This window comes from Sander vitreus, chromosome 8 (genome assembly GCF_031162955.1).
Source record: "Sander vitreus isolate 19-12246 chromosome 8, sanVit1, whole genome shotgun sequence".
Taxonomy (NCBI): domain Eukaryota; kingdom Metazoa; phylum Chordata; class Actinopteri; order Perciformes; family Percidae; genus Sander; species Sander vitreus.
In genome coordinates this window covers 28,997,050-29,058,778 of record NC_135862.1, presented here as the reverse complement: position 1 = coordinate 29,058,778, position 61,729 = coordinate 28,997,050, and the positions used below count along the sequence as shown (strand labels likewise).

General features: G+C 41.8%; 5 protein-coding genes across 10 annotated transcripts; 4 read left to right on the top strand and 1 right to left on the bottom strand.

Annotated features, from left to right (window-relative positions):
- The first annotated feature begins 1,898 nt into the window (after positions 1-1,898).
- On the top strand, positions 1,899-15,624 carry lcat (lecithin-cholesterol acyltransferase). 2 transcript variants are annotated; one of them, XM_078257747.1, is made up of 7 exons: positions 1,899-2,204; positions 4,562-4,718; positions 4,957-5,057; positions 5,277-5,372; positions 9,689-9,913; positions 10,542-10,737; positions 14,425-15,624. In XM_078257747.1, the coding sequence occupies exons 1-7, from the start codon at positions 2,054-2,056 to the stop codon at positions 14,783-14,785; spliced, it is 1,287 nt and encodes a 428-aa protein (XP_078113873.1). In that variant the 5' UTR covers positions 1,899-2,053; the 3' UTR covers positions 14,786-15,624. The 2 variants fall into 2 exon arrangements, with proteins under 2 accessions (XP_078113873.1, XP_078113872.1); XM_078257746.1 differs by having other exon boundaries at positions 1,902-2,204; positions 4,942-5,057.
- Positions 15,625-15,751: 127 nt separating this feature from the next.
- Positions 15,752-32,343, top strand: pla2g15 (phospholipase A2, group XV). The gene is made up of 7 exons (XM_078257749.1): positions 15,752-16,082; positions 21,082-21,238; positions 24,767-24,885; positions 25,125-25,223; positions 25,886-26,110; positions 30,299-30,411; positions 30,655-32,343. The coding sequence occupies exons 1-7, from the start codon at positions 15,932-15,934 to the stop codon at positions 31,054-31,056; spliced, it is 1,266 nt and encodes a 421-aa protein (XP_078113875.1). The 5' UTR covers positions 15,752-15,931; the 3' UTR covers positions 31,057-32,343.
- Positions 32,344-32,965: 622 nt separating this feature from the next.
- On the bottom strand, positions 32,966-40,939 carry usb1 (U6 snRNA biogenesis 1). Of its 4 annotated transcripts, none has more exons than XM_078257751.1 (8): positions 40,854-40,939; positions 39,279-39,452; positions 38,925-39,064; positions 38,605-38,788; positions 38,062-38,115; positions 36,412-36,517; positions 35,881-35,961; positions 32,966-33,767 (listed from the first exon to the last, which is right to left on the bottom strand). In XM_078257751.1, exons 2-8 carry the CDS (start codon positions 39,449-39,451, stop codon positions 33,660-33,662), a joined length of 846 nt encoding a protein of 281 aa, XP_078113877.1. In that variant the 5' UTR covers position 39,452; positions 40,854-40,939; the 3' UTR covers positions 32,966-33,659. The 4 variants fall into 4 exon arrangements, with proteins under 4 accessions (XP_078113877.1, XP_078113876.1, XP_078113878.1 ...); XM_078257754.1 differs by lacking the exon at positions 40,854-40,939 and adding an exon at positions 33,846-33,884 and having other exon boundaries at positions 33,696-33,767; positions 39,279-39,673; XM_078257750.1 differs by lacking the exon at positions 40,854-40,939 and having other exon boundaries at positions 39,279-39,672.
- A 78-nt stretch (positions 40,940-41,017) lies between these two features.
- On the top strand, positions 41,018-48,490 carry znf319b (zinc finger protein 319b). Its single transcript, XM_078257745.1, has 3 exons — positions 41,018-41,392; positions 42,294-42,461; positions 42,550-48,490. Exons 2-3 carry the CDS (start codon positions 42,457-42,459, stop codon positions 44,414-44,416), a joined length of 1,872 nt encoding a protein of 623 aa, XP_078113871.1. The 5' UTR covers positions 41,018-41,392; positions 42,294-42,456; the 3' UTR covers positions 44,417-48,490.
- Positions 48,491-49,100: 610 nt separating this feature from the next.
- On the top strand, positions 49,101-61,447 carry csnk2a2b (casein kinase 2, alpha prime polypeptide b). Of its 2 annotated transcripts, XM_078257742.1 has the most exons (12): positions 49,101-50,151; positions 50,608-50,719; positions 52,224-52,325; positions 52,946-52,996; positions 53,162-53,221; positions 53,369-53,452; positions 54,306-54,416; positions 54,692-54,793; positions 55,385-55,485; positions 59,379-59,527; positions 59,983-60,066; positions 60,771-61,447. In XM_078257742.1, exons 1-11 carry the CDS (start codon positions 50,048-50,050, stop codon positions 60,057-60,059), a joined length of 1,053 nt encoding a protein of 350 aa, XP_078113868.1. In that variant the 5' UTR covers positions 49,101-50,047; the 3' UTR covers positions 60,060-60,066; positions 60,771-61,447. The 2 variants fall into 2 exon arrangements, with proteins under 2 accessions (XP_078113868.1, XP_078113869.1); XM_078257743.1 differs by lacking the exon at positions 52,946-52,996.
- Positions 61,448-61,729: the final 282 nt, after the last annotated feature.

The following is a 61,729-nucleotide window of genomic DNA, read 5'->3' as shown; positions in this document are numbered from 1 at the left end:
GCTAGATAGACAGCTAGATAGATAGATAGATAGATATATAGATAGATAGACAGACATTTTTGAGTAAATGTCCTTTTTTCCAGGGTGAACACAAAACTTGCTTGGAATTAACGTGTATGAATAATAATAATAATAATAATAATAATAATAATAATAATAATAATGTATGAAATTGGGACACAGTTCGGCTCTTACACAATTTCCAGTACTACAGTTCTGTCAACCTTCAACATGATCAGAAGTTTAATTTATTAACCAGAATAAATAAAAACACTTGGTGTGCAGGGCGGCACATTTAGGCTAATGATGTTTTAACATTTTTAATAATTAGAAATAATGTTTAAATGCAGTTGTTAGGCCTAAATGATTATAATTACTGATACTAACAATTAGGCTACAACATTATTCAGTAGACACAATCCATACCTTGGACTTTAAAAAGTTTGAAAAGAGGAGTTGCAGAAGCAATGAGAAACACAAAGTCAGAAAAATGTGGTTGGAAAATAACAAAAGTAGGTTCCACTTGATGTTGGGCTGGTTCAGTGAGAAATAAGAAGATCCTTTGCCAAGGTCAATTAGTCAATAATAAATGTCTGCCTATAGCCTATCTGACATCACTATTGCACATGTCAGACTACAATAACTATATAATACTATAACTTCTAAATATTTATTCTAGGATACATTTAAAAACTTAGAATGTGTCCAATATAGGCCAATTACCTGGCTAAACATTGTTAGAAAGAAATTCCCTAACACTATAATGGAGTGGAGTGAGGGGAATTCTAGATAGAAAGATTTGAGGCAATGATCACTGAATCAAACACATCCATGTGCCATACAGTGTCCAAACATGTTATAATGCTCTGTGGTAACCTCACCTGGGTGTGCCTGCGTGCACGAGCGAAGCAAAATAGCCTCTGGTGAACAGCGTATTATGGTCTGGATGCCAGTTAGCAGCTAATATGGTAAATATTTTTAGGTGACTTTAGGCCTAGGCCTACTGGTAATTGTAATGTATTTTCTGTCAGCATCCTTAATGAAACAAACAAGACTTCATGCCAACAATCTAGCAAAGCGTAGGCTATTCTGTGCAAATAAGTACATAGGCAGCTTAAATTGTAAATGTGGGAGTTACAGAGCATGAAAGCCTGAACAACAATTCATGGTTTTAATCGTTATTTAGCCTAAACATCTTGTTTATTTTCTTAATTTACTATGCAGAGCGAAATAAACGTTGTACGTTGGTTTTTGAAACAAACTAATGGAAGTCAAATGTGTTGTTCCATGTTATAATGATGTAATAACTTAGACTATAGCCTAAGTTATTACATCATTATAACATAGTCTATAGGCCTACTGTTACACATTAGCCTATTAGCATTTCCACAAAAAGTCTGTCACCAGTTGACCAGAAAGTTCTCGCCGTCACAGCTGGATCAGCAGGACTAGGCTACTCTGCTAAATGTATATGCTTTGCCTTTGAAGTAGCCTAAGTTATTTCATGCAAATCATACAATATGTCATTTTAACATCTGTTTAATGCAGCCTACGTAAACGTAGCCTATGTGAAAAGAACGAATAATAATTAGCGAAAGATAACATTATAACCGCTGGATTAAATTGGATTTAAGAAAAAAATATTTGCAATTGACTTGTTTTTTTTGTTTTTTTGGAAACACGTTTTTAGTTGTCTAAGAAAAATTTTCTTGTCTGTGATCTTCTTTGTCAATCATTTACATGCTGTTGTGTAAACAAATAGGCCTACGTGTGATTTGGATCAATAGGGCAACGGGTAAACTAACGTTACACGTTTTATTTGTCCCTGTGCCTGCCTGCGTGTGTTCGCGTGGGCTTATGGCAGTTTAATTAATCATCCTTATTGTAACGCAGGTGTTTCAGAGTAGTTTCTTACAGTTGGCCAGGTAATATAACGTTTCCACTGGTCTGAGCTCACGGTTTCTGCCCGGACCGCCTCTCCCTCCGCCTCCAGTAGCCTAGCACACACACCGAGACAAAGCACCGTCCAACAGCACAGCTGTTTGAAAGAAACATGGCATCCGCAGGAAATCTCTGCTCGGTGCTGCTGGTTGTATGTCTACTGGGGCTTCATCACTCCTCAGGTTTCTGGATCGTCAACGTCGTCTTCCCGCCAAACGCCAAATCCAGAATACCAAGCAACAGCACTCCACCACTCATTATCGGTAAGCGTAGTTGTGTTATAGTTCATGTAACGTTTCGTAGAATTTTGGATGTCAGACTATTTTTTTTGCATATTTAGAATTCAAAATCTGTCTTTAAGGTCTTAATAATGATTTACTTACCTTGAGGCCCTGTGTCAATACCTTTAGTTCTGTAGGCTACTTAGCCTACTGCATTTTATATAACGTAATACCTAAATAACTTTGTTTTTAATCAAATTACGACACAGTCAAGATTGCACAGCTAGTGGGCGAAAGGAGGGGTTAATATCGGCCAAGTAGTTTATTTTTCTTCTTTTTCTATTGATGTCTAGGCTATCAGGGAGGTCTACACTGCAATCTGTACATTTGACCCTGTGTTTTAAGGTTTGTGTTTGTGTTAGAGCCACAACAGTGATTGAAATAGTCACTATCCCACTGATATTTTTCTGGGTCTTCCTACTTTTTATTTGTAACGTTGAGGTTTTAATGAAATATTATTCTGTGCATTCTGTGCAGCATATAGTCTTTGTTATAGGCCACCGCTTAAAAAGGCACAAGACAGCAAATTTGGTTTTAAATGTAGCTTCACAATTACTCAAAGAGTGACACCTCACAGCTTTGGTCTGATAATCTGGGGGCGGGACCTATACAACTTTGACACATGATGCTAAACTGCTGACTGTAGTGTAGATAACAGCAGGCTACATGTGTATACTGTTCCTTGGACTTTTTGTCCTTCTCTCTTCATGCGGCCAGGGACCAGTTTGAAAAAGATAGACTTTGACTAGTTTGGCTTAGATCAAACTTCAGATATGTCTAAATGCATCTGTTGCACAAAGCTGTAGGACTAGCGAGGTCTAATTAGCTATACATTCTGGGTAAATAAAGACTTCTTTTCAAACCCAAAAAAACGTGGCTGAAGCAACTGTGTCTAACCGCTCAGCTCCATTCACTCCCTTCACACACAGCTGAAAATGTTACAACATTTTATTTATTTTTAAATGGTTGGAGTGTTGCGGCTGGGTTGGATCAGTGGGTAGAGCAGGCGCACATGTACTGAGAGGTTTATGCCTCCACGCAGAGGTCCAGGGTTTGAATCCAACCTGTGGCGATTTCCTGCGTGTCTTCCCCCTCTCTCTCCCCCTTTCTCACCTAGCTGTCCTGTCAAAAATTAAAGGTAGAAAAAGTTAAAAAAACAAAAAAAAAGATGGCCAGAGTGTAACTGTGACTGTAATTAAGACAGCACAAAGATTTTACACTTAATTGTACAAGTGTGTGACGTGCAAAGTAATATACGGCAAAATGTGTTTAAATTACAAAAAAAAAAAACATGTCACCCAATAGCATTTAGTCTGTGACGTCTAAAGGCAAAAATTATGTATTATAGTCCCTTGATTGTGATATATTACGGTAAAAACACATGCTCCATCTGCACATCCTTCTTCATCTTCTACACATATTTTAGGTGTTATAAAAGGTTTTTGGGCAAACTTGGTGTCTACTTAGTGAAAGATTCAACTGATTTGTTATTTAACACCGTAAGTTTTGTGTCCACTGCCATTATTAGGAATCAGATTTGGGTGTTAATTTTAAGATTACACCGCAGGGCATTTTCTCTTCCCACCGCTTATGACTCTTTGTTTGCAGTCAAAAGGTCATTGTCCAAACCAGGATCCACGCAATCTACTGCAGGGGAGCTCCAAGTTGAGGGTTTCCACATTTTGAAAAATATCTGACGAAACAGATAAAACCTGCTGTTTTGTCCCAATAAACATTTTACTATGCACTTTACTTGTTTTTAGATCCACTATAATGTGACACATTGTGCAAGATATTTTGAAAAACTATTTTCAATACAAAAAAAAAGATTGTGGTGTCATTGTGAATATTTGCCAAAATCCTCATATTCAGTTATGAAATGAAGGAGTGTTAACGCAGGGACCAAATTTAAGATTGTACATACTTACATTGTACAGCGCGTTACATATATTATTATATATTTATATTTTATACCAACCTTTTCAACTGGTGACCCCTTAAAATAAGAAAAGAGTGATTTTCCCCTCTAAACTTTTCAGATTGTTTCATTTCAATACTTAGTAGAGGCCCGAAGAGGAACACATCTCCAATATTAAAAAAAAACAAAAAAAACACACATTTTAGAAAAAAGTCCAAACATTTTTTTGTATTCTTGTAGCAGAACAATGTCTTTTACTTCCTCCTATTCCATGTGACACCTCAGAGTCATCTTGTGACCAATGGAGGGGTTGTGACTCCCAGGTTGGGAACTTCTGACCTACAGTATTCTTTCAGTGTTTACCTAGCAATGTGACTCACTCATGTGATGTGTATGTGTGTGTTTTTGTGTGTGTGTCCAGTGCCAGGGAACTTGGGGAACCGTCTGGAAGCTAAGATAGACAAGCCAACACTGGTCCACTGGATGTGCTACAAGAAAACTGAACATTGGTTCCCTCTGTGGATTGACCTCAACATGTTCATGCCTATAGGTGTAGACTGCTGGATTGACAACATTAGGTAAAACTGACCCTTAATGCCTATCCTTTTCTGTATTATGCATCACTTTCGAGCATCATAATGACAACGTTGTCCCTATACCTCTGCTGCCCTAAATCGTCCTGTCACTATCAAACATTCTCTCATGTGACTATCTTTTTCAGATATTATTATAGTCACATTAAAGAATGTCTTTGGCCAGCTACACTGACAGGAATGTCCATGTCCATTTTTCATGCCCCAGACTTGTTTACAATAGGACGACTCGGCGATCATCCAACTCCCCAGGGGTGCAGGTGCGGGTGCCGGGATTTGGGCAGACATATCCCATTGAGTTTCTTGACCAAAACAAACTGGCTGGTGAGAAAAAAAAAAGCGTCTGTACTGGTAGTTTGGGATTTGTGGATTCTGTCATCTTGTCCATGCATTTCTGTTTTGGAATAATACAGAAAGGTCAAACGATTTCATAAAAAAGCCATGTTAGATATCCTACATGCACTTTACAGCTCAGCTGCTTTGTACCAAGTAATGTTGATTTAGACATCTGGTATTGACTGAGTCTGCTGCTTGTTTTTGCAGGTTATTTTCACACTATGGTGCAACATTTGGTCAACATGGGCTACACCCGAAATGAGACGGTCCGAGGAGCACCGTACGATTGGAGATTAGCTCCTAGTAAGTAGCAAAACTGCACATGCACCCTCACATACACACTCACACTGCACTCTAAAAGAGCTCTTTGTACAGTAGATCGAGCCTGTGTTGGCTTGGAAATTGTAGAAAAAGTACACCAGAAGGAAAAAAGTAGCTTGCAGACCAACTCAGCTTGTCCGTTTTTGAGTAATAATGTCCTGTGTAGTTGGCATTTGGGCTCCCTTTCCCTATGATGGTATTAGTGGGTAAAACAACAGAGTAAACTAAAAACATTAGATGAGAAAACAAAAAATAAATGTGACTCATAAAGGCCCCTTTTATACAAAAACTGATTTAAAGCTCTACTGATCCATTTTGTTTATATTAAAGATGCATCAGTTTCTTTTGCCATTTAGGCAGTGGAACAAACTTTACTTTAAACACAACATTGACATACTGTATTATCACTGTATAAAGTTATTATGGCACCATGTTATCAAACAGTTGCTAATTTACACATCCAGCAAACAGCAGCATTAGCATTCATTTGTAGTTGTGTTTCTGGCCTCCTAATAAATTTAAGTCTAAAATTCACTCTCTTTTGGCCTCCACTAGTCTATAAACCGACCTGCTTGCCACTGTCTGCCCGAAATCCCCGTCTACTATCCTGCTGGGTGATTTTAACATTCATGTGGATTCCAGTAGTTGTTCTCTTGCTACTGATTTTCTATCACTGCTGGACTACTTCAATTTTACACAACACATACATGGCCGCACACATGACAAAGGGCATACCCTGGACCTGGTGTGCTGTGCTGGCATAACCCCCTCCCACTTGCAGTACACTGACCTGGCTGTCTCTGACCACTATGCCATCCTATTCTTGGTCCCTGTGCCTCTCCCAAAGCAGTGCAACCATCACGTTCAGGAACATCAAATGGGTGTGTACTTCCACGCTATCTGACTCCGTAGCATGGCCTCATCACCATCCTCATCCTACTTGACCTTTCTGCAGCTTTTGATACAGTTTCCCATACCATCCTTCTCCACCGCCTCTCTGAGTTCATCAGCCTCAGTGGCACAGCACTGTCCTGGTTCCGGTCCTACCTCACTGACCGGAAATAATTCATCACCCTAAATGGCTCAGACTCTGATCCAGCACCTGCCAACCATGGTGAGCCCCAGGGCTCTGTGCTTGGTCCTCTGCTGTTCACCATCTACATGCTACCCCTAGGTCATATTATCCGTAAACATGGACTCAACTTCCACTGCTATGCTGATGACAATCAACTTTATATCAGCACAAACCCCACCTCCCAGCTCCCACCCACAGAACTTGTCAACTGCCTGCAGGAACTCAAATCATGGATGACCGCAAACCTACTCAAACTCAACAGTAGTAAGACTTGCACCACTGCTCAAGAAAATTGGAGACCTGGCCCTGGTTGTGGATGGCTGCTCCATTTCCCCATCTCCTGAGGTGCGCAACCTGGGCGTCATCCTGGACTCCACTCTCTCCTTCCGGTCCCACATCAAAAAAATCACCAAGTCCGGCTTCTACCACTAACCACTAAGTAACTGAGACACTTCATCACCTCCCATCTGGACTACTGCAATGGTGTCCTGTCTGGACTGCCCACCAAGGCCCTTAGCAGACTCCAGTATGTCCAGAACTCTGCTGCCAGGGTTCTAACCCACACAAAGCCCTGGCAGCATATCACTCCCATCCTCCAACAGCTCCACTGGTTGCCAGTCAAGTCACGCATCGCCTACAAGATCCTCTTGCTCACCTACAAATCTCTCTATGGACTCTCACCACAATACCTCACAGATCTCCTCCACCCCTACACTCAGTCACGTTCCCTGTGGTCCTCTGACAAGGACCTGCTGGATACCCCCCGCACCAGGTTGCAGACTTTTGGGGACAGGGCTTTCTCTGCCAATGCTCCCACACTCTGGAACAGTCTACCACTCCACGTCAGCTCTGCCCCATCCCTTCCCATGTTCAAAAAGCACCTCTGCAGTCCTTTGACCCCTAACCCGCCTCCCCCCCCCTATTTGTTAAGCGACCTTGGGTACCTTGAAAGGCGCTATATATAATTTTAATTAAATAAAAAGTTATTATTATTATTATTATTATTATTATTATTATTATATCCTTGACGTTCCACTTCCGGAATTGCTCCGGTGCTGCAGGAAATTCTGCCGATGTCTGTTACCTTTCACTTTCTTTGTGTTGGAATTTTAAACTCAGATGGATTTATGAGGACTATGGTTAACTGCTCCTCAGATCTCTGCAGGGTAAATCCAGACAGCTAGCTAGACTATCTGTCCAATCTGAGTTTTCTCTCGTACGACTAAAACAACTTTTGCACCACCCATGACGATTGTGGTTGGTTTAAAGAAATGCCAATAAACCAAAGCACATTTTTCTCCCATCCCGGAATGCTATGTGGACTAGCCAGACCCTCCTCCGCAGCGCTGTGAAAGATGGTCTGGCAAAGCAAGACTAGGCCTCCACTAACTCCTGAGGAAAATGTATGACTCTCTTTAGCATCTAAATGCTCCACTATGTTCCCATGCTAGCTATTGTCTGTCTGTCTTTTGGTGCTGGAAAAGTAATGAACAGTGCAAACAGTGAAACAGCTGCCTATTGCGACTTAAAATAAGGTAGATGAGAGCAGTGAGACAGAGCTAAAACAGTAAAGCTGTGGGCTGTAAAACCAAAGAGTAATGTGAGAGCTCTCACATTACAACTGGTGATCTGATGCATTAGTAATATAAAAATATTGATTAGTGCAGCTTTAGCAGGAATCGAAACGACTATACCTACAATACCACAGAGAATTATCAACCAGACTCGAGTTTTGGTTTCTTAGCCTCTTTTAGCTCATTGTTTTGTTTTCATGGCAGACCGACAAAGTGACTAGCTGGTGAAGAAAGTCAAACATCTAGTGAATATAATGCTGCATTTCCACTGCATGGCACTGCACGGCTTGACTCGACTCAACTCACTTTTGGTAGCAGGTGCTTTTCTCTATTTCGTTTTCCACTGCGGATAGTACCCCTGTAATGGAGGCGGATTCTTAGCTGATCGCGAAATGGCTTGGTTGCCGATGAAAGGATCCAGCGAGTGTCTTTTAAAGACAATGTCACGGCAGTTTCACTCGCAGTAGCTAGGGCGATCAGCTAAGAACCCGCCTACATTGACGGGGTACTATCCGCAGTGGAAAACAAAACAGAGAAAAGCACCTGGTACCAAAAGTGAGTTGAGTCAAGTCTAGTCATGATGGAACTAAGACATTAGACTTACATTCAGGTGGCCAGAAACACCACTCCAAATACTGACAAATGTTGCTTTTGTCTGCTAGATGCGTAAATAGGCAACTGCCTGCTAGCATGTTAGCCATACAGTTACAAATGTATAAGGTGTTAATATGTGTACTGATGATGATGACGATGATGATGAGTGATAGTGATAGGGATAGTGATAGTGAGGATAATGATTGTACAAACCCCAATTCCAATGAAGTTGGGACGTTAAATAAAAAAACGTAAATAAAAACAGAATACAATGATTTGCAAATCCTTTCCAACCTGTATTCAGTTGAATACACTACAAAGAGAAGATATTTAATGTTCAAATGATAAACGTTTTTATTCACTCATTTTGAATTTGATGCCTGCAACATGTTCCAAAAAGCTGGGACAGGGGCATGTTTGCCTCTGTGTTACATACACAACTTTCCTTTTAACAACACTCAATAAGCATTTGGGAACTGAGGACAAGTATTGTTGAAGCTTTGTAGGTGGAATTCTTTCCCATTCTTCTACTCTCTACTACTTCTCTACTTCAGTTGCAGTCCAACTGTCCGGGGTCTCCGTTGTGATATTTTGCGCTTCATAATGCGACACACATTTTCAGTGGGAAACAGGTCTGGACTGCAGGCAGATCAGTCTAGTACCCGCATTCTTTTACTATGAAGCCACACTGTTGTAACACATGCAGAATGTGGCCTAAATTCTTTGCAATTGTACGTTGTTCTTAAACTGTTGGACTATTGCCTCATGCAGCTGTTCACCAGGTGTTTTTTGAGCATTCCTAAACTTTCCCAGTCTTTTGTTGCCCCTGTCCCAGCTTTTTTGAAACATGTTGCGGGCATCAAATTCAAAATAAGTGAATATTTGCAACAAAAAAAAACAATAAAGTATATCAGTTGTAACATTCAATTCAATTAAATATAGATTTAAAAGGATTTGCAAATAATTGTATTTTATTCACGTTTTACACAACGTCCCAAGTTTGTTGGAATTGGGGTTTGTACGTTACGCACTTATCAATGTTCCTGCTCCCACAGATGAGAATGCAGAGTATTTCACAGAGCTGCAGGACCTGGTTGAGAAGATGTATGACCAGCACCAGCAGCCTGTATACCTGCTGGGACACAGCATGGGCTGCCACTATGTCCTCTACTTTCTCAACCACCAACCTCAGGCCTGGAAGGACAAGTACATCAGGGGCTTCATTTCCCTGGCAGCTCCATGGGGGGGTGCTGTTAAACCACTTAGAGTCCTGGCATCAGGTAATGGCAAAGTACTTACAGTAGAATACAGTACAAGAAGAGGCTACTAAATGGATCTGCACCTGGCACGGTCTATACAACAAAAACGTTTTCCTATACATCTTTTATATTTTGTTATCTTTTTTACTAATGAGGATCAAAGACTTCACAGGGACAGAGTTAACGTTCAAACAACCACTTGATTTGATTTGAATCAAGCATGACCCGGCAAACCTGTACATTCTTTTTGAAAATATGTTTATTGCAGATCAACTATGGGTACAGACTGCACTGGTTCATACAAGCAACTTTATTTTTTCCATTTTCTTATTCATACACTAGCAACAATACAGCAGCAACCAAGAACATACAATTGTAATTATTGGGCAGATTCTAAATACATCAATGGTGAGGCACAGTAGCAAATAGCAAGCCTTATATTAAGAGACTAAAGAGCAAACCAGGAGTCAAAAGAATTCCTTTGAAACTACCACTATTACAGTATTAATATATGTGACCCCTCATCCCACACCTTCTTCCCTCAGCCCCGATAAATGTTTCAAAACTGGTCCCCATGCCCTATCAAACACACTCCTCCTCCCTCCTTCGTGAATCTAAGCTTTTCTAATCCTGTACATTCTTGCTTTAGGTGAAAATGACGGCATCCCGATGATTTCCAACATCAAGATCCGCGAGGAGCAGAGGATGACAACAACTAATCCCTGGATGCTACCATCTGATTTAGCCTGGCCAAAGGACCACGTGTTCATCTCCACACCAACCTTTAATTACACCAACCAGGACTACCAGCGCCTCTTCACAGACATCAATTTTGAAGATGGCTGGTAACTAACAGCTTTAACGTTATTCCACAGCCTTCCCATTACCCACCTCAATTTTAGATGCACTATATTCCCGATTATTTAAGTGACTAAAATGCTTTTGACATTTTAATGATTTGCAGAACAGTGACTATCTAAGACATTGCGCAATGCATCATACTGTACTCTGAAAACCACACCCAAGCGGCGTTATGCTAAGGGCTGAAATGCTAACAAAATGCCTAGAAACCACACACACACACACACACACACACACACACACACACACACACACACACACACACACAAACATTAGATTAAAGCATTTCAATGGATTATTTTAGCAACATTATCTACCAGAGAGGAAAAGTAAGCTGTTAGTAAGCTAATGTTAGCTATGTGTTAGCAAGCTAAGGCACTTTCAAACATAATACTGCACATTCCGCTATAAAACAAGTTAAACACTGTCAAAATGCTTTAGCTTAACTTGCAGAACTATAGTTAACCTAAAACTGACAAATGTAATGACAAATGATTTACGTATTGTTAGGCATAGCCTACCGAATGTCATGATCTCATTCTTCCTGCTGATGCCTCACGTCTTATTGTTTGTATCCACTTTTGTCTTTCTAAAAGCTCATTATTTTTTCTGGTTTAGCAGCTTATAAATGTTTATGTGTTATAAAAAGTTATGGGTTATTTACCCTGTTGTTAGTGCATCCCACCACACAGCAGCTTTTAGGCATTTTTCTGTTGTTTACTAGCGGTAATAACTGACAAGGAGGCACCTTTATGCAACACAAAGTCAAAGGAAAACTATAAATAGTTTTCCCCTCAGGTGAGGGCAGGACTTTAATGCACTCTGCCTATATAGCAGTGCCAATGTATGATCAGTTTTACCACTTAGGACCATAGACAGTAGAATAAATGGACCAACAGATCCCGTTGCTCTGGACGGAGACCAGTGAAGGATATTAGAAGCACTTTTCCGGTGATGGCTGAGCGTTACTGCGCAGCCTCCAACTGAGCTTGAAGACATAGATGTGACATGAGCAACCTGTCTGAAAGTTGTAAGTCTTCTGGTAGCTGTGCCAAGAGAAATCTCAATCATTCCGAATCTTGCAGAGACGGAGAGCGTAGGTATATGTAAGGAGATAACATAGGCACAGGCTTATTATTGCTAAAATGCTAGTTAACATTAGTAATTAAACTTAAACAGCTAATGTAAGTCAAAACTGCCTGCGAGCTTCTCCTGTACTATACGGTAATTCCTCTACTATGCGACAGTAAGTCACGTGGTTATGACACAATCGCCTATTTTTCCAAAAACGTCTGCTACAGAGCCATAACGTGAGATACAAGGTAATGGAGCCTTTCATACATTGTCGTGTTTCTTTAGAAATAAACAATGGACAAATAAAGTCTTTAAACGCTTCAGATGTAAAGTCATTCGCTGTCAAAGTGACGTCAAAATAAATGGCAGTCAATGGTATGCTAACGGCAGGTGATGGCTTGTTAGCATCAAAATGGCACCATAGGAGGTATGCGTTGTGGAGAGAGACTTACCCCCTTGCTTAGGACCAGGCCCTCAGGAAGTGCACTCAGCCTTGCAGCCAATTTTGTCCAGTGGCCACTAGCGGTGTTGCAACGAAAAATCCCCCTGCTGAAGGATTTTCTCAATAGGGCACCATTGTAAAAGAGACGACTGTAAAACTTAGTAAGGGGCCATCCACACAGAGACGCTCGACCTCTAGCCTTCGACCTCGTATCCCGCGACGACGTCTCATAACAACGACAATGGCAGACTACATGCTTGTGTTCTTACTGGAGAAGATATTGAGCCTAATAGGGTTACTAGGGCAAAATATACTGTCTGTTTGTATATAGCGTGCAAGCTTTATGTGCATGCTCCGCCTGTTCTTCTCCGTTTTTTTTTGTGAATTTCTGTAGCAGAAACAGTACCACCTATAGGCCTGGAATATGATGTAGTAATATGCGTGTTGAATCATTTACAAATGGATGCGTTTGGACGCATATATTCCTGAAACGATGCCAGGGAAGACAGGGGAAAAAATGATTGTTTTGGTACGTGTGGACGTGGCCTAAAAGTCTAAAAAAAATCTTCTGGGGGTGTGGAATTAGAAAGAAATGAGCTTACCAGATATCTCCTCATCTCTACAAGGCTACATTAGCTGCTACTAGCATAGCACACCTAAATCTGTGCAGTCGAATGAATCGAGTTGAGTTGCAGCCGCCAAGTTTTGACAGGGGAGAAGAATGCATGGAATATCGATATGTAGACCTATGTATGCTTTTCAAACTGTCCCTGGTGGTGCAGCAATGTTATAGCAATGCTAAAGCGGCGGAGTACTTTTTTAAGGTTGCTATAAAGTTCCACAGAGCTGAAGGGAGCTGCAGAGTCAGGTGATAATTCTCTGAGGGTTCATCACAATGACCCCTTTCACAAGTAGTCATGTGATCCATTATTAATATAAAAAATATTGATCATAACTCAGTGCTCAAATTATCTTTTTGTCTTTAAGGGGGTCTCTCTTTATCTCATAAAAAAAAGTTGGCACACCCTGCACATAGCCTAACAAGGCTATACAATTAAATAGCCTAGGCGAGAGTGGCGCTTTTGTGCAGTATGCGTATGGTAGGCCTAGGCTATTATCTTGACACACGCACACAACAGACAGATTTTTTTTTACAGAAATGGAGTCCTTTTAATTAATTTCAACATATTATTGATTGTAATAGTCCATATTTCTTTTCAATTTTGCAATACAAAGAAATAGACTAAACGATTTAGTCTGAGTGTCAGACTAAAACGTAACTCATTTGATTTGTCTCAGATATCCTCAGTGTCAAACACAATAATGCATGTAGTCTTTAACTTATACACAGGGAAAATGCACTAACTGGCAGAAATGAATAAAGCCATTGCACAGCCAAACTATGTTCTAGTCTTATAATGTACTACTACTCGTCTCGTGTGTTGAACCGTGGAAATAAATAGACGAACAATTTTGGAATTTGCACTGAGATGTTGTCGGGAAGCCTATTCACTGTTCACTGTCTATTCACTGTCACTATTCCGCCATCAGAGGTTGCATTGTATTGCTGACAGGTGTTTCAAAATATCTGGGAACTTTTCCGGAGTTCTGAATGGCAGAGGATAGCTACAGATTTATTTATTTAAGATGTATTGGTGGTATTTACCTCAAAAGCACATTAAGCTAAAAGCAAGGTGACTTCTTCGGACTTGCGAGTGCTGTCAAATCGATAGTAGCCATAGACTGTTAATATTAATCGTAGCCTATTCGGTTTGATCACATAGCCTAGTGGTGTGGTGGTGAAGTGCAGTCATGCTGCGTTCATGAGCGTAGGGTAGGCTCAGGTCTACGTCCCGTAGTAGCCTATATTTTATATTTTAATTGAACGTCTTTAATGGTAAGAGACCGCAGAGGGATGGATAATGAGTGTTGTATAAGATTAAATTACAATGCCACATATGGCAGACACCTTCAGATGTGAGAGACCCCCTCAGATTTTTGACTTTGTTGCTTTCATGGGAGCCAGTCCTCACTCTATGGGAGCTTGGCTCCCTCTGGCTCCCACGTAATTCGAGCACTGTCATAACTGCTTTAAAGTTTTGTGTCCATGTACCACTCCATTTCACAACCCCACTTTCCTTCTTGTTGGTTGCAGGCACATGTGGGAAGACACCAAGAACCTTACTGGCGATCTCCAGCCACCTGGTGTTGAGGTGTGGTGTATGTATGGCGTGGGGCTTCCAACTCCGGTGACATACATTTACGACGAGGAGTTTCCCAACGTGGACCCAGTGGACTTTGTTTACGCCGATGGGGACGACACAGTGGATAGCTTTAGCATGAGTCTTTGCAAACGTTGGGTGGGGCAGCAGGAGAAGCCAGTCCATGTTACAGAGTTCCGAGGGCTGGCCCACCTAAACATAGTGTTTCATGAAAAGGTGCTCAACCAAATCCAACATATCCTGGAGGGGAACTCGGATATGCCCAAAGAGGTTGACGTCCGATCTGTAGTTTAATAGAAGACATTATTGAAGAGTTTAAAAAACTAAAACACATGGAATGCTGGATTTTTTTCTTCTTCACATAGTTGACTTTTGAGTCTTTACAGCTGTCAATCAAAAAACACATTTCACATAGGTCCAACATATATTAGCACCCCCTCTTAGCCCACGGAATGGTTCTAAACAGATCTGGAATAGCAATCAATCTTACCTTGACCCCCAAGCCCATAACCATGACCCCTTATCTAAATTAAAGTGTGATGACTTGCAGTATAGATTTGACCCTGATCTGTTTATTTTTTATTTCCAATGCGTTTAGTTTGTTGTGTCTTCCTTATATTTGGTGGTGATCATGAGGAGACTTGATACACATAATTATCACATTAATTACAAACATAGTAATGTTTTTTTTTTATTATTATTTTCTTACCATGGTTCAGTTATTGTTGTAGTATGTGTAGTTTTCTCACAGTCTATTCAGGCAACTTCAAATCCTGTTACATCTTTACAAAAAAATGTTTTCATGGATGATGAATTAATTATCACAAAGTGCACATACACACAAACTGCCATTGTGTCATATTCTATGGGTAGATAGTGTGACTGTAATGAATAGCTCATAGGGACCTGCCAGTAACCTATTTTTTTCATTGTCTATGATGTCACTGTAATATTTCTATTAGGATTTATATATTTTTTAGATATCATTTGTTTTGAAAAATGATTATAAGATCACTTTTCTCCTCAGGCTCATGTACAAGCATATTAAACTAGTGATGTGAATGTATACTGTTCTGTAAACATGCCAAATGTATTTTAATGTTTACAATTTTAAAAGCATTTAATTTCACAAATGTCACGCGTGTCAAATGATTACCGGTAGTTTCGATCCTATTCAGTGCAAATGTCAAACTGTCTATCTCTCTTTGCGTCCGTTTGACTACATCTGCGGTCGATTGCTTTTGACTTGATTGCATTGACGGTAGAGTGCTCTGTAATCTACACCTCGTGATCATTCACCTCCTTGTTTACTGCTTATCATCAACTGTGGTAAACATGAGCAGAGGGCTTTAACAGCAAACCAGAAAGACTTCGCTGCAGACGTACACACACACACCAAGGAGGCGACCATGACCGCTTGGCTATGAAACATCTGGACCCATGGCGGCTTGGCACCGGATAACCGACGTCTCTTTGCTGCTCCAAGTCGGTTTGTTATTGTTGCTGTTGTCGGCTGGGAGCAGAGGGAGACCGCTGGAGAGATGTCTCGGCGGCAATTCTTGTTCGCCCCCGAGACCCCCCGTGGTCCTCAGTAAGTGTTTTCCAGTGTTTCTAGTCTTGTTCAACAAACTGTTGCTAAATAATTACGCAACTTCAGCCAGCTCATCAGCAGCTAGCTACGGTAGGGCAATATTCAAGATAGGCCAAACTCCCTTCTAAATTAAACCAAAATAGATCTCCTTGCATGCCGCAAACGATATATAGCTAAAGCTTCAAGTACATCTAAACAATTTTCAAATTACTATTTGGCAGTTCGGCTTGAAAATATTCATAAACTTTGGGCATACCTAACGTTAGTTTACATTTCAACTTTTGTAAATGTTTGGCCTGTCGGTCATTTTTCTTAGCCATTCCTCGTAGAGAGCCTCGTTTACCTGTATGTCGAATTTTGAGTATTATGTTGCTGTATCGTAACTCGTTTACATCCATTCTGAAAATGTATTTGGTCATCGTTTGTTGAGGATTTAATGTCGCGGTAGGCGTCTTATGCTATGTTGTGAAAGCGGTTTGGCTGGCCGTTGTCACGGAAAGGAACTCGGGTAAAGAAGAAAATGCACTCATTTTGACGTGTAGGCCTATTTACGAGATAAGTAAACATTTAAACCGTTTTGTCTGCAGACATCCTGCAAGTTATCCTTCTGAGAGCTGTGTGTGGTTGGGTGGGTTGTTTTTTAATCAGAGCAGTAACGTACCCTAATCATATGACTGAGTGGGAACAGAATATAGGCTAGTCATATTCTGCACTACAGCCAATAAGGTTCCACGGATACTATGGAAGTCTCCATCTAGACGTTTCTAGAATCTGTTTAATCCTACAATAAAGTGTGTCATTTGTAAATTTCAATTCATAATCCTGGTTTAAAGCTGTAACATAACACCTTTTTACCAGTTCAAATATCTTATTCTACTACATTATTGGGTTTAGAGTAGGGCTGCATGATATGGAGAAAATATCTAATTGCAATTATTTTGACTGATATTGCGATATGATTGACGTTATTGGAAGGAATGTTACTTTTTGTATCATTATTCTCATTTTCATTGAAAAATATTAAATAAAAAACAAAGTTTATAGTGGGATTTTTGCGAGGATCGGTACCAAACAAAGTTTTTTTCTTTTTCTTTATCTAGTAGGATGCAAATTGTAGGCTGGGATGTCTCTGCAGCAGCAGTAGAGATGTTCCGATACCGATACCAGTATAGGTATCGCCTCCGATACTGCCTAAAACGCTGGTATCGGTATTGGGAAGTACTGGAGTTTATGCACCGATCTGATACCACGTAATAAAGCCCTAAAGAAAATCTACGTTAAAGTAGTTTATTTATGTTCTTTTTCCGTTATAACTGACTGTCAAACTGGATAATAAAAAGGTTCTGTGGCATTCATTGTTTGTGTTTGTTCATGTTTCAACTTGAGCCAGACCGACAACAAAGATAGAAATAATATCACATCCATACAGGGATAGTAGTATACAGTTATTAAAACATAATAAAATATATGACACACTGGTATCGGATCGGTACTCGGTATCGGCCGATACGCAAGTTCAGGTATCGGAATCCGTATCTGGAAGCAAAAAAATGGTATCGGACCATCTCTAAGCAGCACAATACTTACTTCAGAATGGTTTGACACATATTTTGCCTTTAACAAATAAGGCTCTGCAATTTGGATATTGCACTAGTCCATATTGCGATTTTGATGGCATTGCGATTCATTGTGCTGCCCTAGTTTTAGAGTAATGTGATAAGAGTCTCTGTAGCTGCTTGACCCACAATGAACTCTTGCTGTTTGATTTTTCTTGTGGTTAAACACCAATGTGCTGTGTATGTGCTATCTGTGTGAGGAAAAATAAAAGTGAAGGTTAAGGTAAGTTGTCTCTAAATAAAAACGGAATTATGGTTATAAGATATATTTATTAAAGATAAAATATATGTAACGTTTCTGCATCAAAATGTCTAAAAACGACTAGACACTATAAAACGTGTCTAGTCGTTTTTAGACATTTTGATGCAGAAAAGTTATGAACGTCACAGTTAGCTGGATCATGACCCATACTTTTAAGATTAACCCTTAAAACATTACAATATATTAAATGTACTTCTATTTTAAGTGCTGTATACACTTCGATTGATACATTCAATTTTAAATTGGAGGCAGTTTATAAATAATAGGTTCATTATTAAAAATCTGATTGATTACTGAAGTCACTTTGCTGAAAAACAATCTAGTCTCTGGTTTTATACTGCCTCAAGTTTAAGGTGGTTCCTGATCTCTAAATTAACTATTGTGTATCTGCAACAAAAATGCTGTTTGTAGCCTCAATGCCATGCCAGCCAGTCACATGAGTGCAATCATATGATGAGTCAGTTCTAAAAGTTATCTACTTATGACACGTTGAAGTCAACATGAGTAGATAACTTGTTTAATCTACTCATGTTGACTTCATTTTACAATGAGAGCATGTCGTTAGTCAAGATAACTTAAGTCTCAAATTAGCAAATCAATCCTTTAACTGCAGTTTAGGAAGCTGGGAGTTTAGAGTTATATAAGTTATATACAAAAAAAAATATATATATATATATATATAATTGTTTTGTTTTTTGTGTACCTACATTATCCCAAATGTTTCCGACAATCCAATTCAAACCCAGAGAAATCTGTCATGTTAATCAAGGACACGGTCCGTGTCATTTGGTCACCGTCTTATTTCAATGGCATATCCTCTTTGCTCATGCATCAAGCGTTGATTGTTCGTATTTTAATTAAGAGACCCCCAGCGACAGAAAATTATATATTGTATGTTTAACATCATAGGGCTGCTGTTACAAACCAAGTCCCTGCAGATTGAATAACATAGTGTAAGACCATAGGTGGAGTTTGACATTCGAGCCAGGGGGGGCAAAAAACAAAAAAAACTCATTGTAGCAGCTGAGACCTGGCCTACCACTTGGGGAACACAGCACAAGCACATATGGACAAAACAAACATGCTAAATAAACATATATGTTTATTTTTAAAGCAGATTTTAAATTACATTGTAACAATTTAACAATCCGCCCTTATGAAATCCAATTGCGGCACGGCTGTCTGGGAACGCAATAGACAGACGGTGGTGGGATGCCCCGACACTTAAATTCAACTAAAATGTAACAGTGACCAATCAGTGTTTGACCTACGGTCTGTTGAGATGCCTCTCCAAATGCAGAAACCAAGTGCAGTCACACCATAAAACGTTAAGACATGTTAAGAAAAAAAGATCCGTTTTTTGCCGTAATCCAATGACACGAAAAAAAAAGTAATCCACAGCGATCAGTAGATCCACAAACAGAGTCACGGTGTATCCAGCAAGGCTGATACGAGCGTCACATTAACCAGCCAGCTCCAAACAGGTGAACGAGGCCTCTCCACTTTGCCGTTTAAACAAAGTGGAATAAAACATAGGCTATAAAAGTCCAAATCTACGCAAAACGCGCAATCAATTATTAAGCTGACATCACATTTATATAGGCTACATGGCATTTAGGCAACCTTTTATTGCAGTGTTGGCACGGAAAGATGTCCAGACTAGTGCAACAGTAATTTTCGTTTTTTGCGTCCTGCATATGTGTCGACAATGGTTTTAGGTGAGAGGCACAGCCCTTTTAAAAATTTTTTATTTTTTAATAAAGCAGTATATGAAATCAGATGTATTACCTACCACCATTTGGTTGTTTTGTGTTATTTAAAATATGTAAAAAAGATCTGGTCATGCCAGACGTAATTATTCCACTCATTTTTGAAACAGTGCAATTTCCCAGTTTCAGCCAGCAGGGGGGGGGCAGTGCTCCCCCTGCTGCACTGTTATAACACACACTGTTATAACACACACATCAATGTGGCATTAGAAAAAATGTGTTCTTTCTTTCCATCTTACTTTAGCCATATACTACTGACTGTCATGTGATTAATATTATTGATAGTAGGTGCAAACTGCCAATTGAACAAACCTATGGGTGACTATTGACACTCAAATGCATTTCTACAAACAACCAGTAGAATATTCCAGTTATAGATACAGGCCTGTGTGTGTCTTCTGTGATTTTTGTGCTACACTGACAGTAAGGCAACCACAAGGACCTATTCAACTATGTACTAATAGGTGAAAGAGGCCATTTAGTCCTGAGTTTATTCAGAACTCAGTGGCAGAGAATACAATCTGATACCAGGATCCTAGTGAACAAGTTTAAACTGACCCAATGAAAGATCTATAAAATGGCACCATTAATTTAAAGTTAACATCAAAGACATTACGCCTTTTGTAGATGTGCATATATGCATATGTTTTGTTTTGTGGATGTTGTTTGGTCATGTGCAGAGAGGCAGAAAGCGAGAAGAAGAAAATGCTAATAAATTAAGCTTTTTGCCTAGTCTCATTTCAAGTTGAATTACTGATAGTCTAAAATAGAAAAAATATCCAAGGCATTCTTCTTGCATTTTTTTAAAGCCTTTATTTAAATGGCTGTTTCATATAGAAATCTTAGTACATAAAAAAAATATAACTGGGCAGCAACCCACGCGTAGTGGCACAAGCGGCCTTCTTACGCGTGGGTTGCTGCCCAGCTGGCTTTTGAAATTTTTTGCAAGAGTGCCTTGGACCTTTTTTTTTCTTCTTTTTTTTTTCGATTCTGAACTTTTGTTTTCCCTTCCAAAGAGCACTTTCATGTTTTGTTTGAATTTCTGAGCACTCCAGATTTTTATTTCTTCTTGAATTACTGATAACTGACAAGAAGGAGTCCTATATCCATTACAAATGTGTGTGTGGAAGCAGGGTAGACATGAAATAATCATTCAAGGCAAGGCAGCCTTATTCGTATAGCACATTTCAGCAACAAGGCAAATTAAAGTGCTTTACATTGAAGAGCATTGTGTTACTGCCATTAGACTTCATTATACTGTACTGTATATCCACAATAACAATACTTGGAAAATCTTGTGGTGACAGTGATGTTGCCGATATGTGATTGATTGCTAATGTGACTCTTTGCAGTTCCGGGGGATCTGGGAAACCAGTTGGAGGCGAAGCTGGATAAACCCAGTGTGGTCCATTACATCTGCTATAAGAAGACTGACTTCTTCTTCACTCTGTGGCTCAACCTGGAACTGCTGGTCCCTGTAGCCATAGACTGTTGGATCGACAACATAAGGTATTACATCTGTTCACGTCAGACTCTTGCACGGTATCGGGCAGGTAACCAATGGGTAGTCTCGCATTGCCAGACCTTCCTCCACAGCGCTGTGGAGGAGGATCTGGGTAGTCCACACAGCTTTTCGGGATGGGAGAAAAACATGCTCTGGTTTATTGGCATTTCTTTTAAACCAATCGTCATGGGCGGCGCTAAGCACCGGGCAGAGCCACGGTGCCGCTGCAAAATAGCCTCGGGAAGGAACTTGTTTTGGTGGAACATTTCAAAAGTTGTTTTAGTCGTGCAACAGAAAACTCAGATTGGACAGATAGTCTAGCTAGCTGTCTGGATTTACCCTGCAGAGATCTGAGGAGCAGTTAACCATAGTCCTCATAAATCCAACACAAAGAAAGCGGAAGGTAACGGACACCCGGCCGAAAAAGACATCCAGCGGAATTTCCGGCGGCATCGGAGCAATCCCGGAAGTGGAACGTCGTGTATATAGACTACCCGATGGGTAACTCGTAAAGTAGTGGTGTAACGTAGGGCTGCTCGATATTGAGAACATCATAATCACAATTATTTTGGTCAATATTGAAATCACCACTATTTTGCACGATTACTCATTGACTTTTGGAAAGATTTTCCTTTTATTGAATTTAAAAAAAAAAGTTAAACAAATCAACAGTGAAAACACCTTGAACTGTGAAATTTCCCTCCATACTTTTCCCCTTGAACTTTTTGAATTCCCCTTCAAATAAATAGTAAGAAATATATTCCAGTGTTGGCTAAGTGAGTTTAGCCTTCGGGAGGGGCGAAAGTGCGCGCGTCATTCCGAACACAAGACAAAATAAGAGTTTACTTTCTCAATGACATTGTTTTTCTGAAGGCTAAAATCGACATCAAAATTTGATTATTGCACAGCCCCAGTGTAACGGGTAAAGAAATACAGTATATGCAGTTTTGCAAAACTGGACCCGTGCAGGACTCTGGTTCACATTCAGATATAAAGTAGGCTACTGATTGTCAGTCAGTGATGCATTGATCGACCTCACCAAATGCACAAGATGTACTCTTGTAAAAGGTTAGTTGATGTCCGGTGTCCAGGGAAATCTGATGTTCTTTTACATCGCTATTTTATTTTGTGTGAAGAGATCATGAACATTACATTTATAATTCACTTTTTTTTAATTTTTTTTTTATTGATGATCACTGTGGTATTTTTTTCCTATGGTAAGGGTGACCAAATTGGTTGAAATATTTTGCCTTTGCTGTTTTTGTAGGAAAACACTTGATTTTCTGTAAAAACATGCTCTGGTGCAAATTCCAAAAGTGCATATTCCTTCCTAGAGGTGCTGTCAATAGGATCAGGCGGTGGGTAGATGGGATCAATGACCTGTTTGGCTTTGCATTAATAGTTATCTACCTACGTTGGAAAAACTGACCTTCGGACCCTCCATTTATCGACAACGTATGGAAGGAAAAATAACATTCCTTTTAATGTCTCTATCAGCAACCAACTGAAAAGGAGAATATTGAGTAAGCCTGTGTTTTAGCCATACAACTATTATTATCTTATTCCTTGTTAGTGGTTTACTGGAACATAATTGTGTATCATAAGGATGTTTATATATTGTTATTGTTTAGTCATTTAGACATCAGAACTGTGAGCTACAACATCTCGAAATGAGAACTTTGGCGTGATGCAATTAAATAGGGCAATAATGTTGTATTATTGCTCTGGTCCCTGTTCTGAAGACATGGTTTTACTTATCCAGGCTAACATGATATTAGCAAGACAAAACTGACCGTTAGTTCTCATCTATATAACTCTAAACTCCCAGCTTCCTAAACTGCAGTTAAAGGATTGATTTGCTAATTTGAGACTTAAGTTATCTTGACTAACGACATGCTCTCATTGTAAAATGAAGTCAACATGAGTAGATTAAACAAGTTATCTACTCATGTTGACTTCAACGTGTCATAAGTAGATAACTTTTAGAACTGACTCATCATATGATTGCACTCATGTGACTGGCTGGCATGGCATTGAGGCTACAAACAGCATTTTTGTTGCAGATACACAATAGTTAATTTAGAGATCAGGAACCACCTTAAACTTGAGGCAGTATAAAACCAGAGACTAGATTGTTTTTCAGCAAAGTAACTTCAGTAATCAATCAGATTTTTAATAATGAACCGATTATTTATAGACTGTCTCCAATTTAAAATTGAATGTTTCAATCTAAGTGTATACAGCACTTAAAATAGAAGTACATTTAATATATTGTAATGTTTTAAGGGTTAATCTTAAAGCTAACTGTGATGTTCATAAGGGGCACTTTTGCAAGTTTGGGTGTAAAGCTAGCTTATGGAACCTTTGCTAACCATGTCCACAAGTGACGTGTACAGGATAATGGTAAATGCTCAAACAGTAGAGCAAGTAGAGACGAGTCATTAAAGGCAGGGTTGGTAATGTTGAAAAGCTAGCAAGATTTGAAAGTAGCATCTCCTCGGGGCTCTGTCTAACCCCTCCCCCTGCCCTTGGGGCTTCGACCCACACACAGACGTGCACGAGCGCCGCTGCCTCAGAGCAGAGAGGAGAAAGGAGCGCAATTTCACTCCTCAAAACTTACTAAGTTACTAAGTAACCGCGGCAGTGGCAACTTTTGGTGAGTTCTCTCCTCCATTCTGCAGCAGACTTGCAGTAACTCCGGTGGTGACGAGGCAATATGAGCTCAGGCTCGTACACAGGAGGGGTAGCGTACGCGCAGCAAGTAGGCATTTCATTGGTTCTTTCCATAGGAAAAATAAATGGACAACGTGTTTTCCACGGAGACCAGTGAAGTCTATTAGAAGCACTTTTGCGGTGATGGCTGAGCGTTGCTGCGCAGCCTCCAACTGGGTTGGAAGTATTCTGGTAGCTGTACCAAGAAAAAAATCTCAATCATTCCCAATCTTGCAGCAACAGAGAGCGTAACTATATGTTAGGAGATAACATAGACACAGGCTAATTATTGCTAACTAAAATGCTAGTTAACATTAGTAACTAGTGATAAGATATATAAGCCAATGGAGCCTTTTATACATTGTTGTGTTTCTTTAGAAATAAACAATGGACAAATAATCTTTAAACGCTTCAGATGTAAAGTTATTCACTGTCAAAGTGGCGCCAAAATGAATGGCAATGGGATGCTAATGGTGGGTGATGGCTTGATAGCAACAAAATGGCTCCATAGGAGCTACGCTTTACCTCCTGGCTTACCCCCTTGGTTCTTTCCAAGCGGACCGCGAGGCAATGATTCATTATGCTTCTGCTTGGCAAACCCAGACTTCTTCTCTCACATCTGCATGGAAGTTTTAGAGTTAGGGAAGTTGTTGTCACACATAACTAACAAGGCGGTGGGACGATGGTGATGTGAAATGGGAAGTGTTTCTGTTGCCTCGTACTAGTGAGATGTATTTGTGAGTGTGACAGTTGTGCGGTTCACCACAATTGCAGAACTGACACGGAACAAATTCTCCTTGTAATAACTTGTGCGTGTGCAGGCTGATCTACAACAGGACCACACACAGCACCTCGCCACCGCCGGGTGTGGACATCCGTGTCCCGGGGTTCGGACAGACATTTCCACTGGAGTATCTGGACCCCAGCAAACACAGTGTTGGTGAGTTAAAGGCCCAAAACCAAATAGTTCTTTAGAGAAGTGAGAACTGGGGCAAAATGTCCTCACTCTCAAAGGTATAAATGAGTCCTCACAAAGATAGAAAAACAGGAATCTGATTATAACTTTTGTTATTTTGTTAACACTGCTTAAGTGTTGGAATGAGACTGAAATGTATGATGCTTTATTTTTTCTTTTCGTGTGTGTGTGTGTGTGTGTGTGTGTGTGTGTGTGTGTCCTAGGCATGTATTTCTTTACCATAGTGCAGTCGCTGGTAGATTGGGGCTACACCCGAGATGATGATGTCAGAGGAGCTCCCTATGATTGGAGGAAAGCCCCCAGTAAGCAACCACGCACACGCACTAACATTCATCCCCTTAGCTGTTATCCTAACCCATGACTGATGAGACCCCACCTGTAAAACCCAAAATACACATTTTCATTCTCATGGTTTTCACAAGTCTCCTAAGGTGACGTCACAACAACACTCGTGTTGCTGCTCTTCACAAGGACCGAAGTACACAAAGCATATTAGCTGGTATTTGGAGAATGTATCTGTTTGTGTTTTGTGTGTTAAAGCAAATGGGACATTTAAAACATGTGACACACAGAAACATACGCAATGTGTTAAAATTCAGCATTTAAGGAATCTACAGAATCTTTTAGCAGGCGTGCTAAATGGTTTGGAGCCCATGAAAGACTTGCGTCTATGAATTTTGGGAGTACGAATTTTCCAATATGAGGAAACAAACAACAATGAGCAGTGTTCTAGCCAGTATTGGAAATTGTGGGTATTTTTGGCAGTGAAGTCAGAATGTATAGGGATACATAACCTGGGAAAGTGTAGGACATTTTCCCCATCAGGCCACATATTTCAACTGGTCCACTCCTGTTAGAGCTTAGCTTAGCTTAGCGCTCCAACTTCTAATACAATACAGGGGATTTCACAGCAGGGCCAGCTCTGTTAACTCATTTACTCTGTTGATCTTTTGTCCTCTATCAGATGAGAATAAAGAGTATTTCCTGGCGCTGCAACAGATGATTGAAGAGATGGCGGAGAAGGCGGGTGGGCCTGTGGTGCTCATCGCGCACAGCATGGGCAACATGTACACCTTGTACTTCCTCAACCAGCAGCCACAGGCCTGGAAAGACAGATACATCAAAGCATTCATTGCCCTGGGAGCACCATGGGCAGGGGTGGCCAAGACCCTCCGTGTGGTCACCTCTGGTAAGATATGGAACCGGTATTATGCAAACAGTTTTATTATGCTTATGGGGGGTCTGATCCTGCAGTATGTTTTGTAGTAGACAAGAACAGTTATCTCCCTGCCTTCACAGGAAAAGTTCAGGATAAAACAAAGTAGGGCTGGGCAATATATATCTATATAGTAGATTTTGTCTTAGATTTTGGATATCCTAATATCTTTTACATGGATAGTGTTATGTAATTAAAATGAATGTAAATTTCTTAACTTACCAGATTGCTCTAGCTGTTCTATTATTAACCTTTAACCATTTAGTTATTATTGATGATTATTTATCTAAAATCTAGTTGTGTAAATATTTTGTTAAAGCAACAATTATCAACAATATCGGCGCAAAATCGACATTGAGGTATTTGGTCAATAATATTGTTATATCTGATTTTCTCCATATCGCCCAGCCCTAAAAAGAGGAAAGAAGAGAGCATACTAATGTTACAGAAAGATTAAAAGCTAAATATTTTGAATGAATATTACACAGAAGTATGCATGAACCCACATACCTTCAGAAAGAGAAAAACAAAGCATATACAAGCTCTTTTTTTGTGTGCATAAATTGTCTCTGTGCCACAAAATGCTCCACACAAACGAGTGGAAGATTAGAAAGTGGAGATTAGTTGTTTTTGTCATCAATCATCTTAGTCCCTTCTCTGTAACTTGCTCTCACGCCCACAATTGTTTCTTGTCATAAAACATATATACATCAAAACGTAGGTATGCCTGCCTACTTTCAGCCAATGTGCTCATTTAAGCAATAGGACTTGTATATTTTGCTCGGTGAGCTTCCAAATGACAACGGCTCCAAATCTTCCTCCATTCGCTGCCCATGTTCAACATCCTTGACATTTCCACGCAATGGCACAGCGAACCACTTTTTTGAATCGTGGATATGCCCACATTTTTTTATTTTTCCTCATAGATTTTACATCAATACGTTCCCAAACTCTCTTGCAGCGCTGAAGATGAAGTCATTTCACTTATGCCACCCATAGTTTATGCTGTCTGAGCCTTTCTTTCACAGGTCGCTCTCAGTGACCCTTAAGGCGCTGACACACCAGTCCGATTATCGGCCGTCGGACAGTCTGGTGAGGTCGGTGACTCAAGTCTGTTTGGTGTGTTCCGTGCCGTTGTCAGTCGGAGGAGCTGTTGGCTTTAATTTGGGCTGATTTTACTTGTTGAATCGGCCAGTGGGCAGTCGGACTCAATGACCAATCTGATTGGTGGAGTGCTAGCCCTTGACTAGCGAATCACTGCACTTATGTCAAAACACTTACCGGAAATGAGCGTGACGAACGCCTCTCAAAATCTGACGAAAATCTTTCAAACTGACCTCTGTCGATCAAAAAAACAGACAGATTCAGTAACCGTATGGCCTATTTCTCACTTTAAATGTTTTCAGAAACACGTTTCGGCGAACTATTTTCGTAAAATACGAGATCGTATTCTGAACGAGCAGCCATTATGGTTTGAAATTCGGGAGAAGCCAGACCCACGTGACGCTTTTGTCATTTCCGGTTTTCATTTTTTGGGCGACAATACAGATTAACGCTACCTGCTGTTATGGAGACGTATTACGTCTCACGCATGCGCAGAACGTACGCTCAAGTCGGCGTCGCTCCGGTGTGTTCCGAGGCACTTTTTGGACCGACGGGAGCCGAGTGATCAGTCCGACTGCCTTTTCTTCCGACGGTCGGCTGTCGGGTTGGTGTGTCAGAGCCTTTAATGGCAGCAGTCTGACACAGGTGATAGTCGTTAGCTGATTACAAACATCAGCGATCAAAGCGATCTCCTCTGTGTTTACAAACATGGACATTGATTAGTAAGCATGAAGCAGCAGATTGGCCAGACAGTTAAATTGCAACTACAGACAGTAATATGTCATTCGCTTGCCACTGCTGTGCCACTGTAGTAACACCTACAACTTTCATACAATATGGCTATTATTCAACTTTTAAAGACATAATAATTCAATCAATTATCACTTTTCCACATTTCTTACAACTTCACCTTCTTCTTACACATTTTAACCAGCAATCCAGTTTAGCTTAAGCATTGGCTTTTCAAAAAAAAAAAACTTTAATTATTCCACAACTTTTTTTACATTAGTGGTGTTATTCAACTTGTCAATGAAATTCATACCAATTCAAACAATTCCCACTCTTCCAACTATTCTCACAACTTCAACTTCTTCTTACAGATTTAAGCTATTAATCCAGTAGCAATTTAGCTACACGCATTTTCTGCAGGAAATGCATTTTCTAGTTAAATATCAACACCTCTAACTTTAAGGTGTAACTGTCACGTAGCTAACTGGACCAACTGGCTTGCTAATACACCAGCCCCTTTAAGATTGAAGAGTAAAAAAAAAAAAAAAAGAGTACAACATCTGATCTGGCACTTGATAAAGTGAAAATAAAATTCAGTAATGATGAATAATGTAAATTGCACACACAAAACACCACAAATTTACAAAATGCCAAATATAATCAATAAATAAGCACACTACACATGGATAAACCTAATGATCGCCCTTTGAAGGCCAACTATTATTTAGACATTGCTCCTGCGTCGAAGCTTGATTCTGAGATGGTCGGACTGGCCTGGGGCTTCAACAAGACACTAATGTTCCATCCTTTCTAATTAAGACATCGAAGATTAGTTTTATTTGTCCAAATGAATATCTGCTGTCTGATGTGGTCTATGCTGGGAAACAAAACCTGAGTTCAAAATCCAACAGTTGTTTCTGAACAGCTGTGAGCGAACTGTCCCCTTAGAGCAAGTCGCTAATGCTACTGTAGTTAAATGTGCTTCAAAGATGCCTTTTTTAACTTTGAGTCCATTGCTATTTTACCACTAAAGAACTCCTTAAGAGTGAGCAGTTTAATGGTGTTACCAAAGATCCTCCATACTAAAGATTCAAGCAGCGGCAATGGTATTAAAGGTCCTATGACATGCTGCTTTTTGGATGCTTTTATATAGGCCTCAGTGGTCCCCTAATACTGTATCTTAAGATTCTTTCCCGAAATTCAGCCTTGGTGCAGAATTACAGCCACTACGAGCCAGTCCCACAATGAGCTTTCCTTAGGAGTGCCATTTTTGTGTCTGTAGCTTTAAATGCTATTGAGGAGGAGAGAGGGGGGGCAAGGTGGAGGGTGGGGGTGTGGCCTTGACCAACTGCCATGCTTTCGCTCGTTTGCAAGCCAGGATGTCTCTCTCTTTCTCATGGGCGGGCCAAATTCTCTGGGCGGGCAAAGCAGAGAAAGGGGAGGTAACCTTTCCCTGTATGACGTCATGTAGCGAAGATTCCAGATCGGCCCATCTGAGCTTTCATTTTCTCAAAGGCAGAGCAGGATACCCAGGGCTCGGTTTACATCTATCGTCATTTCTAGCCACTGGGGGACCATAGGCAGGGGAGGGGAACTAATATTAATGTTAAAAAAACTCATAAAGTGACATTTTCATGCCATGGGACCTTTAAACAGTACACACTTCCTGTCTCTTAAATGGGCATGGCCAGACACAGTTTAGGGTCTTTGGCGTGGCCTCGTTTGAAAGTGTAGTGAACGTCGTGTGGATGGATGAAAAGTTATATTTGTATAATTTATGTATTTAAACAAATTTATTAATTACGTATGCTTACTTTAGCTAACATTAGATATTTACACAGCTAAAAGCCATATTTAGTATTATGGAGATTAGTTTTGTTAGGGCATTCACAAACGTTAGTTGACGTTAGCTTATCTGTGTTGCCAGATCTCGCGAGAGTTTGTTCCTGAGACAGGAATAGATCTCAAACAAAGTTAGTTTTCTCAGATTGTGTCGGTCAGAAAAATGCCTTTTTTAATGTCCAAAACAACACAGCCTGTGTAATAATGTGTAGAAACTGCTCTCCTTGTTCTTCTATCAGATTCCTTCAAACTGCTCAGACCAAATTGCAAAAAAAAAAAAAAGACATTTACATCAGATCCTGTATGTCGATAAATGTTTTCCTACCTGTAACCCTGACACAATCAGGATTAGACAGTACTGTGCAACACATTCCACTGTATATCTGTGTGTCATGGGTTTCAGGTATGTCTCCCTGGACATGAGTAGTGTGTTTTTATTTAAAGAAGCCAGAAAATGAAACACGGATTTCTTTTCTCTGCCCACAGGTGATAATAACCGCATCCCAGTGATCAGCCCATTGAAGATTCGCTCCCAACAACGTTCTGCTGTCTCCACCTCCTGGCTGCTTCCCTATGCCCACTCCTGGCCCAAAGATCATGTGCGTGTGTGTGTATGTGTGTGTGTGTGTGTGTGTGTGCATGTATGGATAGGCATCATTTTCTTGAGTTTTGTGGAGCTGATAGTCCTAATTAGCTTTGCAGCAATTCATTCGGCAATGGCTTGAATGTAACGGACGTTCGATAATATCAAAAAGTTACGCACTAAAGCTTTAAGCATTTTGGTAGAAGTAACCAAATCAAACAACTGAGAAAGTAATTTTTTTTTCTCTATCCATCACCAGGTCTTGGTGCAGACGCCCACCACCAACTACACTGTGCTGGACTACAAGCGCTTCTACTCAGACATCGGTTTTGAGGACGGTTGGCTGATGCGGCAGGACACAGAGCCACTGGTGGCCGACCTCAAGCCCCCCAGAGTGGCCGTCCATTGCTTGTACGGCAGTGGTGTCCCCACGATGGAGGCCTTCCAGTACTCTGACAAGTTCCCCGACGTGGAGCCCACGGTTGTGTCAGGCGACGGGGACGGGACGGTGAACCTACGGAGCGGCATCCAGTGCAGGCGGTGGGTGGGAAAGCAAAAACAGCCTGTGATGTTAAAGGAGCTTCCAGGGAACGAACATGTGAACATGCTGTTGAACATAACGACTGTGTCTTACATCAAGACTGTGCTGTTCTCCCCGTGATGCTGGCAGAAACTGATGGCTTTACACACACACACACACACACACACACACACACACAGGCTCATCTCGCCTGTCTCCATGAACATTGACTGCCAAAATATTCCTGTGCAGAATTAAGTTAATTTAAATAACTTGTATAGCTGTAATTATACAACTTATGTTAGTCATGTTGTTTACTGTTGAGTGAGCCCAAATACAATAATGTTTATATTGGTCTCTGCTTTTAAAGAACCCCCGAGATTTTATCTACTAAATCCACATATTAATATAGGACGTTTATGTACAAGTCAATCACAGGGATATCCTCTATGTGCCACTTTCCTGAGCTATTAATCGAAGTCAGATGTTTTTATTAAAGTTGTGAGAGAGATTTCTGAACTCTTTTGACTCTAATGTTGTTAGGCTAAATGGTAAAGCACATACTGTTTTTTATTTTTATTTATATATATATATATATAATCTTTCTCAGTGCAACAGGTCAGGGTTTGTGCTTGGTATGTGTTTAAAAAGTAGACCCTAACCAAAACAACTTGCTTAATTTTTTTTTTGTCGTTTGATTTTTGTTGATCTTTGTTTTGTTTTTTTTGCATGCAGCCAAGCTGATGGTCTGGGGTTTTTGTTTATCTTGTGTTGTGCACATTACATGAGTCATGCGCTTAAGGACTGGATACCTTAGTCAGGTTGCAGCCACTCAAAGGTCTGACAAAAAGATTAAACCGTTTTTTGGACAGAAAATCTTAACTCAAAGTCCACTTACTAGCTTTTTCAGGAGCTTTGAATAACACCTCACGGTCTTAAAGGAGTCGGCTCCATCCACTGAGTTTGCTCTATTCATCGATGAAGACCAGAGATGCAATTGAAAGCTCCAGAAAAAGCTAGCAAGTGGACTGTTAGTCACCATTTGTTTTGTCAAACGCTTGAAAAATGGACTCAAACGTTTAAACAAAAAAAGATTTGCTAAAAAATACAACTTACCTCAAGGTCCAATTACTAGCTTGTGACAAGGCTTTCAACTGCATTTCATGGTCTTCATCAACAATCAAAGAGTTTGCTCAGTATTTGTGGAGATAGCTCAGTTGTCCTGTCTAAAGCTCAGAACAAAGTTCCATGCTTAGGCCATGCGATGCTTTGTCCGCTGCTGAACATTAGATGTAGGTGAAAGCACCAGTTTTATTTTGTCAACTGTTTGACGGTCAAGAGAGAGCTTTTAAGCTCAATTTTCAAACAACAGCCAAATGGTAGTGACAGGCTATTTGTTGTTCTAAATTAAATGACCTGCTATTTAAAGCTCTTTCTCTTCACTTTCCATGTCATTTACAGTACATGTTGGATGGGTCTGTACACATTTTGTGCCTAGACAGACTGGATTTACACAGGCACAAATGAGGGGACTTTTATTGTTTGATGGTATAAATCTTTTTCCCCCAGTTTTTCTTTTCTGCATGCAGAGTTTAAAACCTGACTCCTAATCCTTGTGTGACATGCAGTGAGAATCTCTCTGACCTAAATGATTTTGCTGTGCCATCAGTCTCTCTCTGTGTTGGACCAATGTGATATATTCTTGAGTGTCATATCTCCTGTGAACTATCATAAATGTTGGTCATAAATGTGTGTTGCCTTATATGGAGTAAAATATTACATTAAGCTGTTTACCCTACCAATTCTCTCCTCTGTGTTCATGTCAGTGAGGTCAAATGGCAAGATATGACTGTGTTGGAACCACTCGGTGAGGTTTCAATACTGATTTAAAGTCCACAACTTCCTTTCATTGAGGCTTTTGCATGCCACCCATTCAAATGCCTCGTATTTTTCTAAAAGCTACTTTCGGTGACACTTCAACCTTTCTGAACCCTGATCACATCTCGTAGCATTAGTTTTGCATAAAAAAAAAAAATAAAAATAGTACCAGTGATAGTTAAAACCAGTAGCAACTTTATTTTTTTATACAGTATTAAAATACAATACTCAACTGCCATTGAGCCTTGTATCATCTTTGTTTTAGTCTCGCTTTGCCAGACCTTCCTCCACGGCGCTGCGGAGGAGGGTCTGGCTAGTCCACACAGCATTTTCCGAGATGGGAGAAAAAAAAAATCTGCTCTGGTTTATTGGTATTTCTTTAAACCGATCACAATCGTCTTGGGCGGTGCTGAGCTCCGCACGCAGCCACGGTGACGCTGCAAAATAGCCTCGGGATGGAACTTGTTTTGGCGAAACATGTACGTTCAAAAGTTGTTTTAGTCGTGCAACAGAAAACTCAGATTGGACACATAGTCTAGCTAGCTGTCTGGATTTACCCTGCAGATATCTGAGGAGCAGTTAACCATAGTCCTCATAAATCATCCGGAGTTTAAAATTCCGACACAAGGAAAGCCGAAGGAAGCGGACATCGGAATTTCCTGCGGGACCGGAGCAATCCCGGAAGTGGAACGTCGTGGATATGGACTATCTTTGTTGTGACATGCCACATATCTGTCAGCAGTTATTAATGGAATACAATATATCATCTTTGCACCACTAAATTGGTACATTTCCAGCTCATTCATGTGGCTCAGAGGATCGCAGCTGTAAAGGGGCGAGTGGTCAGGGTGTACATATGTCCAATTTTAGGGCTCCAGAGGGAAGCGGAAGGTCTTGTTTCCCGTCCTGCAGCGCAGCTCCACGCAGTCCAACCTCAGCAGAAATGGTCCTTCTTCATGGTCATCAATCAGTCTCTAACGGTCAACAGAAAAAATAGGGATATGAGCAGTAATCAGCCGGTAAATTCTGTGCAAGTCGTTCAGTCAAATCACCTGTATCTGAGTCCTCTATACCCAGCGTTGTCTCGCCTGCTATCAGAATGGTCAGTAGTGTTCAGAACAATACACATGCAAAAAGTACAGTACCACCACAACATTACATTTGGTTATTAAAAGGTCTCATACTGTACCACGTTTATTTCCAGGTTCGTACTTGTATTTCACTTTATAAACGACCTCACTTCTACATTTGGAATTTTTGTGCTACGGTTTTGAATCGGCCAACACGTATACGCATTCCGATTTGGCTGCGATAAACTGCTACTACAGGTGCTGGTCATATAATTAGAATATCATGAAAAAGTTGATTTATTTCAGTAATTCCATCCAAAAAGTGAAATTTGTATATTATATTCATTCATCACACACAGAGTGATATATTTCAAATGTTCATTTCTTTTAATTGTGATGATTATAACTGACAACTAATGAAAATCCCAAATTCAGTATCTTCGAAAATTAGAATATTACTTAAGACCAATACAAAAAGGATTTTTTAGAAATGTTGGCCAACTGAAAAGTATGAACATGAAAAGTATGAGCATGTACAGCACTCAATACTTAGTTGGGGCTCCTTTTGCCTGAATTACTGCAGCAATGCGGCGCGGCATGGAGTCCATCAGTCTGTGGCACTGCTCAGGTGTTATGAGAGCCCAGGTTGCTCTGATAGTGGCCTTCAGCTCTTCTGCATTGTTGGGTCTGGCGCATCGCATCTTCCTCTTCACAATACCCCATAGATTTTCTAAGGGGTTAAGGTCAGGTGAGTTTGCTGGCCAATTAAGAACAGGGATACCGTGGTCCTTAAACCAGGTACTGGTAGCTTTGGCACTGTGTGCAGGTGCCAAGTCCTGTTGGAAAATGAAATCTGCATCTCCATAAAGTTGGTCAGCAGCAGGAAGCATGAAGTGCTCTAAAACTTGCTGGTAGACGGCTGCATTGACCTTGGACCTCAGAAAACACAGTGGACCAACACCAGCAGATGACATGGCACCCCAAACCATCACTGACTGTGGAAACTTCACACTGGACTTCAAGCAACGTGGATTCTGTGCCTCTCTCTCTTCCTCCAGACTCTGGGACCTTGATTTCCAAAGGAAATGCAAAATATACTTTCATCAGAGAACATAACTTTGGACCACTCAGCAGCAGTCCAGTCCTTTTTGGTCTTTAGCCCAGGCGAGACGCTTCTGACGCTGTGTCTTGTTCAGGAGTGGCTTGACACAAGGAATGGGACAGCTGAAACCCATGTCTTGCATACGTCTGTGCGTGGTGGTTCTTGAAGCTCTGACTCCAGCTGCAGTCCACTCTTTGTTTATCTCCCCCACATTTTTTGAATGGGTTTTGTTTCACAATCCTCTCCAGGGTGCAGTTATCCCTATTGCTTGTACACTTTTTTTCTACCACATCTTTTCCTTCCCTTCGCCTCTCTATTAATGTGCTTGGACACAGAGCTCTGTGAACAGCCAGCCTCTTTAGCAATGACCTTTTGTGTCTTGCCCTCCTTGTGCAAGGTGTCAATGGTCGTCTTTTGGACAGCTGTCCAGTCAGCAGTCTTCCCCATGATTGTGTAGCCTACAGAACTAGACTGAGGGACCATTTAAAGGCCTTTGCAGGCGTTTTGAGTTAATTAGCTGATAAGAGTGTGGCACCAGGTGTCTTCAATATTGAACCTTGTCACAATATTCTAATTTTCTGAGATACTGAATTTGGGGGTTTTCATTAGTTGTCAGTTCTAATCATCAAAAGTAAAAGAAATAAACACTTGAAATATATCAGTCTGTGTGGAATGAATGTATACATTATAGAAGTTTCACTTTTTTGAATGGAATTACTGAAATAAATCAACTTTTCATGATATTCTAATTATATGACCAGCACCTGTATATGGGTCAAACGCACTGGGGCACTTTTGGATTTAGAATTGACTGTCGGTTTACGAAGAACGGTGAAATTATTTTAAAGTAAAAATGAACACACCGTGATGTCAGTGTTGGAAGTTAGGACGGACAGACACAAGATGTCCCAGTACCTGTAACTCCTGAATGCACTCCTTCATCTGTCCTGTCAAGTCTCCAACACACCAGGCCAGACTCACGTGGAAAGATGGATCCTAGAAAACGCACCAGTGGGAACATTATGGCGGTAAGACACGGATGTGTGCGCTACTTTAGATTCTTTGGGACAATTTATCAGGGTTTCTGCAGGTTTCTAATAATTATTATTATTCTATATAATATTATTACTAATAATTATTTCTACACTAAATCATATGGAATAATATGAAAACACAACTGCCCTATAAGCTTAAACCAACATTCAAATGTAATAGATGCTACAACATAGAAGGACATCCCATTATCTAATTTACACCCTGTGGATTCACTGTATTTACACAGGGACAAACGCAACAGAAAAAAAGACCAATTCAAACTTAGGAGTGACACAGACAATGGTCCAGCTATAGATCTCAAAGGGCAAAGTCTATTTGTGTGTGTGTGTGTGTGTGTGTGTGTGTGTGTGTGTGTGTGTGTGTGTGTTACAATGTGTGTCGATCGCTAACCTTATAGAAAGTGTCCAGGTGAAACTCTGTCATTGTTCTGTCCAGTACTTGGCTCAGGTCCAACAACTGAGCATGCCCAGTACACACTTCCATCCCCAGAAACGTCCTGCAGGGGGACAACAGACAGAGACACACGCAAGCAGTCGAACCATGAAGAACTGATGCTCAGGGAATTTAACAGACACATTGGGAATGAAAATGTACCTTTGACGGATCTTTTTGGCAACATTAACAACTGAATAGTGCCACACAGATTTTTTTTGTTTATACAGTAGCACCTTAGCCGGTGACCAAGTTGTATATATATTTTTTTGTTAGGGATAGACCGATTCTCGGCCCTGGCCGATAATCTGCCTTTTTTTTGGCAGTTTGCAGATTATCTGTATCGGCATTTTATTTGCCTGATAACAGATAAAGTTAATTAATTAGTCCCTCTGCTTCAGTTTCACTCCCCACTGAGTCTGACTTAATGTCCCGCCCACAACACTATCTGACTATCTTTTACTGGGTATTATGTTGAACGTTTCTAATTTATTAAATAATTGCTTAAAGCATTTAAACAAAGTTTTGTGTTGGAGTTTATAACATTCCAACATCTCAATTTTGACTTAAAGATTTTCATTTTCAATGGAAATGCATATTGGTTCCGATAATCGGGTTATCATTAAACCTACATTGTGTAATTTTCTGAGTTGATTCTTAGCAAAAAACCCTTTGTTCTCTCACAAATATGTGCTCATTCATGTGTAATTACTTCCACCAACTAATCAAAATATTCTCGTACGCGTACAATCTGCCATTTAGAATCATTCAGAATACATACAGGCGAGCCGCACGAATGACGGCCGCCATGTAGCGCCTCCATCTTTAAAATACCTTAGCCAAAGAGGGACATACCTCCGCCTTTCGCACTTTTAGACTCAGTGGCACCGTGACGAATGCCAGCTGGGAGGGAAAGAGAGAATTAAAACGACAACGCGACAGGCAAAGCAACAAGACCAAAGTCAATATTGGAGTGGCTAGAACATCCATCCATCCATCCATCTTCGTCCGCTTATCCGGTATCGGGTCGCGGGGGGAGCAGCTCCAGCAGGGGACCCCAAACTTCCCTTTCCCGAGCCACATGTATAGATATAATCCCTCCACCTAGTCCTGGGTCTTCCCCGAGGCCTCCTCCCAGCTGGACGTGCCTGGAACACCTCCCTAGGGAGGCGCCCAGGGGGCATCCTTACCAGATGCCCGAACCACCTCAACTGGCTCCTTTCGACACGAAGGAGCAGCGGCTCTACTCCGAGCTCCTCACGGATGACTGAGCTTCTTAACCTATCTCTAAGGGGAGACGCCAGCCACCCTCTTGAGGAAACCCATTTCGGCTGCTTGTACCCTGGATCAACAGCTGGTAGAAACAATGGAGATACTAAGAGCTAATTTCGGGTTCGGCCACCGTAGCAGTTGCAACGCGCTCGGAATGGGAAGAGCTAGAAAGTAATATTCAGTTGTCATATACAGTTTCACCGCTAGATGGGAGAAATTCTTACACAATGTAGCTTTAACTCCTAATTATCGGTATCGGCCTTGAAAAACCAGTATCGGTCGATCCCTAATATATATTAACTATGACAAAGAGAGAATTAAAGGCCGTGACTGTACCTCGTCCTCTCAGCGTTACAATAGACCCTCAGTCTCCCTGCTGAGCACACAAACCTGGCAACAAGAAACACAGCTAGAATGCCATTTCCACCATAGTCAGCTTCTGATGTAACTTTCACATCTTTATCTAATCTACTTTCACTATTCCACCAACTGAAGTGCAAGTGATCCTTCTAGGCTGCTGCTGCAAATGAAGATTTACTCACCTTCCCCTGAGAAAGTTAGTTAGTTAGTTATAGTAATACAATGATTATATATATATGTATTTAAACTCTCTTCATTGTTCAATTTCTCTTCATCGTTTCATTTTCTTTTGTCTTACTATCTTTGCATGTTGTGATACCGTTTTTTTTTTTCCACCAGCTAAACCCTGTTCTAATATCTTTTGCATTAAGCATTTCACTTTTTTAGTCTCTAAGAGCAATGCAATTACCCTTCCTATAAATGACTCCCTGTACATACTGTATCTGCTTTGCAAACTCAAGGGCTAACACTGTTAAGCAAAAACAAGTTTTCCTCCGGTGTATGGCTATGTGAGCAAACCTCTTGCAGTGCACCAGGCCTGCCTTGAGGCTCTGGGTGAAGGTTTGGATCCAGTGGTGTCTGAGCACCACCGTCTTAGACAAGCTGAGGTGGAACTCCTCCTGCGGGGTCAAAACCACACCAAGGTCCCCGGCTAGTGAGAGCAGCTCCTCCAACAACTCCCTGAACTCCTCCTCAGGATGGTCTGATGTGCAGAGTAGAGAGAGGGGACAAACAAACAAACACACACACACACACACACACACACACACACACACATCCAAATGAGATTAAACCAATGATAATTGACATATCAATTGTCAGTAGTGTGTTGGTCTTACATGGCAAATAAACATAGGTAGCCCAGTTGCCTCTCTCATGTTTAAAAGAGCGCAAGCGCCCACCATGAAGAGAGCTGTCTTCAGTCTGTGAGCCCACTTCATCTGGAAACATGGCCAACAGGCAACCAGGAAGAGGCAGCCTAACAGAAACACAGCCCAATAAGACCTTACAGTACCTTTAAAAAATACACAGTTTCAATAGGTTTATCATCAAATCAGAAAATTACATGTAAGGTTAAAGGTTACGGGACGATTGATCATATTTGTGTTTTCTGTCTCATCCTCTTTCTCCATACCGTCTCTGGTTAATCATGTTATCCAACCCAGCTTACAGAAAGCCAGCACAACACATACCTCGTTTTAGGAACCTGTTCCTCAATTTTGTGTTTCTTTCTCACTGGACTGCCATTGTTAGCGTCATCTTCCTCTTCACACTTTCGAGAAAAACTTTTGTTTCGATCAGTCGCTGCTGCCGCAGCCGCCGACTCGCTTTCCTCCTCCGAGCTGCTGCTGTAGCCAACCAACATCCTGTGGTTTGTCAGGACATATTACACATGAATTATGCATTTACATTTGCTAACAGACTAAGAGGCATTGACATAGGTATTTCATGTTAAACTATAGGAAAAAGAAACATGTTTGCTCGGCTTTAAAACGTATTTTCCAGCGGCTTCGAACTACAAAACGCCGGTTTATCGTAGTCCTGCGCTTCCGAGGTAAACAACCTGTTGTAATGCTCATTTAGGTCCCAGTGAAACACAGCACCACCTCGAGTCAGTTCCACTTTCATACTTCTCAGAGATTTGCCACAATATGTGTAACATATGAGGAATCTGTGTATTGGTGTTTTTGTGTACTACTCGGCCTTAAAGAAACCCTTAAGTCAAAAATACATGTAGGCCTGACATCGTGACGTTTAAAAAGAGGTGACAGATTTGGTTAAACTGAAACTGAAGTTGGCTTCCGATTCGTTGCTTCCGATTCGGCAGTTAAGGGAACATTTAAGGAAAAATTAAAGCTGAAGTAGGCCTAAACTTCCCATTTCAGCGTCCGATTCAGCGTTAATTAGGTCTTAAACACACTTTTAGATTTGTGAAAGCTTTATTGTCTTCATGAGAACGCAATAAATGGAGATTTGATTGTTTTTTCACATGCAGACCATATCGAACCAGGTCCAGATTAAAACCACTATACCTAGACTTGACTAATCTGGTCTAAATTATCCCAGAGAGGCTAAAGATTCTTAAAAAACACAGTTTGAGATTAGTGATAGCTTCATTCTATTTGTGAAAATGCAATAAAGGGAGATTTCATGGATTTCTTCAATTAGACCACATTGAACCAGGTCCAGATTAAAAACTACTATAGGCTACCTAGACTTGTCAAAGCTGAACTACATTATCCCAGAGAAGCTAAACATTCCTAAAACACCGTTTCAAATTTGTGAAAGCTTCATTCTATTAAAGAAAATGCAACAAAGGGAGATTTCATGGATTTCTTCAAACGTAGACTCCTTTGGACCAGGTCAAGATCAAGATCGAAAACCACTATACCTAGACTATCCCAGAGAGGATAATTTAGTCTAGGTATAGTGGTTTTTAATCTAGACCTGGTTGAATGTGGTCTATGTGTTTCAGACATAATTAATACTTTACCTAAATGTCTAACACGCTTTCACAACAGTAAAAGGTGCAACAACGGAGGATAAATCGCTCAGCAATGTACGTTATGTACGCTGTGAATGGGAGCTATAATCAGTTTTAAGTTTCCCTTAACTGCCGAATAGGAAGCAACGAATCGGAAGCCAACTTCAGCGTTTTACTACTGGAAGATTACATTATTTTCATGATGGTTTTGACTTATAAACAGTAACTAAAACCTTTTACTCGATAGAACAACCGGAATAGATGAAAAAAACGTGTTACATACAAGGAGTGTTACATCGAAGCCACCAGGTTCCGTGTGTGTGTGTGTGTGTGTGTGTGTGTGTGTGTGTGTGTGTGTGTGTGTGTGTGTGTGTGTGTGTGTGTGTGTGTGTGTGTGTGTGTGTGTGTGTGTGTGTGTGTGTGTGTGTGTGTGTGTGTGTGTGTTGTGAGCATGCCAATTAGCTCTTGGTTTATTCATGTTCCCGTGCGCGGGCAGGGGCTCAGAAGCTAGGCGATAGCTAGCTAGAAATTTATAGCAAAATGTATATGTTTTCGTTTGCCGAGAGAATGCCCTAGGAGCACAGCAGCCAAAGAAATGTTTACGTGAAACGATACCGCTTATTTGGGCGATTTGGGAAATTGCGAGATAATCTTTTGCCCATTTTAATGACCCGCAGATCTCTTTTTTTCGGCCCCTGGAGCCACAGCGCTCGAACAAGAGAGCATCCGAGCACCGTTTGCGGATGTGAAGAAGTGACCTGTTATTTGGGGGAGTAACGTCGGCTAACCTACAGTAGACTGTCATTTGACTGGACGCTCCAGGTATGTAAATAAAGAATTTCTCATCACTGTTTAAATTCACCACTCACTAACAAAGGCGTTGTTACTACTAGGCTATTATTTCCTGTGGCTAGTCCGCTAACGTTAGCTAGCTAGCTCTTTCTTGCGCCTCCGTGGCTGCGTTAGCATGTGGCTATGTTAGCTAAGCTATCCTGATTACAGTGATCTTTGCCTGGAAACGAAAAACGTTATGATGCGCAGACGCTGTCTTCCACTTTTTTTTTTTTTTACCGCGAATCGTTGAGCATTTGGATTGCTGCATAGACACAGGTGGAACTACATTACCAGTATAATACATATTTAAATATACGGCTTGGTTTCAATGTGTTGTGTCCAAGTGTATGTTAATGATTGATCACCTTCGATGTGATTTTGCGTTTACGGTGCACATCCTGAAGTTGTTATTACATTTTATTGCATTGGAATGATTTTGGCAATGCCAACATGCAGTGCATATCATTGTAAGGAGGATGTTTTACACGATTATATGCCTTTTGACTGATAAATACGCTAACGAGCAGACAGGAATAATCTGCTGTAACATGTTGCTAGAGAGGTTGCCTGCATAGTCTGGCACCAATCTGTTGTAAACCTAATACTGCAACACCTCTCACAGTAATACTACCTCACAAGTTGTTATCTCAGTTTCTGCTGAGTTTATACCGACCCATTATAACTGGCTGATGTAGCAAAATTGCAACGGTAAATCTTTCTATACATTTAAAAGCATTTTGCTACACAATTTTTTTTTTTTCGGCCAGGGTGTACTGTCTATTGGATCAGTGGATGTTGGAGATGCAACATAATGCTACACTGTTGTTATTGAGTAACCCCTTTCTGCACATTGGTATTTTAACGTACGTTGATTCTCTTTTCCATACAGATACCACTTGAAGGCCACAAATGAAGTGAAAGCAGGGGACTTTCTTCCATCTCTCCCAACAGGTCTGATCTCCACACAGCTGTTCTCCTCTGCACTAGCTGAATCCTCCGTCACAGCCCCTTCAGCAAGCACCCTTGCCAGTTCTTCAGTTCCACTTGCTGAAATGGAGTGAGTGTTTTTCTCCTGTTTTCTTAACACACACTAAAGCCTTCAGCCCGTCATTTAAATATGTTCCAATCTCCCTTTCTTACCGCAGTTGGGCCACACCAGCTGCCAAACTGAATCCCTACACCCGAGCCCGTATGACGGAGGCCTGGCAGCAGCATGCAGTTGCTCCACCTCCAGTCGTCCACACCATCCCACCAGGAGCTGAGAATGCATTGGGCTGTGCAGTGTATGGCATTGTCCTGCAGCCAGATGCTACGTCTTTACAGCAGCAGCCACAGACCCAGCACGGACAGCATAGCCAACACAGCCAACAACACAGCGGGAGTCAGCAGCATGGAGGCGGGCAGCACAGTCAGCAGCAGCACCCCGCCCAGGCCCAGCAGACCTCCCTACAGGTAGGGACCGAAGGAGGACACAAGTGTGGGGCCTGTGGACATGATATCTCCCACTTGGCCAACCCACATGAGCACCAATGCATGGTGAATCAGGACAGGTCATTCCAGTGCACTCAGTGCATGAAGATTTTCCACCAGGCGACAGACCTGCTAGAACACCAGTGTGTTCAGGTGGAGCAGAAGCCGTTTGTGTGTGGGGTGTGTAAGATGGGCTTCTCCCTACTCACCTCTTTAGCCCAGCACCACACATCCCATAACAGCACCAACCCACAGAAGTGTTCAATATGTGAGAAGACCTACCGACCCGGATCTTCTGGCAACGTCACACCCAACTCAAATAATCCCCAGCAGCCCAGCAGTGACGGGGCGTCAGCAAGCAGCAGTTCGTCCATTCTGCCCTTTCCCTCAGCCCGAGACCGGCCGTACAAATGCTCCGTTTGCCAGAAGGGCTTCAAACACCTGTCAGAGCTCACACGGCATGAGAGGGTGCACACAGGAGAGAAGCCCTTCAAATGTGACACATGTGACAAGGCCTTCAGCCAGTCGTCGCACCTACAGCACCACCAGCGAACACACAGCAGTGAACGCCCGTTCAAGTGTGCCGTTTGTGAAAAGAGTTTCAAGCACCGCTCCCACCTTGTGCGCCACATGTATGTGCACTCTGGGGAGCACTTGTTCAAATGCAACTTATGTGAGCTGCATTTCAAAGAGTCGTCGGAGCTCCTTCACCACCCCTGCCACCCGCAGGGCTCCCGCCCGTTCCGCTGTGCCACGTGTGGTAAGGGTTTCAAGCGTCCGTCTGACCTTCGGCAACACGAGCGCACGCACTCGGAGGAGCGCCCCTTCCACTGTGACGAGTGTCAGATGAGCTTCAAACAGCAGTACGCGCTGGTGCGCCACCGACGCACACACAAAGACCCTACTGACCGGCCGTTCAAATGCAATCTGTGTGACAAGGGCTTCATGCAGCCCTCTCACCTCCTGTACCACCAGCACGTCCACGGCATGGACAACCTGTTCAAGTGCGCCTCATGCCAGAAGGAGTTTAGCCAGTCGGGAGAGCTGCTCAGGCACAAGTGTGGCGAGTCGTCCAACACCTCGCCCGACAAGCCGTACAAGTGTGACGTCTGCGGCAAGGGCTACAAGAAGGGCTCGACGTTACAGCGTCATCAAAATTCTCACTGCCAAGAGAAGCCCCTTAAGTGCTCGCTGTGTGACCGCCGCTTCCTGTCCTCTTCGGAATTTGTCCAGCACCGCTGCGACCCTTCGCGGGAAAAGCCGCTGAAGTGCCCTGACTGTGAGAAACGTTTCAAATACTCATCAGACCTGAACCGACACCGGCGCGTGCACACAGGGGAGAAGCCGTACAAATGCGGCCACTGCAACAAGGGCTTCAAACAGCGCGAGCACCTGACCAAACACGCGAGCACACACTCCAGAGAGGGCCAGTTCAAGTGTGTTTGGTGCGGCGAGCGTTTCAGTGACTTGGGCTCTTTGCAGGATCACACTGTGCAGCACACAGCCGATGGAGGGGGTTACCCAGTGCCCCAGTGCATATAAATCCTTGAAGACGTTTTCCCTTGAACAGACAGTCCCCTAAACTCCTGTCCCCTCGTCCATCCCTTGTAGGCCATTTAGTCAGCCTAACCATCTCCACATTTGCAGGACAGTCCAGGCTATTATTATTGCATTCATAACTACCAGTGATACATCAAGTTTTTGTTGCTTTACTAATCTGCCAAAGCCCTTTAGTACTGTAGCCCTGTCATTCCATAAGATCCTGAGCGTTTCTCTCTCCCTGCACTTTCCTCTTTTGTTCCACCTCTTTTTCTTCTTATACCTGACCTGTCCTCTACCCTTTTTCTCAGCCCCCACAATTAGACAGTTGATAGCAGGGAAGAGGCCACAACCACTTAAACTGCCATACGTCATACTTAAGCTGCATTCACACCAGATCAGGCGTTGTGCAGTGGTTTGGAAGTGGCCCATTTGTTTCTCCATTGTGTTCCCATGGTGCTAGCATTTAGTCATGCTGCTAGCGTGCCGGGTACTACGATTGATTGTCTGTCCACATTGACAGATTTAATAAAAAAGACTTAACATTAGGGGTTAAAATTGGTTTCAACCAAACTGAGTGACTACAAGTGAAACATGATGTTACACTTTATTGTATTCTGTCTGGCAGTTAAGTGATATGTCACCACAGCGTGACGTCGGGTTGCATTTCTCCAAGTTGAATGTGTCTCTACTTTTCGGCATACCCTGCGGTCCCCACCGCCGCAGCCTAAATGCACCTCCCACATTCAAATGAATCGGAGGACTGGCGTTTTTGCTGCAACGCCTGATTTGGTGTGAATGCAGCCTTAATCAGACTGTTGCAGACAGAAACGGGTGCCATGATGCAGGTTGATCCAGCAAATATATCCCTCCTAAATTCCTCCCATCAAAAAAGGAAACTTTTTTTTAATTAAATGTCCCTTAATGGTGTTATATAAGACATAGTTTTTTGTGTTTTTTTTAATTTTTTTTAAAAGTAGTTTGGCATTACGTATGTTTTAAGGTTTACTGAATGAATCGATAGAGTTGAGTATCCACCTAAACTGACAGGGCCAGAGCGCCAGGATAGCTCAGTTGGTAAAGCACGTGCCCATATATAGAGGTTTACACTACAGACGCAGCGTGCTCGGGTTCGACGCCGACCTGCGGCCCTTTGCTGTATGTCGTTCCCCCTCTCTCTCCCCTTTCATGTCTTCAGCTCTCCTATCAAAATAAAGGCCGGAAATGCCCCCAAAAAAAAAATCTTTAAAAAAAAAAAAAAACTGACTGGGCTAAAGACTTGAAAGTCTTGACTGCTAGAGTGTCCACTAGAGGGGGATCATTTCCCTTCTTTTTTTTCTTTCCCCCTCTCTTTCTCCGATGACCTCTCTTCCCCGCTCTTAAGTTACTCCCCTCCCTCATTCTTCCTCTCATCTTTGCTTCCGCCTCTTCCTGTGGCAGCCTGTCGCTGTTTAGTATCGGAAGACTGGGAAGTTTGACTAACCCCTCAGAACAACCCTGCATGTTTTCACATTCATTTATCTTTGGTCAGGTGAAGGACGACTTAAAACACTTTTGGTTTTCATCTCCCCCACAGTAAAACAGAAACAGTGTATTGGTCCCGGCCCGACTCCCTGTGTCCACATCATTTATTTTTTTTTTTTTATGAAATAGCCAGTAAACTCCCTCAACGTATGTGAAGGGAAACAATGTAGGGGGGAGTTTGGGGATTTATTGTCCTATAGTGAAATACCAAAACACCAGTATGAAGCGGCACCCGATCCCAAAGGTGTGTAGACTAACCAACCAGCTGAAGTTAACCATCAATATAAAGAAAAAAGCTGATGATTGATACCAATCTCACACTCCAATGTAGACATCTATAGAAGTATATCTTTCTCACTAATATAATGGTCATATTCCTTCAGACATCAGTGCTGTTCGACTTCTTTGTACTGAAAATGTCCAAGTTCGAACATTACACTTCCTCTCTCAACCTGTACATACTATGGATCTGTGAGTGTGCTTAGCCAGGTAAGTTGAAAATGTCAGAACTTGTCTTTCTTAAAAACGATATGTAAGAGCAGTTTTTGTATTCTTGCTACTTTTTACTATGTGAAATGTTTGGACAAATGCTCTTTTGTTCTTTTTGTAGTCCATGTAGTGATTGTATCGGTATATTGCAGGGAATCTCAAAGAACACCCTGTGTGTGTGTGTGTGTGTGTGTGTGTGTGTGTGTGTGTGTGTGTGTGTGTGTGTGTGTGTGTGTGTGTGTGTGTGTGTGTGTGTGTGTGTGTGTGTGTGTGTGTGTGTGTGTGAGAGAAACAGGGAAATTCAGACTGTAGAGAATTGTATTAGAAATATTTCAGCCGACCTGCTTTTTTTTTTTTTTTTAAATGTACTAATCTTCCTGGTCTGTCCGAGCTGTTTTTGTTTTTTTTTGCAGGATGAACCTGCACTTTGTGTTAAATATTTTCCATGTTTTAATACTCAGTTTTTCCTGTTACATGTTGAGCTGGTAGCTGTGTCTGTCAGTGGGTTTCTACCAGAGTGAATGGCACCTTCCTCGTCTTTGAATGCTATGCGATTCTAGTTGTGCTTAAGAAGCCCAAAGAACAAGTTGGTTTACATGTCAGCTGTGATCGCCATGGTTCCTTTTCCTGTTCATCTGCGGGGCGGCTCCCTCTCTCACTGTTGAGTCATGGTTTGAGTGCAGTATTGAAAGCGGAAGTAACATTTTTATTTTATTTTATTCTGGCTTGCAATTCTTTTCTTTTTGTTTTAGCCTTAAAACGAGTACATGTTGCCTCTCTGCCTCTTCCTCCTCTTCTGCTTTCTGTCCATCATCATCATCATCATCATCATCATCATGATGTGAGCTCAGATGGTTGGTTTCATTAACCATCATGTTTTTATTTTCTGAATCTGGCATAAGACTGAGAACAACTTGGACTTAAATAAGTACTGTATGCTTTTTTTTTATGGTTTCACGTTTGTATTTTTTTTTTTTTAATTCATCTTTAATTTGATATTAAAATCTATATTCTTCGATGGAGAGACCAGGGCCTTGGGTTGGTTTGGGATAAAGATGGCTGTATTTTTTAACACGTCTGCCAGAGTTGTACTCAAGCTTTTCCCAATGTAGATTTGTTTCTAATGCCAAATCCCAGAAGAAACCATCTCTGCACAAAGAATTCGGTAGGGTGGTGGTGTAAAAGTTGAATAATACAACACAAACACATCAGGAATCGATACACGCAGGTTCATATTTGCCAAGTGCTGGAGGACTTTGACTTGTTAATTGGTGCTGGCACATCATCAGATGTGCATAATAAAAAAAAAAAATAGTCACTCCAGGTGCAGGACAAGGACCTCACATACTACCATATAGTGCAGACAGTACACTTAATATGTATTAATAATAGTACAAGTGTACGCTCAAAGCCTAAGAATAATTCCAGCCCAGTGGCACTGGTTTAGTCGCTTGTATTTGGTGAGGGTGACTGTCTGGTAGTGCATTACTCCTGTGTGCGTTATAGAGTGCTGATCAGGTATAGGTACAACATTAACAGACAGTGAGGTGTATTGCAAAGTGAAAACAAGAACTGCACTTGTTACATCTCGATCAATTCTGGGTTTAAAAACTCCATATCCAACACACAGTCAGGGAAAGGAGAGGAAAATCTCCGGTCTAAGCACAAATGAAATAAATCCACGTTCTGCATTTTAACAGGTGGTTGGTTAAATGAAAAAAGCCCCCCCCCCCCCCCTCCCATCCTTTCTTTCCTTTTCAGTTCCAATGAATGAACCCGTCAGACCCTGGTGTCTCTAGCTCTCTGCATGCTTGCTGTGATAGTTCCTGTGTTCTGTCCCTGGGAACTGGTGCTCCCCCCCCCTCCCCCTTCCTCGCGGCACTGTTCCCTCCTATAGCTTTTTCAAATTGTATTGTAGTTTATGTGAATGATGTTGAAAAAACAAAAAAAAGACAAAAACCTTTGTGGCGACGTACAGTATGTGTACATTCATGCTAAGATTATCTGTATGTATGTAGCATTCAATTACACAGCACTAACAAATAAAACTTTTTCATCTATAAACTTACGAGTCATGAGATTATTTAAGCAGGAAATACACTTCTGATTCAACAGAGTTCTTGTTGACATTTGTTAGCTTTTTTTTGTTTTGTTCTAAATGATGTATTGTATTAAAGGTTCTGAAAAAACCACACAATGTCTCTGAAACAGAATGTTACAAAATGCACTGTAATTATCAGAAGTACAAGTATTCATTATGAAGGATGACCAGCCTCTGTTATTATGTTAATATCAGAGTCCTTTAATGATTAATTTAATTCTCTTTCTATGACACTGGCTTATATCATTGGGATATTATTACTGATGCATTAACATGTTAAGCAGCATTTTAATGTGGTCTAGCCAAGGAGGCTCCAACATTAATCAAATATATTATTATCTTTAGGTGATTATTCATAATTCGGAGTGCAGTGAAAAATATTGCGGTGTCCACACAAATTTTTCTTCATGACATCCTTGTAATTCTATGAGATTTTGGGGAAACTCTTAAAGACGGAAAAATCTTTGACAGAAAAAAAGGCCTTCAAATATTTGCTCCTCTATCAATCACATCCTCCTCACTAGGGGGGCGCTGTGTCCCGGCTGCTCAGTCGAACATCCCGTTATTCCTCATCTTCACCGGGGCAGCCAGAGGCTTCACATCCGGGCGGCTCTCTCGCTCCTCTTCAATCGCAATCCGCTTCCCTTCCCTGCGCTCTTGACCGGGGAGGTCTGTGGCTGCAGAAGAAACCTCCGAATCCCGGACCCTCCGTCGGCGTCTGGTGCCGGGGCCCTGAGGCGCTGCTTTCCCGCACAGCTGGTCGCACATGACGCGGGCTCCGCCGATGGTGGTGCACGGCGCCGAGCGCTCCCAGTCGGTGCGACATCTCCGCGCTGAAGTAGCATCGCTGGCTAACGTTAGCTAACAACATCGATCTCTCTGCTGCTCCACCCCCCTCTCCCTCCGGTACCGATCCGTCACATCCACAGTTGATTGATAGCTAACACTAGAACACCGAGAGCAACCCCCCCCTCCCCGACCGTCCGTCGGCTAGCGCAGAAAGCCCACCGGTTACCTCCCCTAACGTTTCGGATTTAGGGCCCGCAACGACAGTTGCTTAGGAGTTTTAACCCGTGATATTCAGATCACCGACCCCCTTTCCTCTTCCACTGTGGCCTTTTAGAGGTCCGTTTCCTCTCTACCTCAACATCCCTATGCCTCCCCGCCCCTTTGTGTAGCTAACCTCAGCTGCACAATCACTCCGACTCTGATCAGCCCCCCCTCCGAGCCCCACCGACATCGGCTCTGCTGCTTCTGACAATCCGACCAAGGAGCTCTGCTCGGCGGGCACTTAATTGCGTCGAACCGCAGCGGACAACTCCGGTTCTCTCCCTCCCTTTTCTCTCAGTCCGGCTGCAAAGGGAAGTTGCTGGCTGACCTATTCCACTTCACACCCACACAGTCAGCATATCCAGTTACCGGTGTACTCCTGATACCCCCCAGTTCCCCCCCAGTTCCCCCCCGACCCCAGCAGATCTCCGTGACAAACGCCCCACAGCGCCCGAGCCACGGGTCTCGCCATGCCGGGTCCGGTGGCCGGTAGCAAGTCCCGTGTGTACGCAGACGTCAATACGCTGAAGAGCCGGGAGTACTGGGATTACGAGGCCCACGTACCCAACTGGAAGTGAGGACATTTCTGTTCAGGTTGCTCTAATTGCATGCATGTCATGTCTGACCACAGAGGTCTCTGTTTGCATGTATTGAAGAAGAAGAGGGAACGTGTGGCAGATGGGTGTCTATTATTATACATCTAGCCGTGATGGTATGATGAAACTATAATAGTACAGTCTCCCAGCCCACTACCCTGCTGCTCTGCACTGTCTTGAAACTTTCCTTCCCCTTACCTCCATCTATGTCCCCATGTTCACCCTGTATGTTGACTTGAATAACATCTGTCTAAAGATCATAACCAGAAATCACTTCATCCCCCTAAGGCTGGGCTTCATCGCAGTGACAAGAACACTTAGCAACAGCTCTTACACTGACTTCATTGCATGCTGATGCTAAAAAAAAAAAAACGTTGTCTCTTTCTCCCACAAACTCTGCACTCTGCACACTGTCTCTCTGTCTGCCCCTATAGCAACCAGGAGGACTACCAGCTGGTTCGTAAACTGGGCAGAGGGAAGTACAGTGAAGTGTTCGAGGCCATCAACATCACCAACAACGAGAAGGTGGTGGTCAAGATCCTGAAGGTGGGCAGCTAGATCTCCTTAAACTAAATGCTGAACGCCAATGTCCTGGCTGAGTGTGTGGTTTGGAGGCCTCCACTTGAAATTGAGTAAAATATATAAATGTCAGTGTAATATGGGGAATGGGAGTGCTGATTATATTTTTGATTAATCAACTAATTCTTTGGTCTATAGAATGTCAGGGTTATCAGCCATCAAATGTTTGGCATTTTTCTGCTTGAGAAATTACCTGAACAAAGAATTGATCATCAAAACAGTTGCAGTTTAATTTTCTGTAGATCAACTAATCCTTGCAGAGGTCAGTCCATTATGAAAATACTTGTCAGTTGCAGCCCTGTAACCCAGTGGGAAAATGAAAAAGTTAGTGTTTGAGCTTCAGCCCGGTTTGCCTGTCAAATATTTATAGATTCATCTAGGATTCATTTATTGATTATTCATTGAGTCATTTTTCTGTCCTCCATAATGAACACAGTAAAGCTTTCTGTCCGCTCAGAGAACACCAGTGTTCTAAATCATAATCATAATCACAATAATGTATTATGCAAAGGAATCAATTAATCAATAAACAATTAGTCCATTATTGTTTTGCCTCAGTCTGAAGCAGTGGTTAAAATGACTTAACCTCGGACTTCCTGCTGCATCAGCAGCTGGAGGAGAGTCTGGCTACTCCACACAGCATTCTGGGATGGGAGGAAAACGTGCTCTGGTTTAGTGGCATTTCTTTAAAGCAATCACAATTGTCTTGGGCGGTCCTAAGCACCGGAGAAAATCGGCTCGGAAGGAACTTGTTTTGGTGGAACATGTGTACGTTCAAAAGTTGTTTTAGTCGTGCAACAGAAAACTCAGATTGGACAGATAGTCTAGTTGGCTGTCTGGATTTACCCTGCAGAGATCTGAGGAGCAGTTAACCATAGTCCTCAGAAATCCACCGGAGTTTAAAATGCCAACACAAAGGAAGCCCAGGGCAACGGATATCCGGCTTAAATGAGTGAAATCAACAGTGCAATCCCGGAAGTTGAACATCAAGGATATAGACTACTACCGCCCCAACTTCTATGTGTCACTCAGTGCTACGTCACACATTTTGTCGCTCTGATTGGTTGTAGGTCTATCCAATTGCATCCAGAGGCATTTTGGTCTGCACCGTTGAAAAACCGAAAAAATGAACTGAGAGGTTCCAGACTAATACGCATCTGCAAATAAGTTTGGCAATGCCAGGGTAGCCAGCGTCAAATTATCCGTCAGTCATTTAAATGTAAACATCAACCTTCTGCCCGCACTAAATGTCTCTTGTACAAAAAGATTGACAGAGTGGAATGCAGCAGCGACACCACACGCAGAATCAGCAGGTTCAAGATCAGGAGTCAGAAAAAGCACACATGGACAAACTTCTGCTTATACATCTCTTGATATGATTTTTTTTTTACTTCTTCTGTCTAGTACCCTAAGACCTCTCTTTTTAAATCACTGTCTTTGTTTGCCTTGCTTGTTTTTCTTCTGGAGTTAGCCGGTCAAGAAGAAGAAGATCAAGCGAGAGATCAAGATCCTGGAGAACCTGCGAGGGGGGACCAACATCATCCGACTAGTGGACACAGTCAAAGACCCAGTGGTAGGCTAGGCTCGCTAATGGCGTGTCTGTCCTTTTTTTTTAAATGAAGGAAATGAATGGAGAGTGTCGGACTGGAACATATCACATGTTAGGAATACTGGTGGAAGTTAACAAGTACTCAATTTAAAATCTGTAAACCTCACTGCATGGGACTGAATGGGATCATTCTTTTATGTGTAAAGTTAACTTGAGGATATAACTACACATCACATCTTAAAAGGGGGGGACCTCAGGGACCTCACTACTCCAGTGCTTGTGCAACTACATTTGGGTATCTGCCTGGAGTGCCTACCGACCCACAAACTATAAAATAAGACAACAGAAACTGCTTAGAAAAGCATTATTATATTCACAGTTTTTGGACAGTTTGCTTGAACTCCAGCTGCAACGACTGGCTATCAAGCGTGGTGATTTTACTATATGTCAAATTGGGGTCAAGTTCACTTCCAGCAAGTTATTGGTTAAGACCACACCGTGGGGTTTTGTCAAATCTGGTGGTTAATCCTGGGGACTGAATCAGCAACGAGCTACAAGCTGCCCTTTTTTTAGTCTTGTTTTTGACTGATTTTATCTCACTGCCACTCCCCGTCCCTCTCTGTCTCTCTGTGGTGGCTGTACAGTCCAGAACTCCAGCGCTTGTCTTTGAATGCATCAATAACACAGACTTCAAGGTACAATGATCACCTCTCTTCTGCATGCTTCTGGGGGGTGTGCTGTTTGGTCTTTGGCGTCACATTGAGTGTCTTAATCAGTAGCGGGCATCATCAGCTTTTTCCTTGAACTACATTTCAAATTTTAAGGCTCAAATCCTGATCTAACTTTGTTTTTCCCTGCAGGAGTTGTACCAGAAGTTGACAGATTACGATATCCGTTTCTATATGTATGAACTACTGAAGGTGAGACTGAATTTAATGAATAAGACATTTTCCCACTTAGTCTCAATTTTCCGCGAGGTTCATGGGAATTCCAAAGACTGTGTACACATATTTATATCTTTGTCTGCTCTGATGTTACTTGTGTGTGTGTATGTGCGTGTCTGCCAGGCTCTGGACTACTGTCACAGTATGGGAATCATGCACCGTGACGTCAAACCCCACAATGTGATGATCGACCACCAGTTGAGAAAGGTAGGTGGTGCCCTATATAGTCTGTTTCTGATTTTCTTCACACACCCACACACTCTGAACATTATCTCAGCCTGCTATTTCAGCCTCTCTCTCACTGTTTATTTTCTCTCTGGCTCTTCATCCTTCCATTCCGCTCTCTTTTATACTCTTTCCCCCCACGTAAAAAGAAGTTTTATTGTTGGTTGGTAATGCTTTAGTATTGGCTTACACTTGGTGTCCCTGTAATGTGTTTGAGTGCAGTCGGAGTGAGATCCTTAAAATAACAGCAGATGTAATTTCCATTGAAATAAATGTTTGTTCCGTTGCTCTTTCTCGATTAACCGCTACAACACAATTCAATCTGTACCCAATTCATGAAAGAATTAATTCTCTATTCTGATCATCTGACAAAGAAATGCCATCTGGCCACAAATAAACATTAGCAGTGATGGCAGAACAGACCAAGCATTATCAGTGATGGCAGAAAAGGCAAAGTAAAGCGCGCCACCTATAGAAAGTTTGTCAATCAAGAAAGAAGAGGAAAGCCAAGCAAGGACTGTAGCCATAACCACTGGCTGTTACTACAAGCGCCAGTGGGTGTGCCTCTTGCTATGGCTGTAGCTAATGGCAATTGCAGGAGCTGTAACATCAGTTGTGGCTTTTTTTTTTCTTTCTCTTAACAACACCAAAGATGGTTACATTGGCCAAGAAAGCATTTTACACTTCCAACCTTGGCCAGCAGGGGGCAGCAGGTTAAAACAGATGTGAATTAATCCCACAAAATACTTATCACACACAGGTTATAATAAGTTACACCTGTCCTGTCCAATGGTCACTGTGAAGTTCAATGAGGATACATTGTGTGTTTCCATAGCTACGCCTTATAGACTGGGGTTTGGCAGAGTTCTACCACCCATCCCAGGAGTACAACGTCAGAGTGGCCTCACGGTACTTCAAAGGCCCCGAACTCCTGGTGGACTACCAGGTAACACACACACACACAGAAACAGACTATATTGAACCAGCTCACAGATTGAACCAGCTCACACAGATTGAACCAGCTCACATTTAAACACCCTTTAGATTTACTTTTTGTATCGCTCTCACATTTACAAACAAAGACAAACAGACACACAACGTGTACATTTTGTACAACGTTGACTGTCACACACCTTTGACAAAATGTTGTCAGCACACATGGATAATTCTGATGTCTGTGTCTCATCATCGGCAGTGCTGTTTGATGATTTTGTGTTTCAGATGTATGATTACAGTCTTGACATGTGGAGTTTGGGCTGTATGCTGGCCAGTATGATATTTCAGAAAGAGCCCTTCTTCCACGGACAAGACAACTATGACCAGGTGGGTCCAACACACACGTGCAGCTCCTACACACCATTGAAAACAGCAGCGTGTCTAGAGGAGGCAGATGAGTCACGGTCATTGATTACTAATTTTATAAACACATACTGAAAAACACAAGAAAAAAGTTCAAAACGTCTGCTGACTTGCTTCTCAGCACACACTGAGCTTCTTACAGAATATCCCAAACATGTAACGGAGACAACCTGTATTTGTATCCTGGGCCCTTTATCGGATGGTTTCTGTAGTGCCTCACTCTCAAGTGTCAACTGTAGTTAACAGGAAGAGGGTACTGTCGTTCAGCACAAACAGAACTCGTGCTTTGAGTGTTTCTCACAAGAGAGTGGAAGGTGTGAAAAATTGAAAGGGGGAAAACAAATGCAGGTTGATGAGAGAGAAGGAAGGGAAACAAGTCAAACTAACAACAACAACATAGATGTAACATAGAGTCTAACAATTGTCTTGACATTTGCGAATGGTTGGTGAATATATGCATCAGCCATAATGTGACAAAGATTTCTTTATATTTCAAAGTGGTCCACAGAGTTTGAACCCCAGTGTGTTATGTTTTTTTTAAATTTTTTTTTTTAGTTGGTGCGAATTGCCAAGGTCCTGGGGACAGACGAGCTGTTCGGCTACTTGCGTAAATACCACATTGAACTGGACCCGCGCTTCAAAGACCTGCTGGGACAGTAAGTCCACTCTCACTTTGCCTCTGGGATTCCCATCACACTCCACTTACGGTGACACACAGTAGCTGCTCTGGAGCCAAATGTAGCGTAGAAGTCAAATCAGAATACAGGCTAAAAATATCCCGAGGGGCAGCAAAGTAACATAGAAGAGCATCTGCACTGCTAAAGTCATTGACGAACACATCGCTGATTTTAATATTTTTTTAATATTTTCAGTGCTGCATATGCCCTCCCCTGACTCGCACTCAACCCCTAAAATAGTTGTCGGGAAATCGTTTTAACAGCCCTGTTGATAAAACAAAGACTAATAAAATGGCATTTGAAATTGTCCTTAAAGGGTAATATATATATATATATTTTCCAACCAGGACCCTATTTTTCCCATGCATTAGTGTTTTTAGTGACTAATGTGTACAAAAATCTTTGAAATTGGTCCAGTATTGAGCGAGAAAGCTGTAACCATCAGCAGCTAACCAGGCTACCTATAGGACAATTGTGCATTGTCAATTTTGTCCACTAAAAGTGCTGTTTTTGCCAGTGACATGCTCAAATTGTTATTCTAAGTGCCTAACAATATGATTTAAAGGATTCTAACAGTGTTCGATCTTTATGTTAAAGTGTAAGATCCCTTTTGTTTAACCAGAAATGGCTCAGAGAGCACTATCGCTAAACCCACCAGACTCTGTTTCAATAAACAATACTTTTAGCATGTATAGAGCCAGCATATTTCCACATCTGATTCGGTGCGTTTATTTCAACCAAACCAGAGTGGTGATTGTTGGAACAGTGGAAAGACGAACCAAGACGGCTTTTGATGGTTTTTGTTTATTTCTGTCGACTTTGAATAAAGTGTGTTTTACAATGATACAATTACTGTTTATTTAAATGGAGCATGATGGGTTTGGCAATAGCAATTTGGGGGATATTTTAATGTAAAAAAAAAAAGAAAAAAAAAAAATCTTCCTCTTTTAAAAAAAAAAAAAAAAAAAAGGTCAATCTCTGTAAGGATTCTCTCCATAATGTCTGAGCAGGTCTGTGGCAAAACGAGCACTTTTGTGGATGTAAATTGAAGGTGCGCAATTGCCTAATCACTTACATTGTAGCTTGTTTCGCTTCTGCTGACTGCGGCGATCTTGCTTAATACTGGACCAGTTTCAGAGATTGTTGTCAGTCAATTAGACACAAAAACTTGGGAAATTGGTTCCAGGTTGAAAAAAACAAAAAACGAAGTGACCCTTAAATACAGTAGAACAAAGTAGGTTTTAACATTGACATCTGGAAAAGGAAGCCTCATTATAACTTCTGTTGAGGCCCTCTTTGTGATCCATGCAGTCCTGAATAGAACCATCAATTTACACTTTTCAGCACACAAAGACGCGTGTTCTACTGCCTGCTGGGTTTAAACTGCATCACAGTGGTAGTTACAAACACAAGTTCACCTTTTTCCACTGCAGCGCTTATGTAATGAGCCAAGGGGAAATTTGGAGGGAAACGTCTTTGTCACCACCTTGAGCCATACGATGATGATAATAATAATACATTTGTTGTATATAGCGCTTTAAAAGGTACTCAAAGGCACTTTACAAGGTAACAACAAAGAAAAACGATAAGATCAGAATAAAAACCACAATAAAAACTAGAGATAAATATTAAAAAGGTGCAGCGAAACCGCATGGAAACAGCTAAGTTGTTTATAGATTAAAAGCAGCTTTAAAGAGATGGGTTTTGAGTGTGGTTTGTAAGTTAGCAAGTGATGTGGAAAGTCTGAGGATTTGGGGGAGAGAGTTCCAGAGGGAGGGGGCCGCAACGGAAAAGGCCCTGTCCCCCCCTCCCAGGGAGCCAGTGGAGGTCTAGGAGGACTGGAGGGATGTGGTCTTTGGTGCTGGAGTGAGTGAGTAAACGGACGGCTGAGTTTTGGATATATTGTAGTTTTTTGAGGAATTTGGTGGGTGTGCTGTACAGAATGCTGTTGCATGTGGTACTCGAGGGAGAGGGTTTGGGCAAAGATAACACGAGGTTGCAGATTTTTTGTGGATGCTGGAAGAGTGGAACCATCGATGCAGAGGGAGAATTTTTGGCAGGATTTGATGATGGTTTTTGATTTGTCGCTTTTGAGTTTGAGGAAAATAGCTTGTATCCATGCTTTTATTTCTGTAAGGCAGTTTGTGAGGGTGGAGTAGGTGGCAGCAGTGATGGATTTGGTGGATATGTATAGCTGGGTGTCATCGGTAGGGATGCAGTGGTTAACCGATTTCACTATTAACGGAGCTTTAAAACGTCATGGTTAGTCATAAAGGCTCCGCTACACCGAGTGTTAACTGACTGCAAGTTATGTGTAGCAGTGTGTGCAGTTCTTAATAAACCTCCTTGACAACATAAACGTTCGCCTTTGCGCACACACGGCACATCAGACGCCGGGTCCGGTCGCCGCGAGCATTGCCTGTCAGAGTGATGTACAACGGAGTCCGGTGGGGGGATAAGTTACTGCTGCAATTTAACGTTGCATAAAGTAAGCAAACATCAGGAAAACGCAGAGCAGAGCCCAGCCCCTGACCTCAGGACAGCTGCAGCTGCAACGAGGAATTCAACCCAAGTTGGTAAGCTTGCTAGCGTCTTTGTTTATTAACGTTGTTAAGTGTTAGTTAGCTTATTAATGTCACCAGTTAGCTACCGTTAGCCTGTTTAATATTAACGGCAACGTTACAGTTAACAGCTGACGAGTCAGGAGCCGACATTTGCATTTACAGTGAGTGCACTGGCGATAACGTTTGTACGAGTCAAAACTCAACAGCTCAAGCATGTCACTGACGTTACCACTAAACGTTACTTACTTACTCCTCTTCATCCCCTATTGGACATACGGCTGCAAAAAGATCTCTCCATCGCATGTCGTCCTTGGCAACATGCTGCGAATCTCCCTGTGACAGGTGCATCTTGGCTAGCAGCTCCTCCAACTTTCAGACACACCAGCTTGCTGGGTCGTTTCTAGCCCAAAAAGGGCCAACTTCTTCTTAATGACAGCACTGTTGTTGCCAACTTGGCCTTTGTTTGTGGTGTGACTGATTCACCTCTAGTCTAATCTTTTCAGATGAATTTAAATAAGAGGTTGATGATTGATCATATAATCAATTTCCGTTTTCAAAAGGCAGCAATAAATAACACATTAAAATCAAGAGTGTTCATGCGATTTCATACACTAGCAGTGAAATTAATAGATTCATAATAATCGTGAAACCGTGACTATAATCGTACCAACAACATTTACAGTCGTTGCATCCGTAGTTATCAGCGTAACAGTGGAAATGGAGTCATTGGTGGGGTATGATGTGACCAAAGGGGAGCATGTAGAGTCTGAAGAGGAGGGGACCAAGCACTGAACCTTGGAGGACTCCCTGTTAGACTAGGGCAGTGCATGATTTGGATTTGTTGATGCTAATGAACTGGTGGCGGTAGGAGAGGTATGATTTGAACCAGGAGAGGGCAGTCACAGACTCTTAAAGGTACACTGTCGAGTTTTCTTTTACACATTCAGTGTTTCTCATCAAAACATCCTTGAAGCCTAACACACCTTTTGAATACAATTCCCTCCTGATAAAACACAATCCTTTTTAAACCTGCATTGTTCACGTCCATGTTCATATCAGCTAGCTTTTTTTCTTTGCGAGATCAGTGCGAGACTGCAGAAATGTGCATCCCCTTCACCAATGTGCTCCTGTGCATACACATGGGTCCTTTTTGTGCATACTGCTACCTAGTGGTCAAAAACTGCACAGTGTGCCTTTAGGTTCTGTGTTGCTGCCGTGTCACTAAAAAAGGCCTCTGCTCACAGCTGCTTCTTTTGCTCACAGCTCAGCTGTTGTAATAAGTGTGTGTGTGTGCGTGTCTACCTGCAGGCAGAGCAGGAAGCGCTGGGAACAGTTTGTGCAGACAGAGAACCAGCACTTGGTGAGTCCTGAAGCCCTGGACCTGCTGGACAAGCTGCTACGCTACGACCACCAACAGAGACTGACTGCCACAGAGGCCATGGAGCACCCCTACTTCTGTAAGCATGACACACACACACACACAAACACAAACAGCTCACACAGGCAACACATATGGGGATGCAGTGAGACTTGGTGAGGGGTTTGTAGTATTTGGATTGAAGACCCTGGCCATACTTGCAGGCTGTAGCACTAGCTGAACTGATATTTGGTCATAGTTTGGAGTGTAAAGTCAACACTTAATGCTACGTCGCAGTGGCAAATTCTATCACTGGTGAATGCAACGTAACATCACACATGGTTGGGTTCTGAATACTGAGCGTTCACGTCAGTATCATCATGAATGTAAACACGCAGGAAACGTGTAACATTTGGCCCTACCATTATTCTATCCATTCCTTCATAACAGGTCTACAGCCCATTTAGAGTCTCTTTTAAATGCTCTCAAACTCTAATTAGCATTAACTGAAGGTTATAGGGAATTCTGAAGTGTTGTTCCTCTCTCCTCCTGCAGACCCAGTAATAAAGGAGCAGTCTCTGTCAAACTCTGACAACAACATGGTATCCAGTGGCAACACTACAGCGCGATGAAACACAGGTAAACACAGGTTTGAAAAATGACTCGCTGCTCACTGTGTATGTGGATGATTATTTAGATTTAGACTTTTTTGAAGGTACACAAGTTTAACATAATATAAATGATAAAATAATTTGACAATTTACAGGTGGTATCTGCCTCACGCACACTTACATTAAGTGTGCGTGGATTGTTTTACGAAAGGTCAGCTGACGTAAGTCAGTTTTATGGCAACAAGTAAACGGGAGAGCTGCCTTTTCTTTTCTTTTTTTTCTATTTGCTAAAAAGCACAATAACGTTTAGGCCTACATGGATTTGGTTTATATTCCTTGGTTAATACTTGTGGAGAGACATCATATAAATAAATGTACATGAAATGTGCAGAATGTTTTTTTTTACGCTGGATATGGCTTTTTCTGTTTACGTCCCCATCATTTTAGCTTTTCTTGGTTAGAACACAGCTCGAAATAGGCTACCGAAAAGAAAAAAATACGAAGTATCTGCACTCGTGTGAAAATAGTTAAAGAGCAGCTATTTGGCTATTCTCTCCCATAGCACATAACAAGAGCTTCTCAACGGGTGTCGAACAAGTGCTGCTCGCTTGCCACTGTCCTGGCACCAGCCACAGACTTACCACTGAGGTGCCAGTGCCACTCTGAAGATCGCGGCCCTGCTGCTTTTTTTTTCTCCTCATGCTGTCTCTTGTGTTCTCTTTCTCTCTGCAGACGTGGAAGAAGAAGAAGTTTGTTACCTCAGCTTTGTACCCGGTTGTGACAGTAACTTTGACAAGTGTACAGTGACAATGGATCAAAGTAACTCTGACCAGTTACACACTGACAGATATGTGCATACGGATTACACACATCTATACACACATACACACATCGATGCAAGCACACCTCTATACAAACACACATGCAGACATGTATACATAACACCCTCCTCTGTATCAGTCTGCGATTGGCTTGTCCTGGTTCCCTGTCCAGCAGCCTGACCAATGAGCTTGAAGCTGCTCCCCCATCGTCCCCCAAATCGTCTTTTTCCTCCCAGCTCAGTGTCATGTAGGTCAAAAACGGACAAACTACTTTTAAAGACAATTCAGTCGCTCCTCCTCTCTCTGTTGTTCCTTTATATCATCCCCTTTTTGTTTGCATCAGCATGGAGAATGAACAGGAGCGTGAGCCTGTACAAGTCCCAACCACCTCCCCTCCCAACCTGTTCATCCATCCGTCTGTCTGGCCCCAACCCCCCCCCATCCTGTACCCAAACAGACAGACCGATGTCTTAGCACTACTCCAGTTCTGAAAGTGGCATGGTGGACTCTCTCTAGATAGAATGATGACGATGATGATAATGATAATAATAATATTAATGAAAAATAAATGATTTTTATTTAGATGAAGTCTGCCTGTGTCAAGAGTGAATTATTGCTCGTTACTTCTCTGTAGGTGTGGGAAATCTTTTTGATTTGAGGTGATCTTCATGGTGATGAAAGTGTTTATTATGATGAGGAGTACTACAAAGTCTGTGAAAAGAGTCATACAGGATCCAACTGGGGTTTCTAACTAAAACTGTGATTAAGTTATGGGAAATGTATGATCCAGTGTTTTTGGAGCTTGACCCATACTAAAAATCAGATGAATCATGTTGACGTCTGCTGCTTCAGTTTTTGACGTTTTTTTAT

What these genes read in the sequence shown, in the direction of transcription:
- csnk2a2b (XM_078257742.1), top strand. Translation starts at nt 50,048, where the DNA reads ATGCCGGGTCCGGTGGCCGGTAGCAAGTCCCGTGTGTACGCAGACGTC. An exon ending in ACACAGTCAAAGACCCAGTG is followed by an intron (nt 52,326 to 52,945) that starts GTAGGCTAGGCT and finishes GTGGCTGTACAG; the next exon opens with TCCAGAACTCCAGCGCTTGT. An exon ending in AACTCCTGGTGGACTACCAG is followed by an intron (nt 54,417 to 54,691) that starts GTAACACACACA and finishes TTTGTGTTTCAG; the next exon opens with ATGTATGATTACAGTCTTGA.
- usb1 (XM_078257751.1), bottom strand. Translation starts at nt 39,451, where the DNA reads ATGTTGGTTGGCTACAGCAGCAGCTCGGAGGAGGAAAGCGAGTCGGCG. An exon ending in GAACAGGTTCCTAAAACGAG is followed by an intron (nt 39,065 to 39,278) that starts GTATGTGTTGTG and finishes TGTTTCTGTTAG; the next exon opens with GCTGCCTCTTCCTGGTTGCC. An exon ending in ACCTGGACACTTTCTATAAG is followed by an intron (nt 35,962 to 36,411) that starts GTTAGCGATCGA and finishes TGCGTTTTCTAG; the next exon opens with GATCCATCTTTCCACGTGAG.
- lcat (XM_078257746.1), top strand. Translation starts at nt 2,054, where the DNA reads ATGGCATCCGCAGGAAATCTCTGCTCGGTGCTGCTGGTTGTATGTCTA. An exon ending in TGCTGGATTGACAACATTAG is followed by an intron (nt 4,719 to 4,941) that starts GTAAAACTGACC and finishes TTCATGCCCCAG; the next exon opens with ACTTGTTTACAATAGGACGA. An exon ending in ATCAATTTTGAAGATGGCTG is followed by an intron (nt 10,738 to 14,424) that starts GTAACTAACAGC and finishes TGTTGGTTGCAG; the next exon opens with GCACATGTGGGAAGACACCA.
- pla2g15 (XM_078257749.1), top strand. Translation starts at nt 15,932, where the DNA reads ATGGCGGCTTGGCACCGGATAACCGACGTCTCTTTGCTGCTCCAAGTC. An exon ending in CCCCAGCAAACACAGTGTTG is followed by an intron (nt 24,886 to 25,124) that starts GTGAGTTAAAGG and finishes TGTGTGTCCTAG; the next exon opens with GCATGTATTTCTTTACCATA. An exon ending in TGATTGGAGGAAAGCCCCCA is followed by an intron (nt 25,224 to 25,885) that starts GTAAGCAACCAC and finishes GTCCTCTATCAG; the next exon opens with ATGAGAATAAAGAGTATTTC.